Source organism: Odocoileus virginianus, chromosome 28 (genome assembly GCF_023699985.2).
Source record: "Odocoileus virginianus isolate 20LAN1187 ecotype Illinois chromosome 28, Ovbor_1.2, whole genome shotgun sequence".
Taxonomy (NCBI): domain Eukaryota; kingdom Metazoa; phylum Chordata; class Mammalia; order Artiodactyla; family Cervidae; genus Odocoileus; species Odocoileus virginianus.
Genome location: NC_069701.1, coordinates 26,935,256 through 27,007,344, shown reverse-complemented (window position 1 = coordinate 27,007,344; position 72,089 = coordinate 26,935,256). Strand labels below are relative to the sequence as shown.

General features: G+C 40.7%; 1 long non-coding RNA gene across 1 annotated transcript; it reads left to right on the top strand.

Moving 5' to 3' along the window:
* The first annotated feature begins 12,658 nt into the window (after positions 1–12,658).
* LOC110128443 (uncharacterized) lies at positions 12,659–53,848 on the top strand. Its single transcript, XR_002311174.2, has 5 exons — positions 12,659–12,762; positions 17,602–17,676; positions 39,848–39,925; positions 50,681–50,831; positions 53,682–53,848. It is a non-coding gene; the product is annotated as an uncharacterized lncRNA (long non-coding RNA).
* The last annotated feature ends 18,241 nt before the right edge of the window (positions 53,849–72,089 follow it).

Below are 72,089 nucleotides of genomic sequence, written 5' to 3'. Positions count from 1 at the left end.
GAATTTTGAGCATTACTTTACTAGCATGTGAGATGAGTGCAATTGTGTGGTAGTTTGAGCACTCTTTCGCATTGCCTTTCTTAGGGATTGGAATGAAAATTGACCTTTTCCAATGCTGTGGCTACTGCTGAGCTTCGAAATTTGCTGGCATATTGAGTGTAACACTTTAACAGCGTCATCTTCTAGGATTTGAAATAGCTCAACTGGAATTCCATCACCTCCACTAGCTTTGTTCTTAGTGATGCTTCCTAAGGACCACCTGACTTCACATTCCAGGATGTCTGGCTCTCGGTGAGTGATTACACCATCGTGATTGTCTGGGTCATGAAGATCTTTTTTTGTATAGTTCTTCTGAGTATTCTTGCCACCTCTTCTTAATATCTTCTGCTTCTGTTAGGTCCATACCATTTCTGTCCTTTATTGAGCCCATCTTTGTATGAAATGTGTCTTTGATATCTTTATTTTTCTTGACGAGATCTCTCGTCTTTCCCATTCTGTTGTTTTCCTCTATTTCTTTGCACCAGTCACTGAGGAAGGCTTTCTTATCTCTCCTTGCTATTGTTTGGAACTCTGCATTCAAATGGGTATATCTTTCCTTTTCTCCTTTGCTTTTGGCTTTTCTTCTTTTCACAGATATTTGTAAGGCTTCCCCAGACAGCCATTTTGCTTTTTTGCATTTCTTTTTCTTGGGGATGGTCTTGCTCCCTGTCTCCTATACAGTGTCACAAACCTCTGTCCATAGTTCATTGGGCACTCGGTCTACCAGATCTAGTCCTTAAATCTATTTCTCACTTCCACTGTGTAATCGTTAGAGATTTGATCTAAGTCATACCCGAATGTTGTAGTGGTCTTCCCTACTTTCTTCAATTTAAGTCTGAATTTGACAATAAGGAGTTCATGATCCGAGCCAGTTAGCTCCTGGTCTTATCTTTGCTGACTGTATAGAGTTTCTCCATCTTTGGCTGCAAAGAATATAATCAGTCTGATTTCGGTGTTGATCATCTGATGATGTCCATGTGTAGAGTCTTCTCTTGTGTGTTGGAGGAGAGTGTTTGCTATGATCAGTGTGTTCTCTTGGCAGAACTCTATTAGCCTTTGCCCTTCTTCATTCCATACTCCAAGGCCAGATTTGCCTGTTACTCCAGGTGTTTGACTTCCTACTTTTGCATTCCAGTGCCATCTAATGAAAAGGACTTCTTTTTGGGTGTTACTTCTAGAAGGTCTTGTAGTTCTTCATAGAACCATTCATCTTCAGCTTCTTCAGCATTACTGGGTGGGGCATAGACTTGGATTACTGTGATACTGAATGGTTTGCCTTGGAAATGAACAGAGATCATTCTGTCATTTTTGAGACTGCATCCAAGTACTGCATTTTGAACTCTCTTGTTGACCATGATGGCCACTCCATTTCTTCTAAGGGATTCCTGCCCACAGTAGTAGATATAATGGTCATCTGAGTTAAATTCACCCATTCCAGTTCATTTTAGTTCGCTGATTCCTAAAATGTAGACATTCACTCTTGCCATTTCCTGTTTGATCACTTCCAATTTGCCTTGATTCATGGACCTAACATTCCACATTCCTATGCAATAGTGCTCTTTACAGCATCAGACCTTGCTTCCATCACCAGTCACATCCACAACTGGGTGTTGTTTTTGCTTTGACTCCATCCCTTCATTGTTTCTCGAGTTATTTCCGAAGTGATCTCCAATAGCATATTGGGTACCTACTGACCTGGGGAATTCATCTTTCAGTGTCCTATCTGTTTGCCTTTTCACACTGTTCATGGGGTTCTCAAGGCAGGAATACTGAGGTGGTTTACCATTCCCTTCTCCAGTGGACCACATTTTTTCAGAACTCTCCACCATGACCCGTCCGTCTTGGGTGGCCTTACACAGCGTCGCTCATAGTTTCACTGAGTTAGACAAGGCTGTGGTCCATGTGATTAGATTGGTTAGTTTTCTGTGATTGTGGTTTTCAGTCTGTCTGCCCTTTGATGGAGAAAGATAAGAGACTTATGAAAGCTTCTTGATGAGATAAACTGACTGAGGTGTTGGTTTTATGCTTACATAAATCCAGATAGAGAAAAGTGAAAAAAGTAAATGACTGGGCTCTATTGCGCTATAAAGTAGAATCCAATGTCACCTTTTGAACAGTATTTCCCATTTTTGCTCTAAGTGACTGGAAATCCTGTTGCAAATACCAAGCAGTGTGTGAATTAATTAATGGTCATGTGTAAAGGCCATTAGGTATGGAAGAGAGACAATAAAACAATAAATAGAAGCAGTATAAGAATGGCTTAAATAGTAGCACAGGATAACTGAGAGCACACAAATCTAGCATAGAGAAAATATTTCACTGTAAAGAAAGAAGGGACGTGGCAGTGACTTCTCCTTCAAACCTTGTGAACTCATTATTAGACAGAAACACAAGGATACACAGCAAAATACTGCTGCTCAATCAAGACAGTTACTAAAAAACTTAAATTGAAGCTAATTGGAAAACTCAGCAGTGGCCACAGGACTGAAAAAAGGTCAGTTTTAATTCCAGTCCCAAAGAAAGGCAATGCAAAAGAATGCTCAAGCTATAGTACAATTGCACTCATCTCACATGCTAGTAAAGTAATGCTCAAAATTCTCCAAGCCAGGCTTCAACAGTATGTGAACAGTGAACTACCAGTTGTTCAATCTGGATTTAGAAAAAGCAGAGGAGCCAGAGATCAAATTGCCAACATCTGTTAGATCATCAAAAAAGCAAGAGAGTTCCAGAAAAACATCTACTTCTGTTTTATTGACTATGCCAAAGCCTTTGACTGTGTGGATCACAACAAACTGTGGAAAATTCTTCAAGAGATAGGAATACCAGACCACCTGACCTGTCTCTTGAGAAATCTGTATGCAGGTCAAGAAGCAATAGTTAGAACTGGACATGGAACAACAGACTGGTTCCAAATCGGGAAAGGAGTATGTCAAGGCTGTATATGGTCACCCTGCTTATTTAACTTCTATGTAGAGTACATCATGAGAAGTGCTGAGCTGGATGAAGCACAAGCTGGAATCAAGATTGCTGGGAGAAATATTAGTAACCTTGGATATGCAGATGATACCACAGTTATGGCAGAAAGCAAAGAAGAAGAACTAAAGAGGCTCTTGATGAAAGTGAAGGAGGAGTGTGAAAAAGTTAGCTTAAAATTCAACATTCAGAAAGCTAAGATCATGGCATCCAGTCCTATCATTTCATGGCAAATAGATGGGGAAACAATAGAAACAGTGAGAGACTTTATTTTCTTGCACTCCAAAATCACTGCAGATGGTGACTTCGGCCATGAAATTAAAAGATGCTTGCTCCTTAGAAGAAAAGTTATGACCAACCTAGACAGCATACTAAAAAGCAGAGAAATTACTTTGCCAACAAAGGTCCATCTAGTCAAACTATGGTTTTTCCAGTAGTAATGGTGGGTGTGAGAGTTGGACTGTAAAGGAAGTTGAGCACCGAAGAATTGATGCTTTTGAAGTATGGTGTTGGAGAAGACTCTTGAGAGTCCCTGGGACAGCAAGGAGATCCAACCAGTCTATCCTAAAGGAAATCAGTCCTGAATAATCATTGGAAGTACTGATGCTGAAGCTGAAACTCCAATCCTTTGGCCACCTGATGTGAAAAACTGACTCACTGGAAAAGACCTTGATGCTGGGAAAGACTAAAGGCAGGAGGAGAAGGGGACAACAAGGAAGAGATGGTTGGATGGCATCACTGACTCAACGGACATGAGTTTGAGTAAGCTCCGGAAGTTGGTGATGGACAGGTCGCAAAGAATCTGACATGACTGAGCGACTGAACTGAACTGAATGACTTTGGTAAGTCAAAGGAAAAAGAAAAAAAAGGTTCATTTATATTTCCCTGAGGATCTAGCTTGAGAAAGAATCTCCTGGTATGTAGAATTCCCTCTAAGGTCTAAGCTTCAAAAAACAAAACTCAGCAATGTGCTTGATGGAGATACCATCAAGCTCCCACAGTTCCCTTGAGGCCTCTCAGAGCTCCCTCAAGGTTTAGCTCCTGAGTAAAGTCAGAAGGAGCAATCACATCCACATGCTCAAGGTTGAATCTGTTTAATGATCAATAAAAAACTAATATTTACTCACCACAGCAGGCTTAGGGTAAATATTCAAAGCATGAGTGCTGAATTGAATTAAATAAATTATGTAATCTCTGTATTCATTTATACGATTATGTGTTGAGACTTTGCTCTGTGTGATGACTCTTCTAGGGATGTAAGGATAGAGAAGTAAATCAGACTTACATTTTTGCTCCAAGGATCTAAAGCGTTAGTGAAGGAGATAATGTATACATCCATGATGGTAACAGAATATAAAATTATAAATGACATAAACATGATATAGACAGGTACTGTGTAACCTCAGTGGAAGGAAACATAGCCGGGTATGGGGTAAAGCATAGAAGATTTTCTGGAGGAACAACCTCATCACGAAATGAGAGAGAGACGTGTGGTAGGGAATATTATGCTGGCCAAAATGTCCGTTTCAGTTTTCAGTAGGATGTTATAGAAAAACCTGAACAAAGTTTTTGGCCAGCCCAATGTATCATTAAGCCATGTGGTGGTGGAACAATGGCGAAATGGATGCAAAGAAAAAAAAAACTGAAAAGATGAAGTGTGAACTTGTGATGACCAGTGAATATCATGAATATCAAGTACTGGTGTACAGTTGGGAGCTGAAGCCACTGTAGGAGAAACCACTGTAGTGGGCATCAGATAGAGTTCGATCCATCTCTCCCTTGATGTGTAAGCTCTTCGAGTGTGCATTCTGTGTCCTGTGTCTTTACGCCTAGCACAGTGCTTGGTAAAATGTAGAAACTCTAAACAAGTCCATTGAATTGAACTCCCAAACCAGACGAAGCAATGACAGATACACAGGGTCTACCCAGTATTGTCTTTTGAGCAAGGAAGAGACTGCAGAATCTTGGGGTGGATGGCATCTTAGACTCAGTACTGGAGTCTTAGACTCAGTCCTGGAGTTCCCGTTATCTAACTAAGTGACCTTTGGTGAGGCAAGCAACCTCTTTAACTTTTAGTAAACTGATCTATGAAATAAGGATTTTGAATAAACCTCGCTTCCTATGGGAATACTCTATGATTTATGAAATCAGTACTTATTTACAAGGGATCAGTAGGTATTGCCAGTGTGTTTGGGTTCTTTATGCATAGCAGACTTCGTGTGTTTATTTTTTCCAAATGAGATATAGTGTCATCAGAGGGCCTTAAATATATAAGGACCCATCAGAGGAGAGAGCAGGCCTTCTCTCCCTGCAAGGATTCCCTCTGTAGGTCCCATCAGTGCCTGAGTGCCAGCTGCAGAGGCGCCTTCAGTAATGAAGACATTTATTCCATTGACCCTTATTCCTGATCCCACCAGTAAATCTTCAACACCTCTTTAACAGCATCTGCTAACCATATGGTCTTTCAAATGCTTTCTATTTTAAGTCCAAATATAACTAGGAAAAAAAATAGGTAATGCTGATCCTTCTCTCTCCTCCTCCCTTTTTTTTCAGCTCAAATTGTGCTTTTAGCCTGATTGTCAAGTGATTTGTGGTTATACCACAGTATGATATGTTAAAATTGAGTATTAATCACACTAAGAGTCAGTATTTAAAATATTTTCTTACAGTTTACTTCCTTTTACTGTCATATCTACTGTGTGGAGCCAATTAAGGTCATGAGTCTCATTTTCTCTGCTCAAGTTCATTATTGACTTATACCAAAATGGAGAATTGCAGGGATTCCAAAATGTGTATAGTTGAGATTCCAAAATATAAATGTCAGAAATATAAGTTTAACAAGCAGATTTTTAAAAAATATATTTTAATAGAATAAGTCTGGATGTTACACTCAAGAGGCCTGGATTTCACCCCTGCTGCTATTCTTTTTCTTCTGTGTGATCTTGGGCAAATCATATAGTCACCCCGGACCTCAGTTCCCTTATCTTCAAGAAAGGAGAATAAAAATGTCAATTGATCTATCATACCACTAATATTAAATAAATAATGTGGGTATACTGTTTCACAGTCTGAAAAGCATCAGACATATGGGAGAGATCACAGATGGCAACAATACCAAACATTCCCAGACATTCTATGTTTCTACTTCCTTTCAATTATTTTTCCTAGTTTCACTGAGACATAACTGACACACAACATTAAACTTAAGTTTAAGGTATACAACATAAAGTCATCCATGGTGGCTCAGTGGTAAAGAGCCCACCTGCCGATGAAGGAGACACAGGTTTGATTCCTGGGTTGGGAAGATCTCCTGGAGAACAAAATGGCAACCCACTCCAGTATTCTTGCCTGGGAAATCCCATGGACAGAGGAGCCTGTTGGGGTACAGTCCATGGGGTCATAAAAGAGTGGGACACAACTGAGTCACTAAACAATATACAACTTAAAGCTTCAATGCTTTGATACAGGTACATATTGTAATGTGATCACCACAATGTCTAGTCAACATCCATAACTTCACATAGTTACAATTTTTTTCTTGTGATGGGAATTTTTAAGATCTACTCCTTTAGCGAATATGACCCAGCAATTCCACTTCTGAGTATATATGTGAAGGAAATGAAATCACTATCTCAAATAGATATCTACACTCCTATATTTATTGCAGCATTATTTGCAATAGGTAAGACATGGAAAACAACCTAAGTATTCATCTGTGAATGAATGTAAAAAGAAAAGGCAAGATACATATACACTCACATGCACAAATACTATTTAGCCGTAAGAAAGAAAGAAATCCTGCCATTTCAAAACAATACAGATGGACCTTGAGGACATTATGCTAAGTGAAGTAAGTCAGACAAAGACAAATACGATATGATCTCACTTTTATCTAAGGAAATCATGAAAACAGATCTGACTGGTGATTACCCCAAGATGAGGGATAAAGGATGGGGGGATGTGATCAAGGTGGTCAGAGGGTACAAACTTAAAGTTATAACATAAATTCTGGGAATGAAATGTACAACATAACAACTATAGTTAACATTATTGTATCACATACTTGAAAGTTCCTTCAAATATTTCTGCTATTTACAGTTAGATAATTTCTATCTAAGCTACCTTATACCAATTTTCCTGTCCTGCAAACCCACACCTTTAGACTTCATTTTAGAATCTGGGAAGTAAAATGCTATTTTTCACTAGGAATCAAAGAACAACTCCTCTGGCTTTTAGTCAAAACTGCACTAAGTGTCGGCGGCTTTCTTGACAGTTTAAGAGTGTACTTTTTGTCCTTCTTTTCCTCACATGTTAGCCTTTGTTGTAGACTCTGCTAAGTGTGTGTATTCCTAAGCCTTTGTGTATTTGCATTAGTGGACAACGGTCTTTTTGCCCACCTTGGTGCTCACTTGTGTCTACTGACCCTCAGGTTTCTCCAAAAACCTCTATTCTCTAAGCTTAGCACCCAGTCCACTGCTCATCAAAACCTGATGATCACAGTACAGAATGCATGATAATATTAACATAGTTATAAATCACACAGACTAGGCACACTTCACAGGCTGAGTTTTATAAATTATTCTATTAACTAATACATTTTTAGTGAATATTCATTGGGAGCTTACTAGGTATTGGGAACTGTGATCAGTCTTGTTTCATTTGTCACACACAAGTTTGAAAATGGCACTGGCGGTAAAGCATCTGCCTGCTAAGGCAGGAGACGCAAGAGATGTGTGTTCGATCCTTGGGTTGGGAAGATCCCCTGGAGGAGAAAATGGCAACCCACTCCAGTATTCTTGCCTGGAGAATCCCATGGACAGAGGAGCCTGGCGGGCTACAGTCCATGGGGTCACAGAGAGTCAGACACAACTTAGTAACTAAATAACAACAACGTGGGTTTGAGATACTAAGCTTCCCACTCACAATACCCCACCTGGGTGGGTCACCCTTACATTTGTCATTACTTGTGAGGGGCTGTTTCTGTGCCATTTGGGGTCTGAGGGGATAGAAATGGAAGTGGGCAGATGCTAATCATCCTTTCCTAGGAGAGGAGAGAGAAGAGATTTAGCAGCTCAGGACAAAGCAGTCCTGAACAGGGAGTGGAGTCAAGGCCAACTGGGCTTATCCACACAACCGTCACCCATCCAGTCAGAGCTTCTGGGGCTTGTGGCTTCTGGAAGAAGAGCTTTCTCACACAGCTCAGCACTGTGAAGTGTTGGCCAGTGCTCAGAAATTAACCAGCTATGGTGTCAAGGGCTCACCTTCATTAGGGCCTATTTACGCTGATCAGTGCCCTAATGGGGGCCAGCTGTTTCCTGGATAAACCAGGCAGGGCTGTCCTAGGTCATGTGGGCAGCAGACACTCCTGCCTGCCTGGAGAGCCCTATTTCCACACCCACAGAGAACACACGTTAGGTAGGAGCACCTGGGATCACATCAGCTGCCCCACGCGGGGGCTGAAGACAGCGAGCTCCGGAGCAGACTCACCTTGTCAGTCCGCCATCTTTTTTTTTTTTTAACTTTTATTTTATATTAGAGTATAGCCGATTAGCAATGTCGTGATATTTTCAGGCAGACAGCCAAGGGACTCAGCCGTACATATATGTGTATCCATTCTCCTCCAAACTCCTCTCCCGTCTGGGCTGCCATAACATTGAGCAGAGTTTCCTGTGCTGGACAGTCCTTGAAGGTCCTTGTCCATCCTTTTCAGCTCTCCAGTGACTGTCCACATCCTAAAAACCATTTGTGGTCATCAGGCTGCCTAGTTAAAGAGAAGTATGATTATAAATGTTCTAACAGAACAATGCTGCTGCTGCTGCTAAGTCGCTTCAGTCGTGTCTGACTCTGTGTGACCCCACAGACGGCAGCCCACCAGGCTCCGCTGTCCCTGGGATTCTCCAGGCAAGAACACTGGAGTGGGTTGCCATTTCCTTCTCCAATGCATGAAAGTGAAAAGTGAAAGTGAAGTCGCTCAGTCGTGTCCGACTCTTAGCGACCCCATGGACTGCAGCCCACCAGGCCCCTCCGTCCATGGGATTTTTCAGGCAAGAGTAGTGGAGTGGGTTGCCATTGCCTTCTCCGAACAGAACAATGAGGGCTTCCCTCATAGCTCAGTTGGTAAAGAATCTGCCTGCAAGCAAGTTCAATCTGCAACAAGTAAGTTATAAAACAAGGGACCTTAGTCAATAAAGTCAAGGGCAAAACTCTTAAGTGTCTGAGCTTTCTGGGTGTCTGGGGTAGCAAACCTAATGGCCAGCTGTGAGACACAGTCTCAGTGTCACTCAAATCACCTCATTCTGCTAATTCTCTGGGGATAAATGAGAAAGCCCCCAGATTATAAGCTTTTAGGAACTGATTATCTTGCAGACCTAGGTCAGTCAGGGCAATGAGACACATCAAAGTGGTCTGTGGGTGATATTTATCCCTCTCATCTATACAAAATAGTGCCATCAAATTAATATGACAAACTTGTAACAGTCCATAACGATGCCTGGGTTTCCTCCTGTATAATTCTTATTTCTTCTAGTTAGAATGAGACTAACTGAGGCCTCTGCCTTCCACATTTTGGGGGGTATATAATGTACTTTTTAAAAAAGTTTTTTATTTTATATTACAGTATAGCCAATTAACAATGTTGTGATATTAATAGTTTCAGGTGGGCAGCAAAGGAACTCAGCCATGCATGTGCACGTATCCATTCTCCTCCAAACTCCCCTCCTATCCAAGCTGCCATGTAACACTTAGCAGAGTTCTCTGTGCTGTACAGTAGGACTTTATTGGTTACTTATTTTAAATATAGCAGTGTGCACATGTCCATCTCAAATTCCCTATCTCTTCCCTCTTATTACACTGTACTTTTATATATGGCAAACAGAGCTAAAATGCAGCAATTTCTTTTCAAATTAATGAAATTTAGATGTCACATTATGCTAACATGTGTGATCAATGACTCACAGGTGCACTTATTGGCAAAGTGAATCAACCACAAATGCCTTATTTGAAAAGAAAAAGATGTGTGCGTGTTTGTGTGTATGCATAATCTAATTACAGAAATCGAATTTCCACAGAATATGTTTTAACTTATAGAATCAATATGTTCAGATTTTGACATATTCCAAATAGAAATTTATTAGAAAATCATCATTTGGTTTCAAGCCATTTTATTCTTGGCCATATGTTCTGCATATGTTAGGCAGAGGAGATAAGAGATAGAACGTGACAAAGGGGGACAGCTAAAGCACCCCTCAAAACATTAAAGAATATTAACTTTTAACAGCAAAGGCAACATGTAGACTGTAATTGTAAATATATGAAATAGGTATGTATGTGTAAAATATGCAATAATTAAAATGGCTGCTTTCAGATGACAGGATTATGAGATTCCCACTATTACTACTACCTTCAATGTCATCTTTATGCTTTCCATTTAATAAAACTAAAGCACAAAGATCATTCAAAGTTGTCCCTCTGATCTCTTTCCAAACTAGATATTGATTCCAAAGCTTCTTCCCATGACCAGTATTCTGTTCTCCACCTTCTGCCTCTGTTGGTTCAAAACCTTGGCAGTTTCCGGAGGTGGGGGCAGACCTGAAAGTGGCCCCCACACAGGGGGAGCAAGAAGAGACAGTAGAGGCACTGGTGCAGCCTGGTTTGCTGTTGCTGTTTTTGTTCAGTCGCTAAGCTGTGTCCAACTCCTTGTGACCCTGTAAACTACAGCCCACCAGGCTCCTCTGTCCATGGGATTTTCCAGGCAAGAATACTGAATTGGGTCACCATTTACTTCTCCAGGGAGTCTTCCCGACCCAGGAATCCAACCCATGTCTCCTGCATTGGCAGGAGGATTCTTTACCACTTAGCCACCAGGGAAGCCATTTATAACTTAGGAACCCCTATACTCACCCCACCTGGGTCCCAGACCCCAAGGGTTGAGTATTCTCTTAGATTGGTTTGCAGGAACAGTTTGTTATCATTGAAATAGAATTCCCTGGGAAGCAGACTCTTACAGGAAGACTAGCATACAGGATTATGGGATAGATTTCAACATGAGTCGCAGGGTAAAGAAAACGGGGTTTGGGACAGAGAGAGGTTTAGTTCTAATGCAGCCACAACAAGGGTTTCAACAGATCCTGTGCACAGCTCTGAAGCTGAGAAGGCCATTTAGAGTTGTCTCAATTTAAGGTATTTAATAAGAAGGCTGGTCCTTTTAAATCCTTCCTTAATTAGTAAGTAGACAAGGGTCACTTCTGGGAGGGAGGAAGTAACAGCTTTGTTTAGCCAAATATAAGTTGTGGAGAGTCATTCAGGTTGCCCAAAATTAGAGTTTGGGGGAATGAATGTTTGATCCAAGAGTGGGGATCTGGTCTCTGAGAGGGGACCATGTCTTCTAACTGATAATTTGCCAATATGCTTAACACCTGTTAATGTGTTAAATTAATTAACATGCTACTTGTTTGCCTACATTTTCAGCATCACCGGGACTTCATTCCAAATATATAATAGGAACTATCTCACTTAACATGCAGTTGTGAGTAGTATGCATGTGTAGGTGAGTAAGTGCATCACATTTCAAAGTCTATGGAGATACCTGAAGAGACTGTGGTTGAAGTATTACCAGTGTGTATCTCCAGGCAGTGGGATTTTAGGTTTTTTTTTTTTTTTTTTTTTTTGCTTTTTTGAAACATATTCTTGAATTTTCTAGATAAAAATTTCAGGAAATAAGGCTATGAATTAAAAAACAAATAAGCAAACAAACAGAAGACAATAAGAAAAATAAACCAAAAAGTTTTGTTTTTTTTTTGGAGTGGCCAAGATAATATAGGGGTTTCCCTGGTGGCTCAACTGGTAAAGAATCTGCCTGCAACGTGGAAGGCCTGGGTTAAGTCCCTGGGTTGGAAAGATCCCCTGGAGAAGGGAACAGCTACCCACTCCAGTATTCTGGCCTAGATAATTCCATGTACTGTATAGTCCATGGGGTTGCAAAGAGTCAGACACGACTGACTGTTGTCTTTCAATTTCAAGATAACATAGTAGTGAAACCCCGAGTTTGCCTCCTTTCAAAGGCACGCCGAAATCACAACTATCCACAGAAAGCCATCAAAAAAAACCAAACAAACAAAACACCAAAACCTGGAACCCACCAGAAAAGACCTCTGACCACCAAAGACAGGAACCACAAGAAACCACAAGCAGACACGGGTAGGAGAAACAGGCACCCAGTATTCTCAAATCCCACACCAACGGGTGAGCGACCTACAAATGGGAGGGTAATTACATCCTCCGAAAGGTCTCCCACAGGAGTGAAAGTTCAGAGCCTCCCATCAGGCTCCCCAGCCCGGAGGTCCAGCACCAGTAAGATGAGCCCCCAGAGCATTTGGCTTTGAGGCCTAGCAGGCCTTTATTGCAGGAGCCAGCCCCCAGGACTGGAAAAAAAAAAACAACAACAGAGGCTTCACTCTCAGAGGGCGCAAAGTCTCACACAGAAGCAGTAATTTGATAAGAGCATGGGCCAGGCCTACCTGTGGGTCTTGGAGAGGCTCCTGGAGAGGTGGCGTGGGGTCGCCTGCAGCTGCTTCCAGAAACACAGACACTGGCGGTAGCCATGTTTGGGAGCTCCTTCTCGCGAGAACTGCAGACTGGTAGGTGGAGCTTTAACAAGAGAGAGGACTTGCTAGATGGTTTATCTCAGGGAGGCCACAGGACAAGTAGATCTCTGCACCCACCCAGCAAAATCTTAAAAGTTCAAAGAGTGAAGTAAGTCAGAAAGAGAAAAACCAGTATCATGTACTAATGTTTGTATGTGGACTCTGAAAAAAATTGGTACAGATGATCTTATTTACAAACTAGAAACAGAGATACAGACATAGAAAACGAACGTATGGATACTAAGAGGAAAGGGCGGTGTGGGAGGGATTGGGGGTCTGGGATCGATAGGGAGTCTGGGATAGATATAAATACACTATTGATGCTATACATAATATAGATAACTAATGAGAACCTACTGTATAGCACAGGGAACTGTACTCAAGCAGTGACCTAGATGGGAAGAAAATCCAAAACAGAAGGGATATATGTATACATGTAGCTGATTCACTTTGTTGTACAACAGGAAAAAACACAACATGATGAAGCAGTTATACTCCAATATATATTTTTTAAAGGTCATGAAGGGGCCTTAACTGGGTTCGGTCGAGTAGTCAGTCAAGATGGTCTTAATAGCACCTTGCTGTCTTATGGCTGCATCCTTGCAATGGTCTCCCACTGTGGGAATGATGAACAGAGAGTACTTCGACTTTCCAAGGACAGGGAGAAGTGTGGAGCCTCCTATAGCCAGGGTCCAGCTCACTGGTTAATTGGTGGTCGAGTCCTCTCCATGACCTCTTGCGACACCCTCAGATCAGAGGGTCAGGCCAGAGGGGAGACAGCCCAGGCCCTGTGCATAACTGTGGCTAGGAAGGTAGTGATGAAGCAGAATTAGAAAGGGGCTGGACTTGGGAGTCAAAGAAAGTTGTGCTCCTCTGATTCTGTAGCATGCTGGTTTGAAAGCCACTTATTTATCTCTGACCTATTTCTTCATCTTATATTGGGAGTAGGACTTCTTTACCCCATAGCTGGGGATGAAAGAATATCACATAGATGCAGTGCTCAACCCCATGCTCAGCACACTGGAAGCCCTTGATAAATTTTACGTCTCCCCCTCCTCTTATTAGCTTCTACCTGTGTCATCATCTACACTGTGCAGGGCCAACCATAAATAAGTCATAGAATTGTAAAGTGTTAGAAGTAGAAGGAACCTTGATGACATCTATAAAGTCCATCCCTCTTATTTTAAAAAAGGAAACAGAACCAGAAATGTCAAGGGCACACAAAGAGAATGTGGCACAACCCAGGAGCTGAAATTATGAGAAAATCACCCACGGGTCCTTTCTGAGGATTCAAGCCACTGATGATTCTTACCAGCATGACGACACCCTTCTATAAACAAATCAGATGTGCCAGGGACACACAAGATATCGAGAAGAGGGTGGGGCTCACTCTTTTCATTTCTCCTCTCTCACTCCAACCCATTAATTAGAAGAACAAAACTTGAGTTTAAGTATACTGAGGTTTGGGCTTCCCAGGCAGCACTAGTGGTAAAGAACTTGCCTGCTCGCGCAGGAGACATAAGAAACGTGGGTTTGATCCCTGGGTCTGGAAGATTCCCTGGAGGGTGGCATGGCAACCTTCTCCAGTATTCCTGCCTGGAGAATCCCATGGACAGAGGAGCCTGGTGGGCTACAGTCCACAGAGTCATAAAGTCGGACATGACCGAAGCAAGTTAGCACACACACACACATACTGAGATCTAAGTCACCAAGGCAAAAGATGAGTTAAATTCTGAGTGCTTTCTCTCCATCAACCAACTGTATGATAAACCTGGATCTCACTCTTTTCAAGAGCCACATCCTAAGAAAAAAACAAAAACAAAAACCTAAGTGTGGCAGAAGAGTAGAAACAGGTGGATAGTGTGTCTTCTTTGTACCCCTTGCACTGATAGGAGACTGCTTGCATACAGAGAATGCATGTGTGCTCGCTATGTCACTCTGCCAGGTAGCAGCTCCTTTTCACAGAGACACAGTATTTCAGGAGCTGCATGGCTCAGACAGCTGCAGACAATATCAAGACCCTTTTTGCACGGTCAAGGCAAGGGCAATGTCTGATTAAGGCAGGGATGGAAGGACCCTGCCACAAAAGCCTGCAACTGTGCAAGGCAAACTCTGCACTCACCCCTGTCCCACCCCCTGCAGTGTGACTGGCATGACCCTTCTTTCTCAGATTAAGAAGTCATTCTTTTGCAAATATACAAACTCACTTAGCTGGCCATCTTGACCACATGTTCTTGCGAAAAAGAACAGATTCCTCCAGACCACAATCCTTTACACCTTCCTTTTCCACACTTGAGGGGTCTCCAGTTCCTTAAATTGCTTTCAGTAATTTGTGCGGTTTTCATCCTAGTCTCTCTAGAGATGTCTTGTCAGACAACAGCATTCAGCAACTCTGCGTCTTCTTCCCTCACAGGGTTACATTATTTTTTATTTCTTACCTCCACTTCTTCCTAAATGGTGTCATTGGAGACTGACAGGAGACTGGAATGATTTGTTGGGATTCCTGAGGCAGTAAATGCCTCTTCCAGCAACTGCGGAATGATATCAGAGTTATCGTTTTTCCAAAATTGAAGTTTTTAAATGCTTGAAATGTAATCTTAAGAGAGAAAAAAGTACAAATACAAAGTAGTATGTGAATACAATCGATATGACATGTATACATGTAGACAGATACTGGAAAATTATAGACACAAGCAACAGTTGTTTGGGGTGGTGGGGTGAAGGACGGGTTTTCTTTTCCCTTGTGTTATTGTTAATTTTCAAATTAGAAAATTCCCAGTTTCTAGGGTTGGACGTACTTAAGTTAACTCAACTATGGTATGAGTAGAAGCTTGGTCATATTGCCAAATGGTTACTTCCAGAACTATAAACACAATACAGCCTTTTTCTTTAAACTAAGCAAATTGCCATCCAAAATCAATGGAGGAGGAACAGAGATAGTGGAGTGTATGTGTATGTGATCAGTCATGTCTGACTCTTTAAGACCCCATGGACTGTAGCCCCACCTAGCTCCTCTGCCCATGGAATTTTCCAGGCAAGAATACTGGACTGGACTGCCATTTCCTCCTCAGGGGATCTTCCTGACCCGGTGATTGAACCTGTGTATCCTGCGTCTCCTGTATTGGCAGGTGGATTCTTTACCACTGCGTCATCTGGAAAGTCCCAAGATAGTGGAGACCAACTATTAAATCTTAAATTAAATCTGAAGTATTAAATCATATAAATTCAGCTAACTGAAAGTGCAAGTCACACAGTTGTGTCTGACTCTTGGTGACCCATGGACTAAATAGTCCATGAAATTATACAGGCCAGAATATTGGAGTGGGTAACCGTTTCCTTCATCCAGAGGAGTCTTCCCAACCCAGGGATCAAACCCAGGCCTCCCACAGTGGAGGCAGATTCTTTACCAGCTGAATCACCGGGGAAGCCCTAAATCTTCCAGTAATTATGGGTCATTTAAATGTAGGAGTTATTCCTGGGCTTATTCCAAACTTTGGAAGCCGCGCCAATTACCACTGGCCTGCCTACAATTGAGATTTGAGAGAACCAATACGGCTTATAAGCATATTCAACTTTGAAAAGGATGGAAACAGGATCATTGAATATTTGCCACAAACTAACCGTAGAATTAGGAGACCATACAGTGCAGTTGCATTCAGAAAACCAAACAGAAGCAACAACAAAAATAACTTCCTTTTATTCTTTCTTGTTTCCTTCTTTTCAGCATCAGCCTCGTTTTTATTGACAAGTTTTAGGGCCCAGGGTCTTATTTGTTTTTTGGAGGAGAACATATTTTCCTTGCTCATTATACCTGATCCTCTCGGATCTGGGCATTGCTTCTAATCATCTTATAAACTTAGAAAACAGTCCATGCTGAAAGGAGCATCTTTAAGTGGCTAATCGCACGGTCAATGGCTGGCAAATGACTCCAGTTCAGTTCAGTGGCTCAATCGTGTCGGACTCTTTGCGACCACATAGACTGCAGCACACCAGGCCTCCCTTTCCATCGCTACTTTCCAGAGTTTACTCAAACTCATGTCCATTGAGTCAGTGAAGCCATCCAACCATCTCATCTGTCATCCCCTTTTCCTCCTGCCTTCAGTCTTTCCCAGCATCAGGATCTTTTCCAATGAGTCAATTCTTTGCATTAGGTGGCCAAAGTATTGGAATTTCAGCTTCAACATCAGTCCTTCCAATGAATATTCAGGACTGATCTCCTTTAGGATGGACTGGTTGGATCCTCTTGCTGTCCCAGGGACTCTCAAGAATCTTCTCCAACACCACAGTTCAAAAGCATCAACTTTTTGGCGCTCAGCTTTCTTTATAGTCCAACTCTCACATCCATACATGACTACTGGAAAAACCATAGCTTTGACTAGATGGACCTTGGTTGGCAAAGTAATGTGTCTGCTTTTTAATATGCTGGCCAGGTTGGTCATAATTTTTCTTCCAAGGATCAAGCATGACTTAAATCACCCTAATATCTCCTCTTACCACTTTAAGCTGAAATTCACTCCCTATAGCAATTAAAACTAAACATTAAAGCTACCACTAATATTGTCTAAAAATCACAAGTGACATGGTCTAGTGGACTTTATTTGCTAGAGAAACGATATGGCCTGTTTCTGTGAGCAATATTTATACCTGCTATCATTTTTCACACTCAACCCAGAAAAAATTGTCAAACGTACAGTTTCCCAGAATGAGACTCTAAACTTATATTTGCCTTCCTTCCTATCAGTGAGACACGATGGAAGTCTGACCCTTCCCAGAGCTTAAGACAAGAGACAGACCAGGAGCACTGCCCTTCTTTTCCTCCTCCCTCTTTGGAGGCCCCTTTGTTCAAAATGTGTTTTGTTATATTAAAAACTATATTTTGATTGCTTATCTGAAAGAACAGAACAGATATGAAACTCAGATCATAACATTCACTATTTTTTTTTCCCAGCAAACCAATCTATTGAGCATTGCTCAAAGCACTGTGGAACATATGACCCCAAGATGTTCAAAATCAAAGAGTAAGGTAACAGCATTGTCCAGTGTGATTTTCTGTAATTGTGAAAAGGTTTCGCAATGGTGATGTTCAGCATGGTGACCCCTAATCACCCATGCTATTAAGTATTTAAAGTGACTCTAGTGTGACTGAGAAAATGAATTTTTGTTTAACTTTAATTATTGTAAATTTATTTTTCAGCTTTACTGAGTTATTGAGTTGGCCAAAAAGTCCCTCTAGGTTTTTCTGTAAGATGTTACAAACCTGATGGAACTTTTTGGCCAACCCAGTATAATTGAAAAATAAAACTGTAAGACATTTAAAGTGTAGAATGTGATGATTTGACATATGTGTGGGTGTGTGTGTATCTATGTGTGTATATATATGTGTGTGTATATATATATATATGGTGAAAGGATTCAACCCATTGAGCTAATTACCACATCACCTCACATACTTTATTTTTTTTATGAGAATATTGATGTTCTACTCTCTTAGCAAATTTTAGTTATACACGCAGGATTATCAACTATAGTCACCAAGTTATACATTAGACCCTCAGACATTAATCATCATATAACTGAATGTTTGTAATGTTTTACCATCTTCTCTATTTTTTCCCCAAACCCCTGTCCCTGGCAATTACTTTTCTACTCTCTGTTTCTTTGAATTTGACTTTCTTTTTTTTTTTTTTAAGATTTCACATATAAGAGATACTATGTTTGTCTTTCTCGGTCTGACTTATGTCACTTATTTATAATGTCCATTCATATGGTTCATTCATGTTGTTGAAAATGACAAGATTTTCTTCTTTTATAAGGCTGAACAATATTTATATGTATCAAATATATAATTCATCTTTTGAATAACACTTAGATTGTTTCCAAATCTTGACTGTTGTGAGTGATGCTGCAATGAACTGGAAGTACAGCTTTCTCTTTGAGGTAATAACTTTGTATCCTTGAGATATGAACCCAGAAGTGGGATTGCTGGATCATATGGTAGCTCTATTTTTAATTTCTTGAGGAACCACCATACTGTTTGCCACAGTAGCAATGACAGTTTACATTGTAAATTTAAATATCCACACATGGCTAGTGGCATCAATTTGATGGTGTTAGATAAGTCTATGAGAGAGACATGCCAGGTGCAATGAGAATGTGTAGGACAGAAATCTTGCTGAGACCGGGACAATAAGAAATGATTTCCTGAAGAAGCTGAAGGTAGACCTGAATATTTAAGAATAAGTAAGGGTTAGCATGGTAGAGGTTGAAGGCTGAGAAACTACTTTAGGTAGATGAGACAGTAAATGTGAAGGCACAGGAGTGTGAGAGAGTGTGGTCTTCTCTAGAAACTGTTCACAGTATCTGCAGCTCTAGGGTGTTTTGAGTTGACTGCAAAGACAAGGTCGAGGAAAGAGGCTGATCATGAAGGGCTTGTGTGTGTGTGTGGTTTTTTTTTTACACTTTAAAAAATATTTTTAATTGGATGACAATTGCTTTACAATATTGTATTGGTTTCTGCCATACATCAACATGAATCAGCCATAGGTATACACATGTCCACTTCCTCTTGAACCTCCCTCCCACCCCATCCCACCCTTCTAGGTTGGCACAGAGTACCTAATTTGAGCTCCCTGCATCACAGAGCAAATTTCTACTGACTATCTATTTTACATATGGTAATGTAAATATTTCAATGCTACTTTCTCAGTTCATCCCACCCTCTCCTTCTCCTCCTGTGTTCATAAGTCTGTTCTCTATATCTGTTTCCATTGCTGCCCTGCAGTTAGGTTCGTCAGTACCATCTTTCTAGATTTCATATATTTGCCTTAATTAATATATGATATTTGTCTTTCTCTTTCTTACTTCACTCTGTAAAACAGGTTCTAGGTTCATCCATCTCATTAGAACCAAGTCAAATGTATTGCTTTTTACAGCTGAGTAACATTCCATTATATATATGTACCACAATTTCTTCATCCATTCATCTGTTGATGGACATCTAGGTTCCTCCTATGTCCTAGCTATTGTAAATAGTGCTGTGATGAACACTGGGGTACATGTGTCTCATTCTGTTTTGGTTTCCTCAGGGTATATACCAAGTAGTGGGGTTATTGGCTGTGTTATGGTTTAAGAAACAGTAGCATCATCAGATGTGTCACCATCAGATTTGCTTTTCAGGGAGCTCACTCCAGTAGTACATGGTGAATGGATTCACTAGGGAAGAAAATCAGTGTTAAGAAGACCAATTAGAAGCTAGAAGCTCATTCAGGGGGCTAAATGAGGGTGATGGTGGACACAGTGTTTACAGGAACATGGATAATTTTCCAGCATCTTCCTGAAAACAATGCTAACAAAATTCCACTAACTGGAAACTTTGTCCTCCACTTCAAGAAGTAGATGGGTGACATTCACATATTCTCATTTGGATAAGAGTGAACAGAGGCAGAGACAGGGAAAATTCTAAATATGCCTTACACTATAATACTTATTTTGATTCTAACAATTATTATTAACTTTTAGCCCAAAGTATACATTAGCACATCCAGCTTGACTTTGAACATATTTATTTTCAGTTCAGTTGAGTCGCTCAGTCATATCCAACTCTGAGACCCCATGGACTGAAGCATGGCAGACTTCCCTATCCATCACCGACTCCCGGAGCTTACTCAAACTCATGGCCGTGGAGTCAGTGATGCCATTCAACCATCTCATCCTCTGTCATCCTCTTTTCCTCCCACCTTCAATCTTTACCAGCATCAGGGTCTTTTCAAATAGTCAGTTCTTCGCATCAGGTGGCCAAAGTATTGGAGTTTCAGCTTCAGCATTAGTCTTTCCAATGAATATTCAGGACTGATTTCCTTTAGGATGGACTGGTTGGATCGCCTTGCTGTCCCAGGGACTCTCAAGAGTCTCCTCCAACACCACAGTTCAAGAGCATCAATTCTTTGTCATTCAGCCTTCTTTATAGTCCAACTCTTACATCCATACATGACTACTGGAAAAATCATAGCTTTGACTAGACAGACCTTTGTGGACATAGTAATGTCTCTGTTTTTTATAATGCTGTCTAGGTTGGTCATAGCTTTTCTTCCAAGGAATAAGTGCCTTTTAATTGCATGGCTGCTATCACCATCTGCAGTGATTTTGGAGCTCCAAATAAAAAGTCTGTCACTGTTTCCATTATTTCCCCATCTATTTGCCATGAACTGGATGCCATGATTTTAGTTTTCTGAATGTTGAGTTTTAAGCCAACTTTTTCAGTCTCCTCTTTCACTTTCATCAATAGGCTCTTTAGTTCTTCTTCACTGTCTGACATTAGGGTGGTGTCATCTGCATATCTGAAGTTATTGATATTTCTCCCAGCAGTCTGGATTCCAGCTTGTGCTTCATCCAGTCTGGCATTTCTCATGATGTCAGTTCAGTCAGTTAGTTCAGTCGCTCAGTCATGTCTGACTGTTTGTGACCCCATGAGTTGTAGCACGCCAGTCCTCCCTGTCCATCACCAACTGCTGGAGTCTACCCAAACCCATGTCCATCAAGTCAGTGATGCCATCCAGCCATATTATCCTCTGTCGTCTCCTTCTCCTGCCCCCAGTCCTTCCCAGCATTAGGGTCTTATCCAATGAGTCAAGTCTTCACATGAGGTGGCCAAAGTATTGGAATTTCAGCTTCAGCATCAGTCCTTCCAATGAATATTCAGGACTGATCTCCTTTAGGATGGACTGGTTGCATCTCCTTGCAGTTCAAGGAACTCTCCAGAGTCTTCTCCAACACCACAGTTCAAAACCATCAATTCTTCGGCGCTCAGCTTTCTTCACCATCCAGCTCTCACATCCATACATGACTACTGGAAAAACCATAGCTTTGACTAGACAGACCTTTGTTGACAAAGTAATGTCTCTGCTTTTAAGTATGCTATCCAGGTTGGTCATAACTTTCCTTCCAAGGAGTAAGCGTCTTTTAATTTCATGGCTGCAATCACCATCTGCAGTGATTTTGAAGCCCAGAAAAATAAAGTCTGACACTGTTTCCACTGTTTCCCCGTCTATTTCCCATGAAGTGATAGGACCAGATGCCATTGATCTTAGTTTTCTGAATGTTGAGCTTTAAGAAAACTTTTCACTCTCCTCCTTTACTTTCATCAAGAAAACTTTTCACTCTCCTCCTTCACTTTCATCAAGAAAACTTTTCACTCTCCTCCTTCACTTTCATCAAGAGGCTTTTTAGTTCTTCTTCACTTTCTGCCGTAAGGGTGGTGTCGTCTGCATATCTGAGGTTATTGATATTTCTCCCAGCAATCTTGTGTCCAGCTTGTGCTTCTTCCAGCCCAGTATTTCTCATGATGTACTCTGCATATAAGTTAAATAACCAGGGTGACAATATACAGCCTTGACATACTCCTTTCCTGATTTGGAAAGTCTGTTATTCCATGTCCAGTTCTAACTGTTGCTGCCTGATCTGCATACAGATTTCTCAGGAAGCAGGTCAGGTGGTCTGGTACTCCCATCTCTTGAAGAATTTTCCACAGTTTGTTGTGATCCACACAGTCAAAGGCTTAGGTGTCAATAAAGCCGAAGTAGATGTTTTTCTGGAACTGTCTTGCTTTTTTGATGATCCAACAGATGTTGGCAATTTGATCTCTGGTTCCTCTGCCTTTTCTAAATCCAACTTGAACATTTGGAAGTTCATAGTTCATATACTGTTGAAGCCTGGCTTGGAGAATTTTGAGCATTACTTTGCTAGCATGTGAGATGAGTGCAGCTGTACGGTAATTTGAACTTTCTTTTGCATTTCTCTAAAAGAGACTTTGTATTCATGGAATTATGTTACTTTAATCAACATATGATAAAGAATAACGCATCTTTCCAAGTGGCAGCCCGAATGTCACTTCCTCCAGGAAGCTTTCTCTGATTTTCAGACACCATTAGATCCTTCTATTAAACACTGACATAACAACCTAGACTTCTGAGTAATTTGTGTAATTCTGTGTACACATGGTCTGCAGTTACAGAAGCTCCTTGGGGTCAGAACGTGATCAGCCTTGAACACTACTGCAGTCCCAACATAGTGGAACATCATCAATAAACTGTCCTTGGTAGATAAACACAGCATGCAAAAGTGCAGAGAAATATCTTTAATTCAAATATTTACTTTTTGCTTCAATTCCCTCTCTAGAAGGTATTGGACATTTTTAAAATCTCGAAGATATCTGATGAGTAGCCAGGGTTGAGAAGCTTAGTCCTGGTATTACACAGTTTCTCTAGAAGATTTCTCATCAGGAGAGACTGTAATGCATGACATTGTGACTGTCATCTTTATCTCTGCTAGCCTTAGTGCCTAAATTTGAATTCTAGAGCCTCCACTAGCCAACTGTGTGACCTCAAGCAAGTTACTTAACCTCTCTGTTTCATCTTCTGTTGGATGAAGTCTTCAAGAGGAAATGACTTCCTCTGGTTGACCCACAAGCTGGACCCAGGCAATTTGAGGCTTCTCACGCCTCCCCTGTTTTTTTGAATATATCTCCGCCCACCATTTACACAGTGGGAGCTGGCTCCAAGGATGCAGACTTAAGAAAGCAAGGTGTTATTGAGAGCATCTGGGCTGAATACTTGACTGAGCCCAGTTAAGAAACTTTGAAGATTCTGGAGGGCAAGTATGGAGATCTACCCATTTTTTGACTGCCCAAGACAAGCCTTGTATGATTGGGTTCAACACCAATGAACCTTTTGGCCAACCAGGTAAGTTCTCTTGTTTATTAAAAACCACAGACTACCCTCCCACCTGCAAATCTCCTTTCTAGGAAGGAGTAATGATTCTTGTACAAAGGATTCCTGTGATTCCTTTGTTTTCAGTACCCACATATATTTTATTCTTGGCATCATAGTGGCTGAATCTTGATTCAAAAGTTTTCCCCAAAGATACTCAGACCTCAAAATCTAGAGAGCCAACCCTCTCCATCTAATGTGCCTGAAATGGAGGTACATTTGTTAAAGAACTGCACACACTCTGTATTTAGCACTGTGACTGTTGTTCATGTCCCTGCACCACAAACATGGTCTTTTGCTGTTGTTGTTAAAAATCACAGCCAGGAATGGCAGTAACAGAGCTACAGTTTTCCCATGTGCCGCATTCAGTGGATGGTAGGGACATGAGCTGATTCACTACTGATTCAGGAAATCATAGAGATAAATCAACAAGTCAAAAAGGGAAAATCCCAACTCTACCTTCCCATTTGCCTTTCATGTTATAAAGAATTTAAGTCCAGGAAGAGAAGATCTGTTGGAGGGATTTTTTTCTTTGAAGGAATAATAAAAAATCTCAATGCTTTCATCAAGAATTCCAGAAGGATCTCTCTCTCTCTCTCTCTTTTTTTTTTTTTTTTGCAAGAAAATTTCACCTGCTATTAAGACCAGAAGATATGGCTAAACACTGGAACCATGACTATGGAGTCAATAATATTAGGGGCCTTTAGTACTAAGCCTTTAGCACTGGCTTAATACTAAGCCAATCCATATTTCCTCATGTGGAGCCCTGATTTGGTTAGATAGATGAAAGTAACCTCTGTAAGAGGTACTAACCTCTGTAAGAACACAAATCTGGGTTGTGAATAAACAGCTATACCATTCCAAGCCTCTGCATTCAGGCGTGTGAATTCAAAATGGCTAATAGCCCAATTCCCAGGACTCCACACAGGAAGCCAAGCTTTCCCCTACAATAAAGACAGCTGACATGTTGTAATTTACATGGATCATTCCTCATCAACTCTATGAGTCTGAGATAGAAATTCCTTGAGATTTGTTTTGTCTATTATAATGTACTGAGTATAAACTTGGAACAAAAAGATATGAGGTCAAGTGCAAATTCCACATTCTTTCTCAATGCCTGACACCCAAGGATTCAAGTTTTAAATTTATTTAGAGCTGGTACTGAGAGAGATCTAGAGGTCATGGTGATAATAAGCTGAACAGAAGGCAATAACACAGCACTGTCTGCTCAGTTCAACCTCTGTGGACTCTTGGAACATGATCCTGGAAATGGAGAAAGTCCCTAACTCAGCTGGATGAGTCCAAAAGTGATGGGCAGATCTTTGGGATTCAGTCAGAGAAAAGCAAAACAATAAAGAGCCTCTGCGTAGAAAATGTATGCATGTTACTGGAAAACTGTACAATCCACAAATGTGTGAATACTTACTAGACTATCACTACTTATGAATCTAAACTTAGCCTAGGAATTGCTAACAATGAATGACTAATACTGATTTTCTTTTCCAAAGAATATAAGCCCCATGAGAGCTAATAGTTATATTCGTGTTGTTCACCACTCTTATCTGTGCTGCCTATAAGAGAGCCTGAAACACAGTAGGTCATCAAAACATTTACTGCATGAATGAACAAATTAATAAGAAAACACAACTCACAATTTATTTTTACAATCATTTGTCTATTTGTATTTTTAAAATTAATTCTCCAATAGGGTTATAGTAATCCACCAAACCCTCAAAATACATTTTTTTTTCATTCCTAGGCATAACTAATTTGTATCAAGATTATAGCAAAACACTTGAAATTTGATAGGATTAATACTATTAATCATGTATTTCATTTATACATCTTATCTGGCACCTCTGTTTTCTTTGAAGAGAAGCCTGATGCTTTTCAATAATATAGAGTAGGTCCATGGTAATCAACCTCGTCAATATTCACTTCCAAACCTTTGACTTGGGTATATACACACGCACATACACAGAGTGCAGAGACATTAGTAATTGCAACCCAGATTAATTGTTAACTTGCAAAGCCACTGTGGAGACAAGTCTAGTATACCAATCCAGACATGCCTATTGATTTCTTCCCAGCAGACGGTGCATGCCAGCTCTCCTCCCCAATAAATGTTTCACACATTGTAAGATTATAGATGGCAAGGTGAGGCATCCAGGGGAGACATGTTTCTAGGCATCTTGGAACACAGAGCTTCTTTGAGCTCTCTCTTTAGTAAGACTTTAGAATACTTTCTAAACAAAACACTATGTTACAAAAATGGGTCCCCAAAAGAATAAAGACTTGTAAGGTAGTATCTTAGTTAAAGCAATTAATTTTTTTCTCTAGAAAATAAAATCCCACAGTGGGGGAAGGAGAGAGTGGAGCAAATTGAGAAAGTAGCATTGAAGCATATACATTAACCTACTTAAAATTTGATATCCAGTGGAAACTTGCATATGATGCAGGGAGCTCCAATCAGGTGTGCTATGACAACCTGGATGGGTGGGACGGGATAGGAGGTGGAAGGGAGGTTCACCAGGGAGGGAACATGTGTATACTGATGGCTGATTCCTGTTGATATAGGACAGAAAACCAGCACAATATTGTAAAGCAATTACCCTCCAATTAAAAATAAATTAATTAAAAAAACAAAAGCCCTGATGTGCAATCACTATCAAATATACTTGGATTAGTAGGTGTGGTGAATAGTGGAAGACACTTTCTCTCCCAGTTTCACCCCAATTCTTAGTATTCCCAATAGGAATATCAGTCTTTTATAGATCAAGGTATCACAGAAAAAGGAAGCAGATGACTACTTTCTAATCATTTTCATTGTGTCCCCATTACTAAGGCACTGTGTCCCCTGTGACTAAGTCCAAGACTACTGGAGTGGGTAGCCTATCCCTTCTCCAGTGGATCTTCCTGACCAGGAATCAAACTGGGGTCTCCTGCATTGCAGGTGGATTCTTTACCAACCGAGCTACCAGGGAAGCCCAACTAAGGCACAAATGTAATCAAATGCTAGGTTCAGTTGGATCTTATAAGACTTGCTTCTGGATGAGAGTATAGCAAAAATGTAAAGAAAGAAGACAATGGAAATCATTCCTTAATGAAATTCTGCAGTGAACATCAGTAACGTGAACTAACCCTTCCTTCTCCCACTCACTTTCAGTAAGGTATTAACTTCACACCTACAGAGGTCATCTAAATAGGAATGTGATTAAGTAGTTAAAATCATTTTACTTTTTTTAATGGCTATTAAACCCTGGAAATTTATTTTAAAGCCGATCTACGTTGGCAAATTAAAACACACAGAATTTAGTAAATGTGAAAAGGTCTGTGCAGTAGTCGGGGTTATAAATAGGTCTATTAAACTCACAGTGTTTTGAATTTTAAATGTTGCATGTTTTGACACAGTATATTCTGATTTGTAAAGCATCATAACAATATGGAAGGGTGTTTTGCATTTGAATGTAAAAAAAATACAAATTGATACAAAATAATACAATGTATCAGGACCAAGAATAATGTAATTACCAACACCCTCAATACAGCCTATGCTTCATTTTGTCAATATGATTAATGCAAGTAGCTGAAGTTTGTTAAATATATGTGAGTGTATAATTATATCAATGATGTTAATTAAAACACATCTCAGCTTAGCCTGAGAATGTTAATGTGAGCGCCAAAGTTTCAACTCTATGATTTTATTATTATACATATATATATGTGTGTGTGTATATATATATATTTAATATATGATCACTCTCTTCTTTCTTAGGTTTGTATTAATCATTTTCCATTTCAAATACAAAATTACCTAAAGCTGTTTGGTTGTGGAAATGTAATTGCTATTATTGTGATTGTTATTGATAACAAATAAGACTAATCATGAAACTTCTCTCTAGGGAGTCTGTATACTTGGTTTCTATACAGAGACAAGAACAGCTCTGCCACCAACTAGTGTTGTTACCTGGGGCAAGTAATATAACCTGTATAAATTTCCTCATTTGCAAAACAAAGGAGTTAGCTCAGCCATCTCTAAGGTTCCTGCACAGACCAAATAAAATATCTAAGATCTTTGACTTGCACTAGTTAGTCTAATTTAAAAAGGAAATGCCAATTTTTGACCTGTTCTCTTCTCTACTATTGCAATCATCATTGATCTTTCAAATATACTCTCTATCCAAAGCCCCTAGAGGTATTTGTAAAATGGAGATTCAAGTGTTATGGGGAAAGAAAATGGACCGAAGTTTCTGTTATAATAAATATTTCATTCTGTTCTCTGGCCAAAGCATTGAAATTGCATTCCTGGGAGAATCAAGGCTGGGGTTTTACCTGCAGACTTGGGGTGCTCTGACCCCAGCAGATTCAGGAGTTAGTCTTCATACTCAAGCATTATAAATTACAGATTGCAGCCCAGTCAGAAAGCTCAGCTCTGTGAAGGAAAGGTGTGGAAAGAAATGCTGTATTTTTGAACTGGTCTGAGAGGTCCCCCGTGCTGACCTCCTTTCCTGGTCCACTGGGCAGCCCCGTCTCCATTTTTCCTGGCATGGACCCGAGCCCTGCTTCAACAGGCCATGGGGAGTAGGGAGAATTTGGCTTGGAGAGATTTTGGCTCTTAATACTTTGCAGCTCTTCTCAGCTTGATTGGCAAAGCTCTAGATAGCAACACCACCCACTTCTTTCTCTTTTTGCCTCCTGTTCCTATCAACCCTCTTTCTGCTTCCCTTGCTGAGACACAGAGAGGTAAAATCTGACACCATGGCCAGCAATTCTGTACACAGAAGCAAGCGGAAGACCCAGCCGCGTTTGGCTTCTTTTAGGTGGCTCACGCAGCGTTGTCTTTGCAATGATCAGAGGCCCCTCTTCAGCAAGGAACGGCACACCCCCTCCACCTCCACTCATAAAAGGACCATGACATGATTCAGCCTCTAATTATTCTAAATGTTTATGCAAAGGACCCATGAGGCGATACAGCTGACTGTTTAACTGGCCATTGTTGAGTGATTAAATGTGACATTTCCAAAGAATTAGGTGAAAAACCTACTAGACTCTGGTAGGGTCAAAAAGACTAGGCACCTTTATGAATTTCAATACCGCAACACTCATCTGGTTCGTGGCGTGAGGCATATTAGAAAATAGTCCCAAATTAAAAAAAAAAAAAGGTTTTATGCTAATGGACTCTTAAACATTTAATGCTCTGTTAACAAATGGTTATTTCTCCATTAAGCACCATCATGACCTATGCATAGTTTATGAACATTCCTGTTGTCCTTGAGAGAGATCACATACTGTAAGGGCTAAAAATAGCCATGTGAACAGCAGAGGATAATTTGCATCTCAAGTTCAGCTGACATCATCTAGCTTAGAAGCTTATTTCCAGGGTTCAGACTCAGGAAAAGGTCCTGGTAGCCTTTCAGTAAACCAGAATGTTCTAAAAGTCAGTCCCCTGGCTTAGAGGGAGCTGGCTGAGAAATGGTGTAACTTTTCTTTTGCTGGTGAAATACACAGAATGACTTTCTTCCATTCTTTCACATGTAGCCCTGCCACTTTTGTCTACACTCCCATGGTCCAGTGACACGTTTCCTTCTCCATCCAGCAAGAACCAACTGCCCCCCCCCACCCCCAAGTCCTTTCACCTTAGAGAACCACATAAAACAGCCATAGTTATCTAACTTAACTCTCCACTTGGCAACACAGAAACTTATTCCAAGCGGGGGTGAAGTAGGGTGGACCTGACAGATAGCCACTCACTGCACTAAGAGAGCCTGGATCATCATTCTGAGTCTGAAATTAATGTGCTTATTACTCTGTCCACCTCTTAATTGATAAATTGCATAACTTCAATAGTCACCTCCTCCACGAAGCCCGTGATGATTGCACCAGATAAACATAGTTCTCTACATTTCATAATAGATCACAGCACTTCCTCACTCTAGACCCTTCACCATTTGACTGTCAATTTGAAACAGTCCCTCATTTCAAATGATGGGGGTAGGGGAGATAACTGAGGAAAATGAGACCCAGAAATACACGAGAGGCAGGAGAGGCAGGTTGAACACTGAGAGCAGTGGCTAAATATCACTTCCGTTTACAAAGAACAAAGTGTAACTTCATTTTGGTGAATCTCACTGATTCAGACCACCTCCTCCTCCTATTTTTCTTCCACATTCTTCTACTCAGTTATCTTTAATGACAAAGGGACCCATTGCCTCTTTGTCCTCTTTGGTTTTATCCTGATGGCTACAATAAGATTAAACCAAAACCCTTTTGTGTAGTGAACCAAGCTCTGTAATGTGCTCCATACTGCATCTTTATCATCAGTTTTCTGCCAGTCCCAACCTTGCACTCTGTCTTGCAGTGATACTGAAGTTCTTGCTCATCTCACCACACCACATTGTTTCAAGCCTCCTGTCTTTCTTCATGCCATTCTCTTGGTCTCATCATGCCATCTGTCTTTCTTTGCCATGCTATCTCTTAGGGTGCCTTCAGACACTGCACATAGATCTTCAGTCTCTGGAATTTTGCCCTTAACTTTCACAATGAGCACTCTATACTCTCCTTCCAAATGTTTCCCAAGCAGCCTCTTCTTTGGACACAGAGCACTCTGATTATGAGTTCGTCAAAAACAAGGCTGCATCTTTGTCCTCTTTTTGCTGTTGTTTAGTCACTAACTTGTCCCCGAGTCTTTTGAAGCCCCATAAACTGTAGCCCACCTTGCTCCTCTGTCCATGGGATTTCCCAGGCAAGAATACAAGAATGGGTTGCCATTTCCTTTTCTAGGGGATCTTCCTAACCCAGGGATTGAACTGACGTCTCCTGCATTGTAGGTGGATTCTTTACCACTGAACCACCAGGGAAGCCCTTGTCATCTTTTAGCCCACCACTAAACTCATATTAGCTATCCTGTGATGGTTTTGGAGTGGGAGGTCCAGTCCAAGGGAATTGATTTTACCATATGTATCAGCTATGTAGCAGTAACTGAGTCAGTAGATGTGATGGTATGAAATTGCTCTCAAGATGTTTGTATTTAGGCTGTCCACAGTGAATCAGAGGATGGGAAAATTTCCTATTATGGTTCCTACTCAACTCTCAGAGAAAATTGGGATTTCACATATGGGGCTTCACCAATTCCATATGCTTTATAAACTCTAGATTATTGTGCAGCTTACAATATATTTACTCTCATTATAAATGTCACAATATTAATCTAGAAATCGAGGCTAAATTTTAAATGGTAATGAACTATGTAACAACATCTAATGTAATGTTACAGCCGAGAATGTGCATAAGGTTTTTCTTCAGAATACCAGAGTGGACAATTTTCCCATTGTGGATAAGCACAATGCTTTTCACTAATTTATCAAACTGCTCCACATCAGACTGTTTATAATGTGTAATTAAGAAATCTCTCAGCAAGTTGAAAAGTCGTCATTTGTTTTGGATATCAAAATGTTATTGGGACATTCAATATTTGCTGATTGTCCTCTTCAGCTTGTTAAGGCTTTAAATAATTTTCTCCATAATTGCTCCTCCCCAGTGCCACTTGGTGGAGAAGGCAATGCCACCCCACTCCAATACTCTTGCCTGGAAAATCCCATGGATGGAGGAGCCTGGTGGGCTGCAGTCCATGGGGTCGCTAAGAGTTGGACACGACTAAGTGACTTCACTTTTACTTTTCACTTTCATGCATTGGAGAAGGAAATGGCAACCCACTCTGGTGTTCTTGCCTGGAGAATCCCAGGGACGGGGGAGTCTGGTGACCTGCCATCTGTGGGGTCGCACAGAGTCAGACATGACTGAAGCGACTTATCAGCAGCAGCAGCAGCAGCAACATTAAACAAGGCAAAGTTCTTCAGTTCAGTTCAGTTCAGTTGCTCAGTCATGTCTGATTCTTTGTGACCCCATGGACTGCAGCACCCTAGGCTTCCCTATCCATCACCAACTCCTGGAGCTTACTCAAACTCGTGTCCACCTAGTTGGTGATGCCATCCAACCATCTCATCCTCTGTCGTACCCTTCTCCTGCCTTCAATCTTTCCCAGCATCAGGATCTTTTTAAATGAGTCAGTTCTTTGCGTCAGATGGCCAAAGTATTGGAGTTTCAGCTTCAGCATCAGTCCTTCCAATGAATATTCAGGACTGATTTCCTTTAGGATGGACTGGTTGGATCTCCTTGCTGTTCCAGGGACTCTCAAGAGTCTTCTCCAACACCACAGCTCAAAAGCATCAATTCTTTGGCATTCAGTTTTCTTTATAGTCCAATTCTCACATCCATATATTGGAAAAACCATAGCCCTGACTAGATGGACCTTTGTTGGCAAAGTAATGTCTCTGCTTTTTAATATGCCATCTAGGTTGGTCTTAGCTTTTCTTCCAAGGAGCAAGTGTCTCTTAATTTCATGGCTGAAGTCACCATCTGCAGTGATTTTGGAGCCCCCCAAAGTAAAGTCTGTCACTGTTTCCATTGTTTTCCCATCTATTTGCCATGAAGTGATGGGACCAGATGCCATGATCTTAGTTTTCTGAATGCTGAGTTTTAAGCTAACTTCTTCACTCTCCTCTTTCACTTTCATCAAGAGGCTCTTTAGTTCTTCTTCGCTTTCTGCCATAAGGGTGGTGTCATCTGCATATCTGAGGTTATTGATATTTCTCCTGGCAATCTTCTTTCCAGCTTATGATTCATCCAGTCCAGCATTTCTCATGATGTACTCTGCATATAAGTTAAATAACCAGGGTAACAGTATACAGCCTTGACATACTTCTTTCCCGATTTGGAACCAGTCTGTTGTTCCATGTCCAGTTCTAACTGTTGCTTCCTGACCTGCATACAGATTCTCAAGAGGCAGGTCAGGTGGTCTGGTATTCCCATCTCTTGAAGAATTTTCCACAGTTTATTGTGATTCACACAGTCAAAGGCTTTGGCATAGTCAATAAAGCAGAAGTAGATGTTTTTCTGGAACTCTCTTGCTTTTTTGATGATCTAACAGGTGTTGGCAGTTTGATCTCTGGTTCCTCTGCCTTTTCTAAATCCAGCTTGAACATCTGGAAGTTTGTGGTTTACATACTGTTGAAGCCTGGCTTGGGGAATTTTGAGCATTACTTTGCTAGCATGTATATAAGTGCAATTATGTGGCAGTTTGAGCATTCTTTGGCATTGGTTTTCTTTGGGATTGGAATGAAAACTGACCTTTTCCAGTCCTGTGGCCACTGCTGAGTTTTCCAAATTTGCTGGCATATTGAGTGCAGCGCTTTCATAGCATCATCTTTTAGGATTTGAAATAGCTCAACTGGAATTCCATTGCCTCCATTAGCTTTGTTTGTAGTGATGCTTCCTAAGGCCGACTTGACTTCACATTCCAGGATGTCTGGCTCTAGGTGAGTGATCACTCCAGTCTAATAGTAACAGGGCAAATTTCCTAGCCTGTTTGGGTTTTTGGTCCCTTTTCTGGACAGGATTCTAAATATTTATGCGTTTCTTGATTTTATCTTTCAAGAGAGAAAGATATATTTATTTATCATAGACTCTGTGTCAGACGCTGTGCCAAGCATTTTACTGTATCATCTGCACCGTCCCATAATTCTTCACAATTCTTTACTATTTATTGCATTCAGAAGTGCATATTAAGTACAGTCTGTTCTATCTTATTTTTGTAATGCAAATTAGCTCACTCACATAAGGGAATGTCATCAATAAAATGCAGAAATCCTGTAGGTTAATAAGTGATTCTTTTGCAGCCCATTAAATTTTGTGCCACCAAGTAGAAACATCTGAACACAAAGTATACCAACTCAGCTGAATGCAGCAAGCTGAAAAAAATACCGTGTTGTGCAGAATGCCTGTTTACCCCATGCGCCTTCTTTTGGCTCATTCTAACCAAATACTCCCTTTTGGAGATTTTATTGGTGGTTATCTGGATCTCTATGCCTTTTGGCTTGGTCTCCATGCTCCGTGTTGCCATCCTTCCTTATACTCCTTAGGTCAAGCATTCTTTCGTTTGTTTGTTTGAATTTTTATTGGAGTTCTAGCTGCTTTACAATGTTGTGTTATTTGCTGCTGTATAGCAAAGTGAATCAGCTATATGCATACATATATATCCTTTCTTTTTTTGGATTTTCTTCCCATTAGGTCCCCACAGAGCACTGACTAGAATTCCTTGTGGTATACAGTAGGTTCTTATTACTGACCTATTTTGTACACAGTCATTCCCAATCTCTCAATTCATCCACCCCCCTCTCTTTACCCACTTTGGTGTCTATATGTTTGTTCTCTATGTCTATGTCTCTATTTCTGCTTTAGAAATAGGTTCATCTGGACCATCTTTCTAGATTCCACATATATGCATTAATATATGATATTTGTTTTCTCTTTATGACCTACTTTACTCTGAATGCCAGTCTCTAGGTCCATCCATACCCCTGCAAATGGGACAATTTTGTCCCTTTATACTGCTGAGTAATATTCCATTATATATATATATATATATGTATATATATATATATGTGCCGCATTTTCTTTATCCCTTCTTCTGTTGATGGACATCTAGGTCACTTCCATGTCCTGGCTATTGTAAATAGTGCTGCAATAAACATTGGCATGCATCTTTTGGAATTATAGTTTTCTCAAGGTGTGTGCCCTGGAGTGGGATTGCTGGGTCATGTGGTAGCTCTATTTTTAGTATTTTAAGGAATCTCCATGCTGTTCTCCATAGTGGCTATATCAATTTACATTTCTACCACCTGTGTAAGAGGAAAGGTTTCCCCTTTCTCCACAGCCTCTTCAACATTTATTGTTTAAAGGCTTTTTGATGATGGCCATTCTGACTGGTGTGAGGTGATACTTCATCATAGATTTTATTTGCATTTCTCTATTAACTAGTGATGTTGAGAATCTTTTCATGTTGCTTGTTTTATATTTACCTTTTGTTTATTAAGACTTTTAAATTTTTAGTTTGTTAAAGTTTTTGTTTTCTATTTCTATTTATTTTTACAGTTTTTGTTAGTGTTCTGGTTGCCAAATTCTGTGTGTACATCAGTGTTGTGTGTATGTGTAAACACATAGGCCACACTGAACAGTTTGTGGGATCTTAGTTCCCTGACTGTAGATTGGACTCACGCCCTTGGCAGTGAAAGCTCAGTGTCCTAACCACTGGACTGCCAGGGAATTCCCCAAACTGTATATATTTTAATAGTCTGCACCTAACTCTATTTTCCTTTATCTTGTTATATTTACAGCAAGATTTTTGAGAATATCAGAACTGCGTGTAAATCATTATAGCAGAAACACTCGCATCCACTAAGTACCAGGCACAAAGCTGAGCATTATTTTCAAACATGTACTAATAATACCTATGGTGGTCACAAGGCTCAGATTAGGTAACCTGACTCGAGTCACTTAACAAAGTGGCACATCTGGAATATGAATCCAGGTCTGTTTCATCTGAAGCCACTTGCTTTCCCATCATATCATGTTGCTTCCCAACTCTCCCTTCTTCCTTTTCACCACCTCCTGATACCCCAAAGCAAGCAACAGTGCAAGGAGAAGATTACGGACATACTGTGTGCATGTGTGTGTGCATCTACCTGTGTGACTGAGTGTGCTCATGTATGCATATGCACACTGGTGTTTATTCCAACGGTCCTGCACCCCACCTTTAGGGGGTCAGAGGATGTCAGCACTTAGGTGAATGCACACGTGTCACTGAACACTGTGCCTTCTGGGAGAGGGAACGCCTGGCTGGAATCACAGTGTTTCACTTGGCTCTCAGAACAGCCTAGTGAGCAGTTACAGCAATTGCCATGCCCCGTGCAGATGACTTGAGCTTGGCCAGCATGAATGGTCTAATGGAGGACAGAATCCAGGCGGGAGTAAAATATCTCCATCATAAACTGAACATTTTGCTGTTTGAACTGTTGCCAGTTTTTATAACAATTTCCGTCTTAAGCTGGCTCAATACATATTTAATGAATTCTTCTATAAAACCTTTAACAGCCCTCAATTCATTTCAAGTGGCAAATGACTCAGCAGTTTGAAATGATGAGCTGGATGCTGCCTCTATATTCATTACCTAAGAAGAAAAAGTGGATTTTTCTTTTTTAAATGTTATTTCCTCGTTGGGTTCACATTCATCTGATGTGAAAACACTTATGTCTGCCAATCCTCTTTGGCTCAAAGATGTGATTTTATAAGAAGCATGCTGTAATTTTTTTTTTTTTGCTTGAAGTGTTGTGATATATATTAGGATCACATATTATGTAATATTTGTGTTGTTATATATCATCATGCTGTAATGACCTCTTATTACATGTGCCATTTTTTTCATTCAACAAATATTATTAGGGATTTATTTCTTGTAAATAAATGGAAAATAGGAAGGCAAATCAGGCAAGGACACTGTCCTCAAGATGCTTGCACACACAGGCTGTCCTAGTAAGGAATTAAAAAGACATGTTGAATCAAAGAAATGCCTCTTGACTTCATCCTGGTGCCATATGCATTATGATATACTAGATAAACCTCTGCAAACTTGGAAAGCTTAAAATGCTAGGATATATACTGATGGGGCTTCCTTGGTAGCTCAGATGGTAAAGAATCTGCTGGCAATGCAGGAGACTTGGGTTCAGCCCCTGGGTTGAGCGGTCCCCTGGAGAAGGGAATGCAACCCACTCCAGTATTCTTGCTTGGAGAATCCTGTGGACAGAGGAGTCTGGTGGACTACAGTCCATGGGATCGCAACAAGTTGGATGAGACTGAGCAACTAGGCTGAGCACATATACTGATATTTGGCCTGAACTATCTTTGGCCTTGAGGTCCTTTTCCAACTGCAAAGGTCTTACACTTAAATGGGTACAGGACAGTGCCCCCCACCCCACCTCCCACACACCTTCCAAGCACACCCAGGCACATCTCCAAAGTCCTTTGCTTCCTCTCCATCCTCATCCTGTACTGTGTTTCTCTTTCCTCCATTGGCTCCTGAACGTTGGCCTAGCATGTTCCTCTCTGAGTTGCTGGTCCTTCTACCAGGAATACTTGTGCCATCACTCAGTTGAGTCCAACTCTTTGTGACTCCATGAACTACAGCCAGTCAGGCTCTTCTGTCCATGGGATTTCCCAGACAAGAATACTGGAGTGGGTTGCCATTTCTTCCTCCAGGGGATTTTCCTGAACCAGGGATCAATCTCACGTCTCTTTTCATCTCCTTCATTGGTAGGTGGATTCTTTACCTCTGTACCCCTAGGGAAGCCCTGGGAATGTCCCCCATTGAATAGCTGGTGACTCAGTTTTATCAACTTGTTGGTCAAAAGTCACCTTATTTATAGCTGCTCTGTTTATGATATCCCTCCCAGGACCCCCCTTCTCTTTTCACGATGCTGTTTCTCCACATCAAACATACCACTTCTGTCTTACTGTATATTTTATGTTTTATCTGATACTTCTGTTCCTTTTTTTTAAACTTTTTATTTTGTATTTGAGTATACCCAATTAACAATGTTGTGATAGTTTCAGATGAACAACAAAAGGACTCAGCTTTACATATACATGTATCCATTCTCCCCCAAACTCCTCTCCCATCCAGGCTGCCACAAAACATTGAGCAGAGTTCCCAGGTCTATACAGTGAGACCTTGTTGGTTATAAGCAACTACCTAAAGCAGGAATTGCTGCTGTATTTCCAGTGCCTAGGAAAAGTATTTACTACAGAGCAGGTTCTCCCTAGCCATTTGCTATATGACTGGATAGATGAATGAATGAATGTGTCTAAACACCTACATGTATATAGGTTTTGTTTAGTACCCAAAGCCATTCGTACCCCAAGGTTCTTACACTTGTGCAGAGAAGAAGAGAGGATTCTTAGTGTGTGAGTAACAGTTAAATTTTTGTAAAACAAAACCCTGGAATCCACCCTGTATTCCACTTTAGACATCATAGTCACTCTTGGAGTATACCTTTTCCAACCTGCTTAAGATCTGGCGAAATGAATTTTTTCTGTGAAAATCCAGACAGCATTTTTACACTATATTTTAGAAACATGGCTTCCAGTTTACATATATTTGCATATTATATCCAGAAAGTCTTAAATTACAATGACATTATGTAAAATAAAGTAATCCAAAAAGGCTGATGGATGACAATTGTGTATTCTAATCAAGTTTTCCTGGAGTCAGCACATTTTTCTAAGGGGTAAAGGAATTATTTCTAAGCCTCATCCTCTAAACTCAGGGCGCCGTTGCTTGTTTTGAGAAGTAATTTGGAGGTGTCAGGTCACAGGTCATCCTAAAAGTTTAATAACCACAGTTAGCTTCTCCCACTTACTGACATCATGTACTCTATGTCACATGTATTCCTAAGTTTTCTAGACTGAGAAATGAAGTTCCTCCTGTGAACTCAGGTTAAATAAGCAAAAGTGAAAAACTGAATTCTAATAGTAAGTAATAGCCTCTCTTTCTGCACTGTGTATTGTTATTATTTTAATTGGTGAAGAAAAGACCCTAACCAATAATGTCAAGAGGTACTCTGTACTCTTCTCGGACATCTGCTCTGGTGTGGTCTTCTTAATGAGTCCCCTTCAAAAGTAGATTTTCTGAAATAATTTTCCCAGCAATCTGAAATCACACATCTGCTAGTTCATGTGCGGCTCAGCCAACAAAGAGGACACAGCATCCAGTATTCCGCCTGTGTCATTGCTGCCTAAGGCAATGCCTGTTAGGGAATCAGGTATTCAAGCACTACTGATGAGTTCTTGTTTTCTAGGGAAAGCTAGCATAATTTTGTTTATTCCCTCTTCTCCAGTGAAGTGGCCAGGGTCTCCTGTGTCTCCCTACACCTGCTGGACTGCTATCCTCATGGAACAAAAGCAAAGTTGGTTTTGTAATGAACCACCAGCTCATTTACTGGAATCAGAACTTCTGAATCACCCTTGTGATGTGCTCCTTTATAAACTTCACAAGGCTTGCAAAGTATTTCTGCTTCAAGGCTCCCAGAAATGTCTGGCCCCGTGCCAGAGATGAAGCAGACGCTTCTGAGCACAGTTGGTTCAGCGAAGGAGTGAGTGCACAACATTCAAACTAGGACCAACTGCGGTGGGTGTTTATTTGAGACCTTTTCCAGAATCACACCCACAGATCTCTCCTGCCTCATCAGAATGACATCAGTCACAGGCTGTTGCTTTGTTTGTGCTTGAAATTGGGTGAAGGAAGGGAAGGTAAAGGGGACTTGGTTTTTATCTGTGATTCTGCCTCCTTGTTGTCACTGGCCTGGCCACACAGGCTAAAACAGGTGGATGGCCAGCCCCTTGCACTTGCTCATCGCTTCCCTCCTGGGAAGGTACCAGTTACATGTCCTCCAGGCCATCGAGGAAAAGAAAGGACCTCTGCTGATGCACTAGTGTGTTCTCCTGCAGAGGCTTTCAGCCCACCTCATCCCCTGTATCTTTGATCGGGCTGCCCTCTCAGTCAGTAAACTGGGAAACATTGATCCCTCGGGGACCACTCTAAGCCCTTTCTGCTCTATTAAGTCTTCTCTGCTTCCCTTCCCAGTGAAACGCTGGTGACTCTTTTCCTGTGCTTCCACTGTAAATTTATGCAGACCTCCAAGTTAGAAGCAGAATTCTTTATTTTCCATTTTATATCTATCTCGTTTCCTAAACCATAGGCTTCTCAAGAAGAGAATTCTCCCTTTTCAACTTTGATTTCCTAATGCTCACAGAAGTGCCAGAGTCCACACACTGAAGAAACTTTGTTGAATGGGTGATAGACAAAACAAATAATCCTTTGGATATTCTGGAACTCAGGAATGATTATTGTTTTGTTAGTGTCTCATCTTTTGGGCTTCCTAGGTGGTGCGAGTGTAAAGAACCCGCCTGCCAATGCAGGAGACATTAAGAGACTTGGATTCCATCCCTGGGTCAGGAAGATCCCCTGGAGGAGGGCATGGCAACCCCCTCTAGTATTCTTGCCTGAAGAATCCCAGGGACAGAGAATTCTGTCCATGGAGGCTAAAGTCCATAGGGTAGCAATGAGTCATACAACTGAAGCGACTTAGCACATATGCCTTCTTTTATTTCTCCTGGGCCCAAGGATAGATTGATAAGGATTCTGAATTAGAATGAGTTTAGATACTAATATTTAACATCACAGTAGCAGTGGAGCAACAGATAGAGGTAGAGACTTATTAGAAAGAAGTACAGCACCTGGTCTCTTCAAACCTAGAAGCCATATTCTTTGGCTCTAGGGATGGATAAGATTCAAGTTGTAGAGCTCTGTGGGGCTTCAGTCCCTAGTTTGTCTCACTTTGCCTTATGCCACCTGAAAATGAGTAAATGAACCAACAGATGGCTGAGGTCTATATTTGTAGACTAGAATTAGAGAGTGAAAAAATAAATTCTTGTAGCCAGCTCCTAAACTTAGAGAAAATATTTTTTTTTGCTTGCTTATAGATATGACCTTGAGAAAGAGCTGAGGTCAGTGACAATCAACCTTGAAGAGCAGGTGAACTAATTGCCTCAAGAAGTGAAGTAAGTGGTGTCCATCTATGGCTCCCTGACATGGTTTAGCAATATCTGTGGGACCATGATCAATCAGTGGCCATTGGTGAGGCAAATGGGACCATGCCCAGGGAAGTCCCCATCGTGAACATTAATAATAGAGGAAATTCTCATTTATGGACCACATAGAGTTGTTTCAGGAAGTGTTCTGAATATACACCAATTACATGGAGAATATGCACAAGAGGTCATGTGATTATGAAACACTTTGCCATTCAAGTGCAATTAGGTTTTATAGTTCATTACAGACTGTTTAAAAGTGGTCCCTCCAAATATTTTAAAATAATGTTTTGAAAAGTGTTTTAAAATAACTGAAAGCTACTAGTCTTCTCATGGCTTCCCTGGTGGCTCAGTGGTAAAGAACCCACCTGCCAATGCAGGAAATGCAGGCTCAGTCTCTGGGTCAGGAAGATCTCCTGGAGAAGAAAATGGCAATACACTCCAGTATTCTTGCCTGGGAAATCCCATGGACGGAGGAGCCTGGAGGCCTACAGTCCGTAGGGTAGCAAAAGATCTGGACACAACTTAGCGACTAAGCAGCTAGTTGTCTAAGCAACTAGTCGTCTAAGCAGCTAGTCATCTAAGCAGCTAGTCGTCTAAGCAGCTAGTCGTCTAAGCAGCTAGTCGTCTAAGCAACTAGTCGTCTAAGCAGCTAGTCGTCTAAGCAACTAGTCGTCTAAGCAGCTAGTCATCTAAGCAATATCTATTTGTTTAGTTCACTGTAGACGGCTTCTTTAAAGTGAGATGCAAGTAAGTCATTCTTAAATGGAGACGAACATTTCAGTTTATAGACATCATGTGCCTTTTCTGATTTGGTGGCAGATCATGTTTCATTTATTAAGAGCCACTGATTTCATTCAGGTAAGATTGCGTAATACCACAGGCAATAGCACTGAGATAGGAGCTCACAGTGTATTTTTAAGCATTACCTTCAGAGCAATTCAAAGTGAGAAGCAAGAGAACTCTCCTTAGTTTCTTTAAGAACTTCCTTCCAGTCATTGGGAACTGAACTGAATACAGAAGAGCCATTAAGAGAATTGGATTTTCAGCACTCTGAAACCCCAGCTTTATAAAGACAAGATAGGTCTCATGTATATCCTTAATTTTCCACTACAGCTTTATAAAGACAAGAAATTATATATCCTTAATTTTCTACTGAACAAGTTCAGTTGAAGTCAGTTGACTTCCAAGCCTTTGCTCTTATGTTTCATAGGGAATGGGGCCAAGACATGGAGAAATTTGCCATGTTGAATTGGGCCATGTTGAATTCAAGAACTTGTGGGAAGGCCAAAACACATTTAGCTGAGTGAACACCAGTATAAGTTGTCATAGCATATATATTTCTCTTGAGTTGTATGGCACTTAAAGGGCTAATGAATGACTGGGAGTAAAGTAAAAGAAAAGTTCATTGCAACTCGTTAAAAATGAATACAATTCCAAATCAATTTCCATTAGTTAAAGTGTAGATATTATACATGTCTTGGAAAATTTTTATTATAAATTCATGCTAAACCTGTGAGTAAGAGTGGTTAGTCCATGTCTCTTTCCCTAATTAAAAAAAAAAAAAAAAAGAACAGGAGAGATGGTATCCAGTTACTTTCTTATTAAATGAAATATTTAAAAGGCATCATCTTGCTTCTCATGGCCATGTCCTGATTATGTCAAGTCAAATTAGTTAAGTATATAAATTGCAGTAAACACAAGTGACAGATAAATGAAATGCATGGCGACACTCCCATGAAAACCAACTATGGACTCCACACTAGGTGGCAATTTCACAGTCACCATCTGGGGATCCAAAAGAAGAAGAAACCAATCTTCAAGTGGAATTATGCCGGTGCCAACACTGTGCTTTTCTCTCACCACCTCTGCTGTGTGCTTAATTTTTTTTTTTTCACCCAAAGCTCTAGTACTTGTTCTCTGAAGATAAGTGAAAGAGTAAAAGAACTCTTTCATTTGTATTTTTTTTTGGCTTAATTAATCTATTCTAGCGCTACACTTTTACTTTTAACTAAAGCTACTTCATGGAATGCACGGGATATTATCTCTAATATCTGGTAATAAATGTTCTCAGATTTCAGTGTGTGGATTGCCTTTCTCTCACTTATAAACACCAATTAAAGCACAGACAATTGTCAATTGTTTAGAAGCCTGATTCACAGTTTCTGGGAGCTGACCATGTCCTAATTACTGTGCTAAGCCTTAGAAGTAAAGTTATCAGCAGTACAGAGGAGTATCATCACCTCAATAACTTATTAGTGAAAGAGAAGGGCACATATACATATAATTGCAATTGGGCATGAAAAATTTCAGGTTTCCCAGATGGCACTAGTAGTGAAAAACCTGCCTGCTAGTGCAGGAGACTTAAGACACACAGGTTCGATCCCTGGGTCAGTAAGATCCCCTGTAGGAAGGCATGGCAACCCGCTCCAATATTCTTGCCTGGAGAATCCCATGGACAGAGGAGCCTGGTGGGCTACAGTCCATGGGGACACAGAGAGTTGAACACGACTGAGTAACTTAGCGTGGATGGTAAATTCCATGACAAGGGCATTTGAGGTTCTCTGGGAACTTGCAAAGAGGTTCTTAAACTGCCCTAGGGGATCAGAGAATGTACCAAGGGAAGAAACTGATAATCAAGAATTAAAAAAAAATTTATTTGGCTGCATTGGGTCTTATTTGTCGTACGCAGGCTTCTTTCTAGTTGTGGCGCCTGGGCTTGCAGTGGCCTTAGTTGCCCCAAGACATGTGGGATCTTAGTTCCCTGGCCAGGGATTGAAACGAAGTCCCCTGAGCTGTAAGGAGGATTCTTAGCTGCTAGACATTCAGGAAAGTCCCAATATTTAAGAATGTAGGGATAACTAGAAGTTACCTAGGTAAAGACATAGGTTGTTTAAATCAATGGGAGCAGATGAGGGGAAAGCCCAGAGGCAAGTGACCATGAAATACCAAACAAAATTTTTTTAAGTTTTAAAAATGCGAAAAGAAATATGACAGTAGCATTGGCAGGAAATTGGTCCTGATGACTCGGAGAAGGGGGCAAAGGTAGGGTAAGGAAGGGCCTTGTAGGCAAGGTTGCATATTTTACCTGAAGCACGGGAATAATATGGTACATTTACATTTTAGAAAGTACACTCCAGCTCCAGTGTGGAGAATGGATTGTGAGGGAGCAAGCCTAGGGGCAGGGAGATGTGTTACAATAGTGGATGTAGCCGTAATGGAAGAATAACTCAAATATATTGAGAGCTTCCTTTGTGTCAGCAATTATTTTAACGTGTGTATTAACTCTTTAATTCTAACCACATCCCCTTACGGTCATATAACTATTATTCCTATTTTCTGAGTGAGGAAGTTAAGATGGAGTCCACAGGATACCCAAGTTTACAGAGCTGGTAAAGAACAGATCCAAAGTTTTAACCCAGAGAGTCTTAGCCTGGAGTTCACTTCCTTAATAATCACTGCCCTAAAATCTTAGAAAAGAGTAATATCAATAAAAACAGCAGGCAGATCCTAAGGTCTGAGAAGTAAGCCAGTTCCAGGTCAGAGTGAAGTTTTTGATGTTCAAATTTGAGCTGAGTATCGAATCAGGTAAGCAATTCCTAGTGGAAACACACCCAAACTACAGAGGTTGAAGGTCAAAATAAGGGGTCACAGTGCAGATCAGTAGAGAAGGTCAGAAGAGCCAAAAGTAGAGATTGAACATTTTGAAATGTGAAACAAAACAAAAAGCAGAGCAAAGCAGATTGTCTTAAGATAAAAACATTCAGAAACCCATATTTTCAGCAACTCAAGGAGGAGAGCCAAAATGAAGGAGTACAGATGTGCAGTAACGAAACGAGACAGAGTAGGTTATGTGAGACAGGTTTTTGCCTCAGGCCTGAACTTTTTTATAGTTCTTGTTGAGTTCCAAACCAAAGTCTTTGTGACTTCTGGGCTATCCCAGCTGGGGTCCAGGTAAGGGAGTAATTGAGAACATGTGATTGAATTGACATCTGTCGGAAGATAAGTAGCAATTGATAGAGAGTTCTTCCTGAGCAGAATATGGCTGATCTATTATAAATACTTGGTGTTAATAGATTGGGCCTCCCAGGTGGTGCTAATGGTAAAAAAGCCGACTGCCAATGCAGGAAATACAAGAGACACAGGTTTGATCACTGGGTTGGGAAGATCCCCTGAAGGAGGGCATGGCAACCCACTCCAGTATTCCTGCCTGGAGAATCCCATGGACAGAAGAGCCTGGCAGGCCATCATCCATAGGGTCGCAAAGAATCAGACAACTGAAGTGATTTAGCACACCAGGCATTAATAGCTTAGTGGGTTCCTCTGAGTTGCAGAAACTCAGTAGAGATTTATTGTATGACTAAATAAATGAATAAGTGAAGTATCTGTTTCTTACATTGAATTATCGATGGCTAAAATAAAGGGGGTGGCCGTACACCTAAATTATCTAATATTGAAAGATAGTGGAGGACTTCCTAGGTGGCCCATTGGTTAAGACTTTACTTTCCAGGGCAGGGTTGCTGGTTTGATCCTCAAGCAGGGAGCCAAGACCCCATATACATTGGGGATGAAAATAAACAGAACAGAAAACAGAAGCAATATTGTAACAAAGTCAGTAAGAGAGTTTAAAAAATGCTTTTCACATTTTAAAAAATTAAAAAAAAAAAAAACCTTTAAAAAAAGAAAAATAATGGGCCTCTATTTGCATGATAGGCCTTTATTCAAGATAAACCCCAGATTCCTGATCCTTTTGGCAATATTATGAAAGTCTAAAATAATAGTTTTCTCTATTGTGAAGTCATAAAAAAAAAAAAAAAGAGTGTGATGATTAGAGAGAGGAAGACCTAAATTTGGGAACTTGTTCTACCGCTGACTAGTCTCAGCTTCATCATCTGGAAAACTGGGATAGTAACAGTCAAATCTCAAGCTAATTATAAACAAAATTGGGAGTACAGAAATACACCCTAGGGGCTTCCCTGGTGGCTCAGGTGATAAGCAATCTGCCTACAATGTAGGAAACCTGGGTTTGATCCCTGGGTCTGGAAGATCTCCTGAAGAAGAGAATGGCTACCCACTCCAGTATTATTGCCTGGAGAATTCCATGGACAGAGGAGCCTGGAGGGGTACAGTCCATGGGATCGCAAAGAGTTGGATACAACTGAGTGACTTTCATACACACACACACACACACACACACACAGATACACCCTTTGATTTAGAGTCAACTGATTGTTTTACCAAGGTACCAAGACAATCAATTTGTTGGTGAAAGTATAGTCTTTTCATCAATGCATATGCATGTGCAAAATAATGACCTTAGATTCACCTCACGCCAATGCACAATAATCACCTCAGCTTAAATGTAAATGCTAAAATAATTTTTATAACACCATAACAGAAAATCTGAGAGATATTTTCTCAAAGATTTCCCAGATAGGACTCCTCAAGAGGAAAAATAATGATAAATTGACCCTCATCAAAGTTCAAAGCTTTTGCACTTCACAAAACACTAGAAAGAAAATTAAAACAAAAACAGAGTAGGTGAAATATATGTGTCACAAAGAAATAGCACAAATGTGGTAAAATCCCACTATCCAGAATTTAAAAGAATACTCCTAACTCAAATTTGGCGTCAATAAAAAAAAAGCGAGGGGTGCTAAATAGTGTGAACAGATATTATCCCAAGTGGATATGGATGGCCAATAATTACATGAAAAGATGCTCCGTGCATTATACATTAGGAAAATGCAAATTAAAACCACAACAAAATAGCACATTTCACCCATTAGAATGGCTGAAATAAATGACAGACAATAGCAAATATTGGTGAGGCCAAGAGAAATGGAAATACTCATGCATTGCTGGTGAAAATATAACGTGTAGCAGCCACTTTGGAAAAGAGTTTGGGAGGTTCTCAAGAGGTTAAACATAAAAATACCATATGACCAGAAATTCTACTCCTAGGAATATACACAAAAGAATTGAAAATATGTTTACACAAAACTTGCATTTGGATATGCAAGATGTTCATAGCAAGATTATTTATGATAGCCCAAGAACCTACATGCTCATCAGCTGGTGAATGGATTGACAAAATGAGGTGTGTCCTACATGGAATAATGTTCAGCGGTGAAAATGAAGGATTTATGGACACTTGCTAAAGTAGATGGAGCTTCCCATGTGGTGCTAGTGGTAAAATACCCACCTGCCAATGCAACTAACCTCAGAGACACGGATGTGATCCCTGGGTCAGGAAGATCCCCTGCAGGAGGGCATGGTAACCCACTCCAATATTCTTCCCTGGAAAATCCCATGGACAGAGGAGCCTGGAGGGCTGCAGTCCCTAGGGTTGCAAAAAGTCGACGCGACTGAAGCGACTTAGCATGCCCACACCCTAGGGTAGATGACCTCAAACAATAAGTTAAATGAAAGACAGCACATTGTGCATAGGTTCTTTACAGGCAATGTCTCAAAAAGCAAATTTAACCAGAACGTAGACTGGTGTTTGCCAGGAGGTAGGGCGGGGTAAGTGGATCACGATTAGCTGTAAATGGGCAAAACAGATCTTATTGGAGAGAAGTGTTCTAATATGAATTTACTGTGTTAATTGCACCACCAGGTAAAGCTAGTGAAAATCAGTGCACTTTACATAGATGAATTTTATAACATGTAAAAGATTTTTCAATAAAATTGTTAAAAAATAACAAAACAAATAAAAAGAAAAATCCAAGTGATCAGTCAGTTTTTCCTCTTAGAATACTGCTTTCGCTACATTTTCAAGAGAGAGGGCTCTGAATAAGCAAATCTGAATAAGGACTCTGCTGCCTGAATAGTCTTCCCACCTTCCCTCCTCGGCTCACGACAGCGCAGATGCTCAAAACAGGGCCCAGCTGGTGGAGCCCAATGTCGCTGGCTTTGCTGCTTGCCTGGGTGAGGACGCTGGCCTCAGCATGTTAGCAACCCTTACTCGCTGGCTCTAATAAATAAATTTTGCCTCCGGCAAAAAGTCTGCAAGTAGTTAATAAGAATAATGAGCAGTAGCAGAGAATTAATGGCCTCTTTATTATGAGAGATGAAGTCCAGTGTTCAGTGTGCTTGAATAGGAAAATTGTTTTATAGGCAAAATTAACTGGAGAGACCTTATTTAGCCAATTTTAAGGTAATGGGTTTTGGCTTCTAAATGTCAGTAATGCAGAGAGGAAGAGTCCAGGTAAAGTCTGAGTCACTTGCATGGCACTTCCTCAATTATGAAAGGGAAGATGAAGCATGACTCCTCTGTGGCAGGTTCTAGGGTGACTACCTGCATCTCTTACAAAAGGAAAAGGAAGGAGAGCAGTCTTTCAGGTGTGCATGAGTTCAATTGTGTCTTGCACCTTATTTCTGTTTTTCTAAGGATGCCAAAACCAACATGGCATCCATGTTATCACCAACTGAGGCCACACTATACTCATTTCAGTGAGAATCTCTTACATAGCTCACTGTGAACATGACTCATGTTCATTGCAATGTGTGTGTCCTGACAACACTGTGCCAGACCCCAGCTGGCCAGGTCCAGAGTGGATCAGATCTGAGATTCCTTGTTAATGGCAGCTCTGGACCCCTGGCTACCCAGGTATCATCAATAGCGGTGTAATGGTCCAGGTGACAGGTATATTGGCACTTGCTCCTTGGAAGGAAAGCTATGACAAACCTAGATAGTGTATTAAAAAGCAGAGTCATCATTTTGCCCACAAAGGTTCAACTAGTCAAAGCTATGGTTTTTCCAGTAGTCGTGTACAAATGTAAGAGTTGGAACATAAAGAAGGCTGAAGGATGAAGAATTGATGCTTTTGAATTGTGATGCTGGAGAAGACTCTTGAGAATCCCTTGGATGGCAAGGAGATCAAGTCAGTCAATTCTAAAGGAGATCAACCCTGAATGTTCACTGGAAGGAGCGATGCTAAACCTGAAACTTCAATACTTTGGCCACCTGATGTGACTCATTGGAAAAGATGCTGATGCTGGGAAAGATTGAAGGTAAAAAGAGAAGAGGGTGAGATGATTAGATAGCAGCAAATCTCAATGGACATGAATTTGAACAAATTCTGGGAGATGGTGAAGGACAGGGAACCCTGGGGTGCTACAGTCCATGGGGTCCCAAAGGGCCAGACACAACTTAGTGACTGTACAACAATATAACAGAAAAGCCTTTTTCCTGTCATGTATTTATTTAGAAAGAAATTGAAAGTCGCTCACTCGTGTCTGACTCTTTGCGGCCCCATGGACTGTACAGTCCATGGAATTCTCCAGGCCAGAATACTGGAGTGGGTAGCCTTTCCCTTCTTCATGGGATCTTCCCTACCCAGGTCTCCCACTTTACAGGTGGATTCATTACCAGCTGAGCCACAAGGGAAGCCCAAGAATACTGGAGTAAGTAGCCTATCCCTTCTCTAGTGGATCTTCCCAAACCAGGAATTGAACCAGGGTCTCCTGCATTGTGGGCAGATTCTTTACCAGCTGAGCTATCAGGGTAAAAAAACAAGCTAACAAAAAACCAAAAATAAACCACAACACAATGACAAAGCTCAGAGCGAAAGTTGTTGAAACGGTGGTAAGTGATTTCCGAGCACTAGTGTCAGATTGCTAAAGCTGGCCGGGCAAGGTTGGGACCAATATACATAGAAAGAAGGGCCACTGAAAGAAAGGGGCTCATGATAAACTGGCCTCACTCTATCCTTTAAAACTGTCATTATTCAGGCAATATTCACATCCATGTCATAGGACAGGTCTTGTTGAAGAACTGAGGCAAGTTTTAATACCTGCAGTACTTTAAAAACTTAAAAAAAATGTTTTTATACCATCAACTTACATTTTTACTTCTTTGAAAATAATATGAGGGCCTCCCTGGTGGTTCAGTAGTTGGGACCCCACGCTTCCAGGGCAGAAGGTGTGGGTTTGATCCCTGGTTGGGCAACTAGGATCCCACATGCCTTGCAGCACAGTCAAAATTTAAAAAAAAAAAAATAAGAAGAAAACTATGATAATGTGCCAGGCACTGTGATGAGCTTGGCAGGGGAGAGAAGATGCTAAGACAATCCTCTTAGGTCTCAGAGTTTTCAGGGGTGAAGGAGAGGTATGCAGGGGTCTCAAGGGAGAATATGTAAAATGCCTTCTGAAAGGTTAAAGAGGTGGGAGGGTCAGGTAAAGGGAACTTGACAATTCATGAAACAGGTGCGTAAAGACTGCACAGAAGAGGTACTAACTGAAACATGCTTTAAAGAATGGTTAAGGCATGAGACCAAGACATTTTCAGGTCCTCCTTCTGGAGGAAGACCACAGCACAAGCAAGTCCCAAAGACAGAAAAGCCAGAAGGCTTTATGGACCAGTTGGAAGCCCAGGTTGATTGACATGCAATATATTTTTTCGGGAGAGCAGGACTACCGGCTCCAATGTGCTATGGAGTATCAGAGACAGTAGACAGAGCAGTTGATCATGATAGTCACTCTGTTGAAGACCTTAGTGTTAAGTAACAGGAATGGACAATAGGATGGTCAATCTGGCAGGCAGGTATGGAATGGGTTTACATGAGGAGAGCTGAAGGGCAGGGAGTTCGGTTGGAAAGTTATTGGTTCCTCTAAAGTTCTGCTGAAGGGGTTCTACCTGAATTGAAGGGGTTCCTAAATGAGCCTGGAATCCAAAGGATCACTTCAGAAGCTACCGCAATCCAAGCAAAAGATAACAACCTAACTTATGTCAGTTGTGCTAGAAAAGAGAGAACAGAAATGAACATTTTGTAGATAGGATTCGATTACAACTAATGATTCAGTTCCAGCTGCTATTAACAGACACAGATCTATGGCTCAGATCGGGGTCCCTTCCTCACTCTGCATGTCTGTCTGCTTTCCTTTATTCCTCCCTTAAATGTCTCTTACCTTCTAATGTGTTCTTTTCTGAGGGAGAAATGATAGCAAACTTACAATCTTAAATCCTCTTCTCCTTGCCAAAGTCTAGAAAATGCAAATGAAGATTCTTTGGAGCAAGCATTAGGAAAACTGTTTATAACCTTAGGGGCAACCTCAGGCATCCTTCACAACTTCAGTGTCTGGCACCTGGCCTGGGACCAGTAAAGTGTCAATAAATGTTTGCTGAATGAATGAATAAATGAATGAATGAAGACACAGTTTCTTTATGTTGTTGATTAGTCGCTAAAAGCCGTGTCCAACTCTTTGTGACCCCATGGACTGTAGCCTCCAGGCTTCTCTAACTGTGGGGTTTTCCAGGCAAGAATATTGGAGTGGATTGCCATTTTCTTCTCCAAGGGATCTTCCTCACCTGGATATCGAACCTGTGTCTCCTGCTTTGGCCGGCGACTACCTCAGTTCAAATCAAGATGAGTTGATTATAGGAGTTCTATCTTCTTTACAGGGTTCTATTAGGATTGAAATACCTCCCATTTCCCCAGTCTTCTCCTTCTCCAGACTCTCAACACCAACAACAAAGTTTGCTGGGAGGTTTCTATGTCCCAGTCAGTGTAATCGGCAGATGTCTTGATCCCAGTGAATTATGTTTTCATCTACTTCCACAGTTGTCTTTCACATGGCAGAGCTAAACACAGCCAGGGCAAGTCAGCTGAATACTCTTCTCAGTGAAATTTTTAAGAACTAAGGAAATGAATTATCTTGAGCACCCCCTCACAAAGCTTCCTTCCCTCAACAAAATTCAGCAATTAAGCATATTTCCCTCAGCCTCAAGACAGCTCCCATTGCATCCCTTGAACTGCCTTTCTTTGGGGACCTGAGAACAATGGAACAAAGCGGCAAAGGATTCTGGGAAGAAAACCGCATGCTGGCATCAAGCCCCAGCGTTTTATAGAACCAAGTGGAAGGTGCCACAGAGGTGAGTGGCTTTGAAGGAAACTCACAGAGATAATCAATTTGATCACACAGGCAGACACTGAAGTATTTGTCAAAATGTCAAGGTTATGGATAGCGCCAATCTATTTGTTTTTCAATGCATTAGTCTTTTTAAAAGCCTGCATCTAATGCGACATTGGACACAGTTTTTCTTGTTTTTTTTTTTTTTGTTTTGTTTTTTCCATCATAGTGTTCTGTTAGGAAATACTGCATGCTAGTTTTCTTTGGGAGCTGAATTTTATACATGGAGATTTCCTGCCATATAGAAAAGAAAGTTATTCGTGTGTGTCTTTATCGTTTATTTTTGAAAGGTTCGAGAAATACATAATGGTAAGTGACAATCAAGTTCCATTCTTCCTCTGTGATAAACTTAAAAGCCAGCTGAGAGAGGGATCTTTGGGAGAACTGGAGACTTGGCGCATGACAGAGCCTTGGACCACAGCCCTACCACACACCAAGCTGCATCCCACACCTCCCATTGATGTTAACCAAGACAGCCTGCTCCTTGTCCGCCTCTTGATGTCCACAGAAAATGACTGAGGTCCAGATCAGCCCACTGGTTTCCATGAGATGTCTGGTTGCCCCCCAAAAGGAGCTTAACCCTGTATTGCAAGGGGTGGCTTCTTTAATGCCCAAAGATCTGCATGGCTGATCACCCTCACTCAGAGATTATTTAATTTAAAATGGGAAAAGTAAAAATATACTCTTACTGAAAAGACACAGTATGCATAAGCTACTGTGGCACTAAAATGATATTTTTAATTAAAAAAAATTTTATTTTGTATTGGGGTATACCTGATCACAATGAATATTGTGATAGTTTCAGGTGGACAGAAAAGGAACTCAGCCAGATATATATATATATATCCATTCTCCCCTAAACTCCCTGTCCATCCAGGCTGCCGCATAACATTGATCAGAGTACCCTGTGCTACACAGTAGGTCCTTGTATGTTGTGCATTTTAGATGTAGCAGCGTGTACCTGTCCATCCCAAACCCCCTAACTCTCTCTCTTGCCCCCTTTCTTCCACTCTGGAAATCATAAGTTCATTCTCTAAGTCTGTGAGTCTGTTTCTCTTTTGTCGATAGGGTTCATTTGTATCTAAACTGTTATTTTTTTCATATAAGAAATATTAAAGAGGAACAGTCTGTTTTTCCTGTAGTGAAGTATTAGGACAGCAAGAGAAAAAAAACTAAATTCTTTGTAGGATAATTCTTGGAACAGACTGGTCAGCTGTAAAAAACGCTACTTGAGAGACTCCTGTATACACTGGGCTGTTGATTATTTTAGTTTCTGTAGATTTCAAGGAAGATGCCTTGTTTTATTCTGAGGAAAAGTGGTATACTAGGTAGGTAATCTCTCTCCCAGATTTCTGCTCTTTTGTGAATAGAAAGAAAAAAGAGCTTACTTTTTTTCTGGCCCATAATAAAGAATTCTCCCTCCATCTCCCACCTTCTCTGCCCACGTGTAGCTGGATCTGTGTATTCTGCCTTGGAATATTTGCTTTGTGTGACAGATTTAAGATCTTTTCAGCTAACAACATAAGAATACTTCAGATATGTCACGTGGTTCTTCCAAAATAACTTGGACTTGAGTTTCTGTCCTACTTTCTAATCAGCTGAGAACTTGGGTGGATGTATTTAAAATTCTGAGTCTAATTTTCCTTTTCATGTAGGTAATTATAACAATTAAAACAACAAATATTTTAATAAGTACTGGATACTGTTAGAAGGCTTTATGTGCATCAACCCATTTTATCCACATGAGAACTTCCAGATAGGCATCATGGCTCTACATTATAGATGGGAAAACTGAGGCTCAGTGAGGTCAGTGAGGATGAATTGAAATAAATGGAAAAGAAATGGTGATCAGCACTGATCTTGGGGACAGTGCTCAATAAATGTTCTCTCTCCCTCCTTCCTTCATCCTTCTCTTCTTCCTTAACTTCCAAATCCTCAAAAACACTTCTCTACAAACCTTAAAATCCACCCTAAATATGAAGAATGGAGCATAAGGAACTACTTACAGAATTCTGTCACTTTTGCTAAAAACACAAAATATGCGATAAAAGTTAAAGGCTGGTCATTTTACGACTGTGCAGTGATTGCCTTGTTCCTACTCTGAGGGTCTAGCCCAGTGTCCTATCTTACCTGAAAAATACAGTGTGTATTTTTTTTCTATAACACATATGGTCTGATATATGAGCATCAGCTGGGGTCAAGAAGCTGGTGGCCGGCCCAGCTCCGTAGCTCTGACTGTGACAGACTCCGGCTTGTTTCTTGGGTACGATGCAACCATTTGGTCTTGGTTTATCCATCTATATAGTGGGATTTATAATAACCTGCATCTGACTCATGGTAAGGTTAAAATTATACACTGGATAGGAAAATAACTAGAAACATCTTTTAACAGAGAGCAACTGACCTCACAATCCTGAAGGAGGAATGTGTTCTCAAGCTGCAGAGTGCCTCTGTATCTGCTGGGGACGGGAAAACGCAGTGATAAAGCCCTTTCACCATTGGCAACTCTGCTCTGAGCACCAGCCAGTTAGAGTGACGGAGTCAAAGGACATCTCTGGCCACACTTCAAGGGGTCATTTATATACCTCAGTTCAGTCTTCAGTCTCTACTAATCCCACTGGATAAACTGTTGGACAGCCATTGGCTATCACTGGATTTAGCCCAAAAGGTAGAGACAGGAGATTACCTGGGATTTCTATGGACACTAGTCTTACAGAGTAGTTCTTCTGAAAGGTAGACAGCAGGGTAATGACAGCTGTACCATGCCTATCTTAAACCATGGGATCTTTCTTCTCTCTCTCTCTCCCTTTAGATGGTCTTTTCCGGAGAAAGAGAAAGGGGCTCTAACTGCATAAGCCAGGATACATGCTGAAAAGCCAAGACAAACTTTCTTACTATACTGAGCACAAGAATATTGAGTCAGCTGAGGAAAGAGACAGATGACATTCCACTGTCAAGTTTTCATGGCAGAAATAAGAAGAAAATAGCAATTAGTCTTCCAGATGAGAAAATATAGAGATTCATTCTACTCCACAGGATACAGTTGTTACTGGCTATTCCTTCTTCCTCCCTCTGGTAGTCATGGAGTGGAAGGCTAAGTCATCAGAAGCCCTCTAATGGCAGATATTTACAAATGTCCTCTCATTTAGGTCAGACAAACCTGGCTTCATTGTGATCACTGTGTTGCTTTTGACACTATGTACATGGAACTGCATCAGACCACTCAAATTCTTTGCCCAGGTCTCCATCAGGAACCTGAGTGCTAGTTTGCAGGACAGTGAGCTGATAGGGTTTGTGTGTGTGTGTGTGTGTGAAAGTCACTCAGTCATGTCCAACTCTTTGGGACCCCAAGGACTATACAATCCATGGAATTCTCCAGGCCAGAATACTGGAGTAGGTAACCGTTCCCTTCTCCAGAGGATCTTCCCAACCCAGGGATCGAACCCAGGTCTCGAACCCAGGTCTCGTGCATTGCAGGCTGATGCTGACTGAGATCAATGAACAAAGCAAAGCCCTGGAAAGTCTCCTCAGCATTCTTCCCTAGGAATCTAAGAACTATTCATAATAGACTTGTCTTGGCTCTGTTACAACCTTAAAGTAGTTATGCAAATTGGCAACAGATTGAAAGACACTTTGGCACTGGTCAGTAGAATTTTTTAAGGCAATATACATCACTTAGTCATTGTTCTGGCTTTTGTTTAAATGCCCTAAAAGAAGCTTCGCCCACATGCCCCAGGTTCATGGACTGAATTCTAAACAATCTGCTTTGACTGCTCCACAATCCACTGTCACATCCGCTCTACTTTTCACCCTACTTTCCTTGAATCTCATGGCTGCCTATCTTCCTATCTAACATTTACTTTCTGTGCTGGTCCTTCCAACTACTCCTTTACCTCTTTTCCTTGGATCTTGCTCACTATTAATCATCTTTCAGGAAGAGTCTTCGCTGCTTGGCCTTGTTCTCCAGATGTCCTTGTCTAGATGTAGCTTCTCTGTATCACACTCAAACCCACACACCACCATTTAATTGGACTGGATGATGTGAGAAGGGATCTGAACAAAGCTTATCATCAAATAACAAACATCTTGCATCTCTTATATCCCCAATGGCCCAAGTGGTAAAGAATCCTTCTGCAATTCAGGAGACACAGGTTCAATTCTTGGGTCAGGAAGATCCTCTGGAGAAGGAAATGGCAACCCACTCCAGTATTCTTGCCTGGGAAATCCCATGGTCAGAGGAGCCTGGCAGGCTACAGTCCATGGGGTTTCAAAGACTTGGACACAACTGAGTGCACACACACACATATGCAAAGTACTCTCTCAGCTAGCATGGGATTAGTGAAAATCATAAAATTAGAGCATGGATACTTTGAAGAGTTGCCAAATAAAATTAGATTGTGGATACTTCTGAAGTTGTGCAAATCTACTAGACAAGGAAATGTCATCCCCCAAGTTTCTTTCATCAGTGAGTTTTTTTTTTTCCTTTATAATACTTATGACATAGGATGTCTTCTTTCCATCTACCATCTAGATTTTGAGACAAAAAGAGTGGGGCGGGGGGGGGGCACGGGGAAAGAAAACTAAACTATCCCATACTCAACAACAAAGACCACAAGATAAGAGATGTCCCAGGAGAGAGTGTGATTAATTGCTAACTGAGAAAAAATCATTGAAGTTGGTGAGTTTAGGAGCAGGGAGGTCACTGTATACTAGAAACCTTCATGACAGGGAGATATTGGGAGTAGACTTTTAGCAGAACTTCACTAGAAGACAAAGGTGGGAATTATATCAGAAGGAGAACAAAGACCCTGACACAGGGGGTTAGCTTAGTTGATAGCTGGGAAGTCAATATCTAGCTACCAGTTCTGTAAAGGAAATTTAAGATATTAAGACCAAAGTTAAACTGAATTGACTTATAACTTTGCTTTTTTCATTAAAAAATAAAAACCCAAATCAAACAAAAATCCCTAGAAAATCTTTTAGAATCTAAGAACTGAAGTCTTATTTTAAGCTCTTCCAAGGCATAAGAAATCATTGTTTGGGGCTTCCTCAGTGGTCTGGTGGTTAAGACTCCATACTTCCACTGCAAGTAGCACAGGTGAACTACCATTCCACAGGGTCCACAGAGCAGTAAAAAAAAAATCACTGGTCATGCCAATGGCCTTTGGAATGACTTAAGTTTTTATTGTATTACCAAGTAAGACTTCACAGAAGAGCAGCAAAGTTTCATCTCCGGAAACAGGGATGCTCCACCCAAGTACCACTGAAATGCAACCTGAATGATGCTCCGTCTGTTCAGGTTTCCCTTCTCTTCCACAGCCCATAACTCTTGATTTCAGTTACTGGATGCCTTTGAAGCCTAACACTGCTTTTGATCCATTCTGACTCATTATTAGCTCAAGTTATTTGATCTCTTACAGGTCATAAATATTCTCATACTGAGATTTCCCAAAGAAACACTTACATAACATGAGCCGGAAGCAGCCCTTCCTAGAAGATGCCTTTGCCCCTGGTCATCTGAGACCCATCTGCCCCTGACTTTGTGCATAAGGTCTTATGAAGATGACCTTGAGCCTTCCATCTACTGGTGTTCATAAAATGGGAACAACTTCAGGCTCGAGGTGGTGATGCCTTTAGCCTGTTGTTTAGTCACTAAGTCATGTCTGACTCTTTGGGACCCTCTGTAGCCTACCAGGCTGTCTGTGGGTTCTCTAGACAAGAATACTATAGTGGGTTACCATGCCTTCCTCCAGGGGATCTTCCTGACTCAGAGATTGGACCTGCATTTCCTGCATTGGCAGGTGGATTCTTTACCAGTGAACCACCAAGGAAGCCCCATGTTTTTAGTAGTCGAGCACAATTAAGTTCTCCTGCTTTTAAAGGCAGAATTTGTGTGGCTGATAGATCTGGGAGACACTCTACTCACCAGCCTTTAAAAGCAGTGGGGTTTAACAATCTAGGCAGTACAACATGTAATGCAAATAAGACTAAGTACAGCTGTGATAAATGTGTCTTATCCAGGGTAGTGCCAGCAACATGATCTGAACTCACAAATCCCGCTCTTGGGTTGCAATGTAAATTCACAGGGATGTCTTATCAGCAGCAAAGGGCAGGGGGAACCTGTGAAGGAGGGGCTTGTCTCTAAATCTTGGCAAAGGTAAATAAATATCTTCAAAATCTAGATGATCATCCTTTCAGAAGGCGGCCCGCGGGGACAGATTTATTCACCCAGCACCGAAAGCCACCAGGACTGATGAAACCCCAATCTGCAACCATTTGTCACAAGTCAGGGAAACCGTGGAGTAGTGTTGTCCCTCAGATTTCCAAGAGAGCATCATTTTATTCTTTCAGTCTTTTTCTAAAATTAATTTATTTTAATTGGAGGATAATTGCTCTACAATACTGTAATGGTATTGTACAAAACACAAAACGGTATTTTGCCATACATCAATATGAATGGGCCGTAGGTATACACGGGTCCCCTCCTTCCTGAATACCCTTCCCACCTCCCTCCCCACCCCATCCCTCCAGGCTGGCACAGAGCACTGACTTTGGATGCCCTGCATCATACATCAGACTCCCGCCGGCTATCTAGTTTACATACGTGCTGGGCTTAGTCATTCAGTCATGTCCGACTCTTTGCAACCCCGTGGACGGTAGCCTGCCATGCCCCTCTGTCCCTGGATTCTCCAGGCAAGAATACTGAAGTGGGTTGCCAGGACCTACTCCAGGGAATCTTCCCAACCCAGGAAACACAGAGCATCCAGCTAAGCTCCCTGTGCTATATAGCAGCTTCCCACTAGCTATTTGTTTTACATTATGGTAGTGTGTATATGTCAATGCTACTCTTTTATTCTTTCATATAAAATTGAATCATTATACTTCTATCTTAAAGCATTATATCAGTGGGAGAAAAAGCCTCATCATAAGCTGGAAAGCTCATGCAAGTGTCAAGGTCTGCCTGGATGAATGAAGAGCTCCTACCTATGGCTTTTCTGCTTTTTGGCAAGAAACAATGGATACAAGAAAAAGACAATTGAATTTTATGTTTACAAATTTCTGTCATAATATTCATATCAAATACAATTAGAATAACACAACTTTAATTTTATATTCCACTTTGTAACTTGCAAATTGTTTTGTGTGTACTAGTGAGACACTCCTAATAGGAGGATGGTCTTTATTATGTACATTTTGCAGATAAGGAAATTACGGGGAGAGAAGAACAGAAGTGGGCAAGGTTAGAGGGTGAGTAAATATTAATAATCGACCTGCCTGAACTGCCAGATCACAAATGTTCCCAAGAGATATTCTGCTCTGCTTACTCTCCCACATTCTTATTTATTCATATTTTTGGTTGCACTGAATCTATGTTGCTTTTGGGCAGGCTTTCTCTGCGGTGAGTGGGGGCTACTCTTTGTTGCTGTGTGTTGACTTATTGCAGTGGCTTCTTTTGCTGTGGAGCTTGAACTCTAGGGTGCACAAGCTTAGTTGCTCTATGGCATGTGGGATCCTCCCGCACAAGGGGTCGAATCCATGTTCCCCTGCATTGGAAGGCAGATTCTTAACCACCGGACCACCAGGGAAGTCCCTCCCACACTTTTACAGGGGCTTCAGAATCTCCTGGATACCCAAGGAACACTGGAGAAAGAATGAGATAACAAGAAAAAAACGTTGCTACTGTGCAAACTTCTAAAACTCCAAGGAGCAATTTGTTTTGAATAGTAAGAATAGTTACAATGCTGATTTTTAGGAATAAAGAGACCTCAAACCTAGCCAAAGGAAAATCACACTTACCTTGATGAAGACACTGTGTGCTTTTTTGATGCACTTCTCACCGTTGAAAATTTAGACTTAATTGTGTGTGATCATTTAATTAAGTCTTCTCTCACCAGCCTGAAACTTCCATTAAAACAGAAATTTTATTTGCTCTCTGCTCACCATTTTATCCCCTGTCTAGCACAGTGTCTGGCACTCACTACATATTAACTGAATGAGTGAATAAATGGACTAAGGGGAGGACTGAGACCCTAAAGAAGGATAGAAAGGAAAAAAAAGGACTTCAGTTAAGTGTGAGAAGAATTAGAAGGGGCAATGTGATCAACACAAGCCACGTTTTTGATTCTGTGTTTTGGGGTAGAATTATATCAGTTGAGCCTTAATTTCAGCTACTGGTGCCTTATCATGGGAGATCAAAAAAAGTCAATTCTGTTTTGACTGAAAAGGAAAGAAAGATTGGAAGAAATTATTGCCTGATTGAACAAAAATAGAATTATCAGCATAGTGGGATGGCCACAGTTACGGAGAATATTATTTCTCAGAAGATGCAGTTGGAAATAGGCATTGTAATCATAGCTTCTTAAAGCGATAACTAATTTCAGTCTTAGCATAGAACGCAGGGTGTATGATGCTCCTTGGGTGGAGATTCCTTTGCTTTCTGACTATATCCACTTAAAGGTGGATAGCCAGCTTTGGTTGAAGAACTGTCTATAGAATGTACAGGGATGGGCAAATTTGAGTGATTGGAGTGGGGCTAAACCTGAATCCTGGCCTTCTTAATGGTAAATGGAACTGTGCTGAGCCAAGTGGCTTTGATTCTAAAATCAGCTTCTGTATTTTTCTCTTCCTTGTTTCCTCTGTCTTAACTGCAGTCTCAGAAAGGTCATTGTGAGGTCAAGTTGACATATGCAGCATCTTAAAATACTAAATGAGGCCTGTAATGAGGGCAGTGATTGCCATGCACTCAGCACCACTGATTTCTTGTAAAAGAATAGTAGCTGCTAAGAGCAGTAGAACACTCCTAGAAGTCTTCAGACATGTTGCTACTGAACATCAAATTTCTAATTTGGTGCTTTTAAATCAGGTAGAATTTTTGCTTCAATAAGAAATAAATTATTTATGTATAAATATAAGTTTCCAATTTGCCAATGTATCTTTTTGCTTTTAAGTTTTAATAACATGTTGGGGTTGGGGTATTGATTCTCCAGTCTCCCATTGACTGGCAATAGAAGAAGTGTCTTATTGACACTTAGCTCCAGCTTTCTGCCTATGTTAATATTAATTAGGGGAAAAGTGGCATATTAGTCAAACATTAGATTGGGTCTTAAAAGTGAGGTTCTCTTCATTCTCAATGGCCTATTTCTCCCACTGTAGTTCACTCTTCTGCTGCCCTTTTCTGAACCCTTCATTTCTCCCTTGTTATATGACTCATTGCCTCAAGCCTCCATTTCAAAGCCTCAGAACGCTTAATATAGGCTGGCTACGTAGACCTACAGTCCACAGTTCTCACCAGAAGGAGCTCCCAAACATGGCTGCCTCCAACATCTGTGTTTCTGGAAGGAGCCACTGCCAACTCCCCACCACCTCTCCAGGAGATCTCCAAGACCCACAGGCAGGCCTGGTCCACGCTTTTACCAAATAACTGTTCCTGTGTGAGATTTTGTTTGCACCCTCTAAGAGTGAAGCCTCTGTCTTCCTCAGTCCTGGGGGCCTCCTAGGCCTCAAGGCCAAATGCTCTGGGGACTCAGCTACATGGTGCTGGACTCCCGGGCTGAGCCTGACTGGGGGCTCTGAACTCACTCCTGTGGGAGACCATCTGGGGGGTGTAAATACCCTCCAGTTTGTGGGTCACCCACTTGTTGGTGTGGGGTTTGAGAATACTGGGTGTCCACTCTTCTTACCTGTGTCTCCTTGTGGTTCCTTGTGGTTCCTGTCTTTAGTGGTCAGAGATCTTTTCTGGTAGGTTCCAGGGTTTTTTGTTTTTTTCTTTGTTTGTTTGTTTCTAATGGTTTTCCGCAGATAGTTGTGATTTTGGTGTGCTCCTGAGGGGAGCAAACTCAGGGTAACTTGGCTACTCCAACAAAAAAAAAAAGAAAAAATTTGGGCTTTCTTTTATTTGCCTTCTCTCTGCTTGCTTGTTCATTTTTTAATTCATAGCTTTATTTGCTGAAACTTTACCTAGGAAATTCAAGAATATGTTTAAAAAATGGAAAGCAAAAACACTCCTAAAATCCAACCAGCTGGAGATACACACTGGTAATATTTCAAGCACAGTCTCTTCAGATGTCTCTATGTGCATTGAAATGTGACGCACCTACACACCTAAACATGCATACTACTCACAACTGTGTGGTGAGTGAGGTAGTTCTTGTTATATATTTGGGGTAAAGTCCCAGTGATGCTTAAAACATAGGCAAACAAGTAACATGTTAATTAACTGTGACACATTAACATGTGTTAAGCATATCCGTAAATGATTGACTAGACGACATGGCTGCATCAAGACTAACCCTCTTCCTGTCCAAAATCCCATTTTCTTCATCCCTGTCACTCTTCTTGGAATCAATCCCATAAATGTGTATGCTAGTATTTTTCTAAAAGCCCACTCCCCAAGGAATTCTATTACAGCAAACTGTTCCTGAAAACCAATCAAAGAGAATACTCAACCATTGGGGCCTGGGACCCAGGTGGAGTGAATATAGAAATTCCTAAGGTATAAATGGCTTCCCTGGTAACTCAGTGGTAAAGAATCCTTCTGCCAATGCAGGAGACGTGGGTTCAATCCCTGGGTTAGAAGATCCCCGGAAGAAGGAAATGGCAACCCACTCCAGTATTCTTGCCTGGAGAATCCCATGGACAGTGGAACCTGGTGAGCTATAGTCCATGGGGATGCAGAGTCAGACATGACTTAGTGAATTAATAGCAACAACAACATAAAGTAGGTAGTGAAAGACATTTGTTGAGTAGTTCAATCAAGAGGCAAACTCTCAAGGCCATTAAGAGTTATGCTCTCCCTTGGATAGACTTGCTGACATGAAAAAGTATGTCATGAATTAAGGCACAAGAAGCAACTCTACCTCAAGAATTTAACAGAACTCAAATAAAGGCATCATTACTAGATCCCCTGGAGAAGGAAATGGCAACCCATTCTAGTATTCTTGCCTGGAGAATCCCATGGACAGAGGAGCCTGGTGGGCTACAGTCCATGAGGTCTCAAGAGTCAGACACGACTTAGCAACTAAACCACCACCACCACCTCTAGATTGTTTGTAACAGACACCCTATCTGTGTCTGTAAAACCAAATTCTGTTTATTCAAGTTATCTTCTAACACAGGTTCTAAGTCTTTATCAGTGTTTATGAAACATTTGAGATTTCCCTGAAAGCCATTAAGGAATAAAATGCTGGTTATAGTTCTAGCTCATCAGACGTCAAACATCATGGGGTGCCAAGTTCATCAAACATCACAGGGAATAATTCTCCAGCTGATTGGACTTTACTTGTTTTCAGACACCTGCCAGAATTTTTTTTTTCACATCCATAGGTCCTTAACTACATTATAATTTCTGGGATTTGCTTTTATCTTTCTTTCTGGATGTTTCCAGAAAACATCCCTTGCATCAGTCCCTTCATATTTTAAGTGCCCCCATGAAACATGATGAGGTGGAAGTGAATGAAGATTCAGAGGGACAATTTTGAATTGGGGCTTCTAAGAAAAGGTTTTCTTCATGTAATGAGTGATGGTAAAGCTGGAACTAGAACACAAATCTGCCATTCACTAAGGGATGGAAGGAAATCTCCTGATATTGTTGTTTCAATTTATAGGCAATGATAGTCACGGGGCAACATGAAATTGTCTGTATGATGCCCTGTTGTGCATAGAGCTCAGTCTGATAATCAGCTCAAGAACAGCAAAAGCTAATTTTGCATGTTCAACCCTCTAGCTGATCTGTAGCCCTGTGGATAGTAGAGCAAATTCTTGATATCACCTGTTGGTCACCCTTTGCCTCATTAAATGGCTGTAGATTAATGAGCATGTAGACTCCAGAGTCAGTTTCATCCTAGGGAAGGCAAATTGCAGTCCAACTTCAAAGCGACACACCTGACCTCATATGAAAGTGTTCTAGTTTATTACTTTGCACGACTGTGTGTTTCAATTTATTACACTGATGACTTACCTTGTACTACTCTGTGTTCAATTATGTATTTTCTGTTCTCATTATAGACCTTCAAACGACCGCAAAAATATATTCATTTAATGCTTTTTCTGTTCCTTTAAAAATTTTATCACTCAGAAAGGAGGCAGAAAATGGTTTGAGCATTAGCACTGGGTATAAACTCAGACAGATTCTGTGTACTTAAATTACTCTGATAATTGAAGCAAAGAAACTTTCACCTGAAATAACTGAATAGTAACTAGAAAAAGTATATTTTAGGGTCTAAATATTCAGATATGTTGTATATACTAGCACATCCAATATGTAGCTCATTAAAAAGAAAACATAATAATGTAAAACTCTTGGGGGCCCAAAGAGACCAAGCATATGAGGTGGAGTTTTGGGAAAAGATGGGGATCATAATTTGAGAGACACATTTTAGATGGGTGTCTTCCACTTACTAAGTTTGGGATTTGGGAGAGTTTTATTTATGGGGGAGAAAAAGTTAACTATGTAGTCATACTTCATTCTCAAATGATATGGCTATTTTTTTATATTAAATGCCAAAATTAATCCAAGCTAAAATAGTAAGATAAATATATATGAACAATGTATGAGTCAGTGTTCTCTTTTAATCCATAGAAAATCAAGGATAATGAGAATGCTCTAGGCATTGTCTTATCTTAAAATAGGTTTGTCACTGGGTTATCACTTAAGGAACAAAGAATATAGCACCTATACCATCACAACTCTTTTCCAATGTTTGAAAGGTATCTGTTGAGGACAACAACAAACTAGGCTTAAGTGCTGCTACCTCTGACAGAGGTAACCCAGTTACATTCATCCTAAAGGATAAATGAATGACTTTTCAATGCCTATCCTAAAGAATATTATATATGTCAGTGGATCCTCAGTACGAGGCAGTGTACACTGTCATGAGGGGAAAAAGAAAATGGCAAAAACCAAATGAGAGACCCAGATAGGTAGGGAAGAGAAAGTTCTTCCCAGTTTGAATGTGCACTGGTCCTGATGTTAAAAGAAGAATCGGGGGGCCTCTCTTATTTTTATCATCAAAGAATGTGAAAGATTCATTTGATGTTCAGATTCCTTGCTTAGCTTTTAAGCACCTATAGTGTTAAAGAACAAATTAATTTTAAACAGTTATCCCTCAGTTTCCAGAACAATGGCAGGTGAGAAAATAAAAAATAAACCAATACCATGTAATAGGACAACTGGTACCTATTGATCAGAACCACTGTCTACTTAGCTATTTCACACTCCTTTGTCAACATCTGAGCAAGTAGAAACTATAAGTGAACTCAAGGCTCTCTGTAACCTGAGGTTTAGAGCCATTGACTGAATCCACAGAAGAACTAAAAATTAAAGACAGTCTCTTCTTTGTGAAACCCTCTCATTCCTCTGCCCACAATCCCCTTCTAATCTTGCCAAGCCTGGACAGTGTTTGCCCCTACATACTAGGCATACCAATTGGTTCTAGTATCTGCACATTTCAGGCATAACCTTTTGTCTTTTAGAATGGTGTTAAATTCTTACCCAGAATCTCATAATACAATAATTTTTATCCTTATTAATTAGAAAAGTATTCAATTCAGCAGTTTTGAGTTGGAAACAAAAAGTATTGTCACTATGAGAACATCACAATATTATGACTCATTACTAGAAACACTCATTCAAAGCAACTGCTTGAATATGACAAATATTGGACAAGCATCTCTTTGTCTAGGTTACACAATGGCAGGCCATCTATTTGCTCTCCCAGTTCTTTTCACCAATTTAATTCAGTTTGAAAGCAGTAAATCTCATGGATGGTGTGGTGTCTTACTAGATCCTGAAATTCATTCATTGCTGTTTTCTTCACTCACTGCATTTACCTGATAAGCATTATGAATTTTAAAAACATTGCTAGGCACTGTGCTAAGTGCTAGGAATATGAAGATTAAAGGGAGGGCTCGCTGACCGCATCTTCTGCTAGCACAGGGTTTCCAGAGATTGCAATCACCCTCTAAGCCTCCCTGGGCTCCTTTTTCCCTAAGACTTTGTAAGGATCAAGACTCAGAGTTCCTGGATTATTCAGTTTCCCAAAGCCATTGAAACAAATACAAAAGCATCGCCATTATCCAGAGCACTTCCTTTGAGCTATTTTGCATTTCATCCAGCATCACACTCAGTTTCTAGTTCACCCTGACTTTAAGTAACTATTTCTGATTTAAATCATTCTTATTCTGATCCCCCGTTTTTTTCCCCCAACATCACAAAGCTATGCTTCAGCATCACCCAGCTGCGCCTCTCTTTCTCCACCTTCTCGAGGTGACACCCTTTCAGTGGTGTGCAAATAAGGAAACCTCCCTGAAAGGCAAAGACAGGATCTGGGGCCGCCTTTGCTAAGAATCTCTTCTCATTATAAAGGCATCGGATAACCCATTTTGAAATATAAAGCAGCCTTTCAGGCTGCAGTTGAAAAACATAGTATTTTAAGATTTGTCTTGAACACTTCCTTTCAAAGGATGCTTAATGAATTCCTGAGTTTAGAGGAAGTCAGAGGAGAAAAGCATCCTCTTTGCTTTTCCTTTGTTCCCTTCAGAAATTAATGCACGTTATGATTTATGGAGGCCACTCCAGAGCCTGCCGTAGCTAAGATCCCATTCGCCAGGCCCTTCTGGCAATGACTTACTGCTACAAATATCTTTGGGGTGGATGGTGGACCAGGCATTCTTCCACAAGGGCACAGTCACTTTAGGGTAATTCAAGGATCTATCAGAACAGGACCCCTTGGGGCCTTCCTGGGACAGCCCTTCCCCCATTTCCTCTTCTTTAGCTCCTCACTGAAGTACCTAGATAACAGTATTGGATGCATATTTCCTGAGTTGTTTTGCAGATGTATAAAACCTCCTCCTCTCCAACAAATGGTAGAAGTTAACTACTTGATGACCGTGAGCACATGGCCCCAGGCCTCCTGGAGCCTAAGGACTGTTGGTGTTAACCCATGTGATGCCACCCTGCTCCCTCACCATCAGCCGGAGAATTGTGCACAAGTTGATCTCAGACTCTGACTCCTCTCCCTCAACTGGTTTTAAAAAATCCTTTGCCAAAACTCTGTGGGATCTTCAGGCTTTTTAGGCTGTGAGCCATCTTGTCTCCTTCCTTGGTCCTGTGATTAAACATTTCTCTGCTCCAGACTCGGTTGTTTCAGGGTTGTTTGGCCTCACTGTGAGTCACTCATAGGAACTTGCATTAACAAGGAGAGTTGATTTATAAAAGATTAATAAGATGAGCAGGTGGGTGTTGGGTAACCACAAGATGTGGTAGAGGAACCGTGGGATAGCATTGGCTGCTGAGTCTACAGGGACTAGGGAGAAAAATGTTATCAGAACCTGGAAGAAGAAAAAGTCCTGGAAGCAGGCTACCTTGCTAGAAGGACAGAATGACACCTGGAGAACACAGCTAGTGTGAGGCCACCTATAGGGAAGGAGCAGAGGGGTAAGTACTCCCTCCCTCCATCTCCAGTTGGGGTTCCCCTTCGGCTGAAGTCAGCTGGAAGTTCTAAGATTCAAGAGTCCACTCAAAATTTCCTAATGTCAGACTCTTGAGACAGAGAGTAGGACTGGAACAGGTAGAGAGTGGACCTAGCGGGGTAACTGGAAAAATCTGGCACAAGCATGGAGCAAGCCATCTCCCTGTGACCTCCCCTGTAACCTGCAAATGGTCTCCCTGCTTTAGGGTAAATGGGGATCCCAGTTTGCTCAGGCCAGTGTCTGTTATGTCTGTCCCTCTTGTCTACAAATCATGTTGATTTTTCACTCTCAAAATGTCCTGTGGTTTAGAGAAATCGTATGGTCATCCTACCCTGCTTCAGCTTCTCACCCCATCAGGTCTGTTCTCCAAGAGCCACCAGCAAGACTTTAGTTTCAGATCTTTTGCCCATTTGTTTTTAAGATTTTTTTTTTTTTTGATGCAGACCATTATAAAATTCTTTATTGAATTTGTCACAATATTGATTTTTTGGCCATGAGGGATGTGGGATGTTAGCTCCCTGACCAGGGATCAAACCCGCACCCCTTGCATTGGAAGGCAAAGTCTTAGCCACTGGACCACCAGGGAATTACCCCCTCCACACACCATTTTAAGTTTCGTTATTTTTTACTGGACATCGCTGCTTTACAATATTGTCTTAGTTTCTGCTATAGAACGAAGTGGATCAGTCACATGTGTACCCAGAACCTCTCTTCCTCGAATTTCCTTTCCATTCAGTTCAGCACAGGGCCCTACACCTTTAAAATAGAGAACTGGATTAGATAAATCATATGCTCAAAATCCCCACATCATTCACAAAAGTCTCACAAGTCCTCGGCACAGATGCTCTGCCTACAGTCCATCCCTCTGACCTCAGCTTCTTCCATCCTCCATGGCTCCCTCCACCCCGGCATGTCAGTTGCCCTTCCAAGCAGAATCCTATTACTCTTTCTGTTGAGAAAGGTCTTCTCCAAGGTACCCTCCTAAATGACGTAGATGATCTTACTTGCAAAGCAGAAATTGAGACATGGACACAGAGAAGAAATATATGGATAACAACTGGGAAAAAGGGGAGTGGGAAGAATTGGGAGACCAGGATTGACATATATTCACTATTGATACTACGTATAAGACAACTAATGTGAACATACTGTATAGCACAGGGAACTCAACTTAATGCTTTGTGGTAACCTACATGGAAAGGAAATCAGAAACAGAGGGTGTGTGTTTATATATATGATTCACTTTGCTATCCAGTAGAATAACACAACGTTGTAAAGCAATTGTTCCTCAGTCGCTCAGTCATGTCTGATTCTTTATGACCCCAAGGACTGTAAAGCAATTACACTCCAATAAAAATTAATTTTAAAAAAGATACGCTCCTAATTTATTCTTCATTCCTTTCTACCTTTAATGAAAAATTGCCCATCAGATAACTTTTCTTTTACCAGCAATGCTAACTACATTCCCTCCCATAGTTAGACTCTTCCTCTCATCTTGCTTTCTTGTTCTTCTTGACACGTCACATCATCTGGTATTTAGGGGTTTATTTTCTGTCTTCCTCCACTAGGGGAGAAGTTCCCCGAAAACAGAGATTTTTCTGTTTTGACAATTACTATATTCCTCGAGTTTAGTAGAGTTCCTGGCATATATTGTGTGCTCAATAAATACACCTTAGACAAAAAATACATGAGGATTTCAGGTATAAAAGATAGAGCTGGGCTTCAATCTGTGGATAAAAGGATAATTTAAGTATCATTTAACTAGATAATAAAACTAAAGAATATATGTGATATAAATTCTAAGACATAATGGAAAATACTGGTGTTTATTAATATCATTCTTGTAACTTTCATCAGTACACACAGAATGGAGAGACTGAATTATATCTGAAGGTTCTTTTGTTCATATGTATCACTAGTTAAAATCGTTCTATTTTTGCACCTATTTTTATTAGATTTACTGAGGATGTTTTGCGAAGGAATACTTTTACCACTTAAATAAACCCTTCACTCATTAAAATATCTATGACTCATGTTGAGAATTCAGGATTTTATGTTTGGTTAATTTAAACCCAAAGAGGTTAAGTGAATTATATCAAAGCACACACAAACCAGTAATAAATATAGCAATAAAACATAAAGGAAGAGGACCATGTTTCAAAAAAGAAAACTGCTGAAGTTTGAAATGAGAGAAAGATTTGCTTTATGCAAATTCACATGAGTTGACCCACCAGAATGACGGACACATTTGCCTTGTTTCAGCAACCCTGCTGTCCAGAAGGAAACTCCTCTTCTTTCATCCAGCCAACCATACAGTACAATGCTCTACTTGTCCTAACATTGAGAACAAAGCAGCATTACCTTCATATTGTTCACACTGTCTTTGACAACCTGAGATTTCACATACTCAGAGAAAAATATGAAACTAAAGCTATGAGCTAGCTTATGACACAATAGGAATCTATTTTCGTATTATTATCACCCAGAGCTTGCCCCATATCCTTGTCCTCAGTCTTAACAAAGTCACAATGTTTGAACTTAATGGAAGAAAGGAAAGAACATTTGAGCAGAGATTACTCCAAGTTCCACTTAAGTCTCACTCCTGAGCTTTTCACCATTTGTATGGGTGATTATTCTGAAGCCAAACTCAGTTACATAACTAGCCCAAAATGACCTAATAATTCTGGTATTTGATAGGGCCAGGATGCTTGTAACCCATATCTATCTATCTCTAAAAGTCATGACCTTTTCCTTAGACCGTGCAGCTTTTTCATTTCTAGACTTACGGAACTAAGGACATTTTATTTTTGGGGTTGAAACCAAGTTCATGCACAGGACCCATCAGCTCAGGGATCTAAAGCAATTTGAGAGAATCAAAGTTAACTCAATCGAATTTAGAATCAATTTGTTTCCATTCTCTTGAGGAAGAAAGGTGTCAGCTCTCACCATTTCTACCATCAGACTTTATCACTTTCAAAGGGCTACAACTTGTCTTATTCTCACTGAATTCTTGAGTCCTTAGAGTTTCATTCTTGAGCATGAACTCAAGGCTTTCCTGTGAGAGCACATAGGTAGGAATATTCTCATATATACATATATACACTATATATATTGTGTGTATAAACCTAACAAATACATTATATAATTACATGTCTAAAATCGGTGGGCTTCCTAGGTGGTTTTAGTGGTAAAAATCTGCCTGCCAAGGCAGGAGACTGGTTCGATCCCTGGTTCGGTAAGATCCCCTGGAGTAGGAAATGGCAATCCACTCCACTATTCTTGCCTGGAGAATTCCAAGGACAGAGGAGTCTGGTGGGTTACAGTCCATGAGGTCCCAAAGAGACATGACAGGTCACACACCTGAAAGTGAAAGTTGCTCAGTCGTGTCTGACTCTGCAACCCCAGGGACTACCCAGTCCATGGGATTCTCCAGGCCAGAACACTGGAGTGGGTAGCCTTTCCCTTCTCCAGGGGGTCTTCCCAACTCAGGGATTGAACCCAGGTCTCCCGCATTGCAGGCGGATTCTTTACCAGATGAGCCACCAAGGAAGGCCAAGCATACACATGCACATATATTTAAAAAGTATAAATATAATCTACATGTAAACCTAACTAATAAACATACATATATATATATTATGGTTATATATAGCAAGGTTATGGGAAAAGGACATTTTTTTAATGAACATCTCACTTTATTAAATAAGTTTTAATAATTATTCATACTTTGAAAGGAATCTTGAACACAACACATTTGTCTAAGAATCAGCTTTTGACTTGTGAAATTCCCCCTTTCTTGCCTAGCACCAAACATATAATTTACCTTGAACAGCAATAACAACAAAAAAGCAAATATTCTTATGGTTTTCAGGAACATACTAAATTTAACAAGCTTTTATTCGTACCAAGTGCTATGTGCTCATTGGATTGCAGTGGGTAGATTATGATATATCCTGTAAATGTCAGGGAATTTCAGTTACTCATGAGAGTCATAGAATATATGCACATATAGTACATTTCTGTTTTTAAAAAGCTGCTTGAATGTCCAAAGAACTCATGGCACAGGAAACTCTAAAATTACATAAGAAGACCTGTGAGCAAGAGATATCAGGAAACGCTTACCAGAATTTGTTGTTTAGTCACTAAGTCGTGTCTGACTGTTTGTGACCCCATGGACTGTAGCCTGCCAAACTACTCTGTCCATTGGATTCTCCAGGTCCATGGAGGGGTCGCCATTTCCTTCTCCAGGGGATCTTCCCAACCCGGGGATAGGCTACGGGAAAAACCACAGCTTTGACTATATGGACCTTTGTCAGCAAAGTAACGTCTCCGCTTTTTAATAGGGAATGTTTAAGCGGCACTGATCTAGACTATTACAATAACATGTCCAAGATCTACCCGTGTTGGAATTTGGTCACTCTCTACCAGGTCAGTAGAATAATCAGAAATGCATATTTGGCCTAGTCATTTGTCAGCTTTAAATACTGCAGAAGGGACTTCCCTGGTGGTCCAGTGGTTTAGATTCCACCTTCCAATGCAGGGAGTGCCTGTTCAATCTCTGGTTTGGGAGCTAATGTCCACATGTCTTATGGCCAAAACATACAAGCAAAGCAACACTGTAGTAATTTCAATAAAGACTTTAAAAATTACCCACATTAGAAAAAAAAAACTTAAAAAAAAAGTAGAATTATTTAAAAAACAAAACAAACACTGTAGATGCTGTTTGGTTTACAGGGTAGAATCTAAACTCCGCAGCATGCCGTATACATCTCCGTATGCTCACCCTGTCTATAGAGACTTGCCCATCTCACCTGTTATCCACCACCCACCTCTCGTTCCAACTCCTGGACACTTGAGTTGGAAATCCTCGGGAAAAAATCCTTGGACACTTTTGCATATTCACACTGTCTTGGTTTTAGGGTCCAATCATTCCATTCAGTGGGGAAAACTTTCTTCTCTTTTTAGCATTCCAGGTTCCTATTAATCTTCCAAGGTCTTGGTGTAACCCCACAGTCTCTTTCAGTAAACACTTCTGAGCTTTCTTGCCTCAGATCTGATGGTTTCCTCTTCCATGGTTCCAAGACCCTGTATTTGTAATTTAGTTGTTCCACTTACCTCAAGGCTTTGTCTCCATTGGGATATAAGTTTAAAAATGTCTGATGGTTTTAGCACAGGTAGCTGAATAGACAGTGGGTGTCATTATGCATTGATTATTAGTTGCATTCTAATATAACAGCTGGGTCTGCACAAGCAAATTGAGTTTGAATTTCAAGGTAATTCTCTGAGATACTCTGATACATTTTTTTTTTTTTCTGCATGAGGCAATGGAATATAGAACTTTGGAGTTTTAAGACTTCCTATCTCTGTCACTTCCTAATTGTCTGATGTGTGATCTTGGATAATTAACCTCTACAAGTCAGTTTCATTACCTTTAAATTGTGAATAATAATGAGAGCAATTTCTTAAGATAATTGTGAGAATTGGAAGAGGTAATTGATGTGAAAGTGTTTAGATATCTGGAAAAGACTGTATATAATACTTATTTTTTATGTATTTATTCCCTCCATAGACTTTGAACACTTTTTCTTTCCTGAAAATTGTGTTAGATCTCAAATATATCAAAATTTTTCAGATATGATATCAGCCCAAATAACAAAGGGTACCAGAGGAGGTAGACAGACACAAAGGGAAAACTTAGAGAAAATGTGTAAGTTGAAACTCTAGCAGTACAAAGTAAACATAAGAAATTTTA